At 31.8% G+C, this 72,089-nt stretch overlaps 6 protein-coding genes and 1 long non-coding RNA gene across 7 annotated transcripts in view; 5 read left to right on the top strand and 2 right to left on the bottom strand.

Annotated features, from left to right (window-relative positions):
- LOC145638227 (glucose-6-phosphate isomerase 1, chloroplastic-like) overlaps positions 1-4,385 on the bottom strand; it is a 7,582-nt gene extending 3,197 nt beyond the window's left edge. The window contains exons 1-8 of the mRNA XM_081689193.1: positions 3,682-4,385; positions 2,396-2,512; positions 2,105-2,203; positions 1,919-2,002; positions 1,317-1,460; positions 1,175-1,240; positions 803-871; positions 565-672 (exon numbers count right to left, since the gene is read on the bottom strand). Coding sequence (XP_081545319.1) covers positions 565-672; positions 803-871; positions 1,175-1,240; positions 1,317-1,460; positions 1,919-2,002; positions 2,105-2,203; positions 2,396-2,512; positions 3,682-4,221 — 1,227 coding nt within the window. The 5' untranslated portion in view covers positions 4,222-4,385. The remainder of the gene's footprint in view (positions 1-564; positions 673-802; positions 872-1,174; positions 1,241-1,316; positions 1,461-1,918; positions 2,003-2,104; positions 2,204-2,395; positions 2,513-3,681) is intronic.
- A 1,994-nt stretch (positions 4,386-6,379) lies between these two features.
- On the top strand, positions 6,380-8,949 carry LOC145638226 (uncharacterized). Its single transcript, XM_081689192.1, has 5 exons — positions 6,380-6,765; positions 7,202-7,279; positions 7,435-7,510; positions 8,396-8,466; positions 8,558-8,949. Exons 1-5 carry the CDS (start codon positions 6,661-6,663, stop codon positions 8,627-8,629), a joined length of 402 nt encoding a protein of 133 aa, XP_081545318.1. The 5' UTR covers positions 6,380-6,660; the 3' UTR covers positions 8,630-8,949.
- A 4,096-nt stretch (positions 8,950-13,045) lies between these two features.
- On the top strand, positions 13,046-18,553 carry LOC145638225 (uncharacterized). Its single transcript, XM_081689191.1, has 6 exons — positions 13,046-13,593; positions 16,734-17,339; positions 17,558-17,644; positions 17,746-17,850; positions 17,934-18,201; positions 18,281-18,553. The coding sequence occupies exons 4-6, from the start codon at positions 17,749-17,751 to the stop codon at positions 18,304-18,306; spliced, it is 396 nt and encodes a 131-aa protein (XP_081545317.1). The 5' UTR covers positions 13,046-13,593; positions 16,734-17,339; positions 17,558-17,644; positions 17,746-17,748; the 3' UTR covers positions 18,307-18,553.
- Positions 18,554-24,526: 5,973 nt separating this feature from the next.
- On the top strand, positions 24,527-31,863 carry LOC145638224 (uncharacterized). Its single transcript, XR_014114635.1, has 9 exons — positions 24,527-24,561; positions 25,103-25,261; positions 26,739-26,866; positions 26,966-27,024; positions 27,476-28,699; positions 28,887-29,014; positions 29,345-29,422; positions 30,661-30,866; positions 31,310-31,863. It is a non-coding gene; the product is annotated as an uncharacterized LOC145638224 (long non-coding RNA).
- Positions 31,864-37,915: 6,052 nt separating this feature from the next.
- Positions 37,916-40,623, top strand: LOC145640579 (protein FAR1-RELATED SEQUENCE 5-like). The gene is made up of 4 exons (XM_081691831.1): positions 37,916-37,970; positions 38,286-38,800; positions 38,895-39,208; positions 39,606-40,623. Exons 1-4 carry the CDS (start codon positions 37,916-37,918, stop codon positions 40,171-40,173), a joined length of 1,452 nt encoding a protein of 483 aa, XP_081547957.1. The 3' UTR covers positions 40,174-40,623.
- Positions 40,519-41,403, top strand: LOC145640578 (protein FAR1-RELATED SEQUENCE 2-like). The gene has a single exon (XM_081691830.1). It carries the CDS (start codon positions 40,519-40,521, stop codon positions 41,401-41,403), a length of 885 nt encoding a protein of 294 aa, XP_081547956.1.
- A 27,220-nt stretch (positions 41,404-68,623) lies between these two features.
- LOC145639294 (14-3-3 protein 10-like) lies at positions 68,624-72,005 on the bottom strand. Its single transcript, XM_081690495.1, has 4 exons — positions 71,419-72,005; positions 69,816-69,938; positions 69,000-69,113; positions 68,624-68,820 (listed from the first exon to the last, which is right to left on the bottom strand). The coding sequence occupies exons 1-4, from the start codon at positions 71,911-71,913 to the stop codon at positions 68,800-68,802; spliced, it is 753 nt and encodes a 250-aa protein (XP_081546621.1). The 5' UTR covers positions 71,914-72,005; the 3' UTR covers positions 68,624-68,799.
- Between the last annotated feature and the right edge of the window lie 84 nt (positions 72,006-72,089).

The following is a 72,089-nucleotide window of genomic DNA, read 5'->3' as shown; positions in this document are numbered from 1 at the left end:
TATATATATATATATATATATATATATATATATATATATATATAGTTTCATGCTCCAAGCGATATCTCTGCCTATGTACCCATGGATTCTATTTCTTCTTGGATATACCTGAAAGAAAATTTGTGCATCACCACATTACGGAGTATTGTTTTACTTTTAGTCTAAGGAAATATTTATGCTTTGTTGTTCTTGTTGTGTTTGGAGTCTATAGAAAACATTGCCCAGCAAATGCACGCAACTACTGCTATATTGAATTTTTTTTCTTCATAAATTTCTTTTTAAGGTGTACAGATAAAAACAAATTATGCTGCAATAAGCCTACAAGCTACCAAGCTATATTTTATTTTATATGTAACAACAGTAATCCCAAAAGAAATGCAGCTAATGCCTAGCTGCCTCCTACCACTCGTAAAGTATGTCCAATTGGCATATCCTTCATGTAAATGGATATAACAATTAATATATTAATGATGACAATGCAAATAATTCTTCAAGTACCAGGAATTATGATATGGAGTTTGAAATTTAAACATCACAAATTATTTACTATCCAACAATGCATACCCTGTTACCATCAAGGTCAAACTCCTTCCCAAGTGATTCCATGACCAGCTGTTGCAGGTACCGGCTAAAGAGTAATAGACTGTCCTTGTACGGAAGAACAACCATATCCTGCAGAACCAAAAAAAAAAACAAAAAAAAAAAGGCTGTCAGAAGCTAACTTACAATGGAGTAGTTGATAGAATGAAACCGCAACAAATTCCAAATCTTCAGATTACACAGAACCTTGAACAGTAAATACCTTTGAACCAACACCATCTGATGCCCAGTACCAGGAGAGAGCTAGTAATGCCGCAGGATTACTTCTTAGCTGCAACGAGAAACTTATCACTTATCAGCAATGATGGGCATGGATAAAAAACCAAACTCAACCAAGTAAGCAACACAAGGATTTCAATCTCATTTATTCAGTAATAAAAGAATGTCGTTTTGGAACTCTTCATAATAAAAGAATAAAATTAGATCAAATTTCATTCAGGCACAACAAGAGGGCAATATTTAAAGTTAGATTACACCAGGATTCATCATTGCACCATCCTTCATTAAGCATACACCTATATAAGCATCAGAATATTAAGACCGACATGGCAGCAAGACAATCATGAGAGCTTACCACAGGATTCCTAGTTGCTTCATCCATCAAAGCTGCACCGGCAAGCATTTCTTTTATATCAATTCCCTACAGAACACTGGCTTTAGACTGAGTACATATACTATAAAGAGGCATATTTCCATCTTTCAGTGAGGCAACTGACCTGAAGAGCAGCTGGAAGTAAACCTACAGCAGACATTTCGGAAGTTCTACCACCCACCCAATCAAACATAGGAAATCTGTCTATCCAGCCTTCGATTCTTGCAGTATTGTCTAACAATGAGTTTTCTTGTGTAATAGCAACACCCTGCCAAGAGTAATTTTGATAGCAAAACTAAATCTGTAATCTGAGTGTAAGAGAAGAAAAGATATTCTAACAAGATAAAAACCATCACAATTATCTAATGATTCGTGCAGTATTATCTAACAATGAGTTTTCTTGTGTAATAGCAACACCCTGTCAAGAGTAATTATGATAGCAAAACTAAATCTGTAATCTGAGTGTAAGAGAAGAGAAGATATTCTAACAAGATAAAAACCATCACAATAATGCTCATATATTCCAAATTCATTGGACATAACACCAAGCATGATAAAAGGGATGCTATAGTCTTTAAAAAAGTGATTCGTGGAAACTCATGAAACATAAGATCTCTTAAATGTAATGGCCATAGCACAAGTAGAGGCAGAGTGTCCAATCAGAAACCCATGTTTTTGGCAGACATTTATGACAAAAAGTAGCAAACAAGGACCTGAGATCAAAACCTGTTTTGCGAACACCAATCCAGCTTCACGGAAGGCCTTTTGTACTTCCAATAAACCATTTCTTGTTTCCGGTGTACCACCACTCTGATCATCACAAAGAAAAAAGTAGGTCAGCTAGTTGAGATGATTGGCATTGATGAAACTCCACACTCCAGTGCATTCTAAAATAAAACTATATCAACAAACCTTTGAAATAACAATCACAAGTGTTGTAGCCAGGTCAGGACCAAGTTGGGCAATTTGATGATCAATTCCAGCTGGGTCAGTATTGTCAATAAATCTTATCTGCATGGAGTAAAAAGCATCACAAGTTCACAACTAAGCCAAAAATTGTGGTAGGTAGGATAAGGGAACTTAGTGAAGCAAAAGTTTATAGAATCTATGGAAAATGGAGGGTTTTAGACAAACAAAGACCAAAAAATGGACGATTTTAGAAGCAGCGAAGCAATTTAAATACATGGACGGAATATCACATACCTTGAGGGGTGGATTGTCAGGAGCTAGTGCTTCCGCAACAAACTGAGGCCCAAGTGCTGAACCACCGATTCCGACAGAAAGTATTTGGGTAAATTGTTGTCCATTCGGAGCTATAATCTGCAACAGTTGAACGTGGATTACAACACCGAAAAGTTCAAATAAAACATACATGAAACCAAAATACTTGTGCATTCTTGATGGTACTACTATGTAACAATATTTTATCCTACGCAACACATAAAATAGATTTCCAACAAGTGATTCCACCTCATTTTCAATTCTTCTTTATCAAAACAACCACAAAAAACAATTATGCCATTCTTCAATTGGCAATTAACAATTAGCATATTCATCTGATGTACATCGTAAACAATTCCTACATAACATATCATTCATCTGACCTCGCATGAGCTTGACATTAATCATTAGCACTACTCAGCTGTCGTGATCTATTGTTTGTTTGGCCTCAATCAATCATAATCCAGTTAGTAACTTAGTAATCCTCAATTCCTCAGGCATTGAAATCTACATGAACTTTTTAATGAAGATAACTGCTACACATCCTTAATTCCTCAGCTGCCGTGATCTATTGTTTTTAACCCAACTTCAATCATACTCCGGTTAGTAACTTTTAGTAATCCTTAATTCCTCAGACATTGAAATCTACATGAACTTTTTAATGAAGATAACTGCTACACATAACACATAAATCCCTTTTCAGCTTATGTAAGCTACCAAATCCCTCCACTAACTTCACTTCCTTTGGTACAAAATCCCAACTTCCACATATGCTTGATCCAGGGCGGGCTCACTCCACCCGGATGCTTGATCAAACCTAATAAGCTATCACATTATATCAACTAATATGATCTCATAAACATAGGAGGAAAAAACTTACCATACTCATCCAAAAATTCCAATTTCACCTTAAATTAGTAATCACGATCAAATTCCAAATTTCCCTCCAATTTACTCCTAACAAACTATAAATCTTCCTACCATCAAATTAGTCCAATAAATTACTAATCATCCACAAAATAGCTCCATACATTGGCATAAATTAATCCAACTTTCTCAATAAATCCACACAAAGCCTCTAACTTCAATTAAACTTTTTTCTTTTTAATTTAACTAAACTGAGCTCCAAAAAAACATATGCCAACTAGTTTACTTAGTTAAAAGTCTATACAATCAATTCAAATCTCGTCTACATCATTGTCCGTTCACGGTCCCACAGAGTAGAATGATCAGAGAAAAAGTAATTAACAAAAACCAAAAAACAGTACCTTGCCAGAAACAACATCATTAGCAAACTGCCAAACACGATCAAGAGTATCATCAATCTGAGTCTTCAAAAACGAGGTAGGAGCAAGATTCGAATTTCTCAACCAATAATGACCCACCATTCTACCTTCATCTGGGTTAGCAATGGCGCCATTTTCAAGCTCCTCCATATCCTTAAAAGCTTTCTGAAATCTGGGCTCCATTTCCTCCACAAATTCCTCAGTAAACCCAACTCTACTCACATCCAAATACAAGCCCAAATCTTTGTGTTGATACAACCACTCCACATATCGGGCCCACAAGGCCCGAGGGTCTTTCTCCAAAAGCCCATCTTCCTTCTTCTTCTGCAAAGATGGGAGATTATTGGTTGAGGAAGAAGATGAAGTTGAAAGATCAGCGGGTATGTCTCGGGCCACAGATGAAATGGGTTTGAAGGAGATTGATTTCGGGCCAGAAATCGGGCTTTTGGTGATGTTTGGGAGGTGGGAAATCTTGGGTTTGAGAGATGTTGATGAATAGAGATTTGAGAGTGAAGAAGCCATTGTTGAATGTTGTTGTTGTCGAAGAAATGTGGAGTGATGTAAACGAGGAGGGGAGGAGAGAGAAAGGGAGGTTTTTTAGGCCATTGGGTAGGTTGGTGGGTTGATATTTTGGTATGTGAAAAGAGTGAAAAGTATGGTAATATTGTCTGAATTTGGAGTTCAGATTTCCAGGGGGAGTTTTTTAATTTAGTGGCCAAGACTCCAGAGTGTCTATTATACACCCGAACGTACTTATATAGTATGTATATATCTAATTTTTTGTAAATTATACTTGTATATAGGTATAAACTATGAATTAATTGGTAAGAAGGTGTTTTGTCGTATATTGATTATAACTGTAAATTATACTATAGGTATAAATTATGAATTAATGGGTAAAAAGGTGTGTTGTCTTAAATTGATTATAAGAGCACTCGAGTATATAATGAAAATTACTATGTAAGAGGTAAGAGACAACATGAGTTTGTGGATTTCAAAGGAGATTGGAGATTCTCTGGCTGCTTGTGAAGAGGAAAGGTTGTTGTTGTTTGAATATAATACAATTGAGAAGAAAATGGTGGGCTGAATTTGATTGTTTGTTTTCAGGTTGTTAGTGAATGATGAATGGTTAATGTAGCTATCATGTAGGATATTGACTTTGATTCCTTTATGCCTTTAGCCTTTCTCAACGGTCAATGATGATTTCATTTATTGATTTATTTCCCCTTTCAATTTCTTATTCTCCTACAAATCTAAAGGGGGGTTGCCCCATATCGACCCGATATACACATTGTGTTATTCGATGGTAAAATAGGTAATTTTTAAAAACTTCTTTATTTTAAAAAATATTTTTTAAAAAACAAGACAAATTGATCTTCCACCCACCGCATCATCATCTTAGCCGGTGCCACCACCACCACCATCATAGCAAAACTCATCACATTCACCACAAATTCATCTTTTTCATGACATCTTCTACTTAACGTCATCTTCTTATTTTCTCAACAACAACAATAGCCCTAACACTTGTCGCTTTGCAGTAATGGAAAAAAGAAAAAACAAACAAACATCCCGAGTAGCAAATAATATAAATAATGGTCATACTTGAACCATTAGGGAAAGCATCTCATTTGCGGTGCAATCTCTATCCCAACAACAATGGTGACTCATGGGGAAAAATGACTCGCATGGAGGAAGAAAGTGGAATTTTTAAGGTGTATTTTGAGCTACCTTGGTCATGGATGGACTAAAAATGGAGAAAGAACCAAAGAAAGAATTATATTCGAATAACAAATTTAGGGCCTTCAGCTTATTTTCATTTCAGTTCCTAATTTCATTCTCTCATAAAATATCCAGTTCAGTTCAGTAAATGAGGATAGACTTTTACTCCCAATTTCATTATTAAATGACTAATATAACCCTTGATATACCAGGCTAAGTATATATCCCCACCTAAGCTTTAGGATCTACACGGCAACAATATAGATTACTAAAGAGTATGAAGAATTAGGTTTTTAGTTGACACGTATTCCTTTTTAGAAAGTTTATTTTTAGTTGTCACGTTTCTTTTTTAAGTAAGTTTGATACCTTATATTTACTAGTGTACCACTGTACCCCCATTACTTTATCATTCTCTTTCATCTCTTTAATATATGTGTCTAAATTGAACGTGTCAACTAAATAGAAACAAAGGATGTATTTGTTAGGGCTATGATCAAATGCTCCGATCCAATGAAGAAATAGAAGCTCACGAGCATATTCAACAAAGAGGAAGACAAACCTTACTCTTTGGGATTAACCATGCCTCTATTTTTCTTTCTCTTTTGAGTTGTCATTTCCCTCTATTTTTCTCCTCTTCTCATGCTTCATTATCTTTCTCCCTCCATTCAACACTCACAAACAAATTTTCCCATGACTTTAAGCTCATTTGTTGCACATACTATAAAGGTATCTAGATTCGATATACTCCCTCCGTTATATTTTACTCATAACAAAGGGGTATTATTTGTGAGACATATAATATTTTTTTATTGCGAATAATATATAACGAAGGAAGTAAATATTATAGTATAACTAAGATTATAAGAACATTGTTATAAATTAAAAAACGAAGTGAGTAATTGGCAAACGTCTTTGAATTGGACGTAACTTTGAATCTTTAGACCATTTGAGGGATGGACCATGGACTTATGTTATGGAGCATATCTAAAACTCTGGAACTCTCAATAACCTTTTTTTTAGGACATCCATTTACAGTACACGTATACTCTGCATTCCCCAGAAATGCAAACCAAAATTATCTGCTTCACCTTCAATATCTTATAAACCCTAGACTAACCCCTTTTTCTATCTCAAAAACCCCAATTCAAACAACATAATTTTGCAGATTCTGGTTTTCAGGATTATATATACAAGGAAAGACAAACAATTAGAAGCTTATCTTGCAAATTTTGAGGCAAAATGATGTGGGAAGAGAATCGGTTCGATGAACACTACAACAATGATGAGCAACAACAAGAATCTCCCTTCAATTTTGACTTTCTCTCTCTTCTTTCTAAACCCAAGGTATGTTGCTTACATTTTCAACTACCCTTTATTCTTTTTCTCTAATCCCCATTTCCCCTTAATTGGTTCAACTACCCTTTATTTGGATGTCGACTAATTTAGTCGGTTAAATTTCCAAGATTTAATTCCGGTCTATTTCATTGTCATTTGTGGTTAAGTGGCTCCCCTACACCAAAAAAATATTATCTTTTTTTAAATGGTAATAGTTCCCTTCTCCACCTTATACATGATTTTACTGGAATGATGTTGCTTAACTTCAATAATTGTTGCTGTATATCCTAGATTATTGGTGATTCATTTGTTTGATAATGGGGTTTTCTTGTTTGAGCTGGTATTAATGCTGATTTTCATGTTTTTTTTTATGAAAATGATGTTGTGTAGGATTCTAGTGTTTAAGCTGATTTTTATGTTTTTGGATGAACTTGATTTTGTGTAGGACTATTATAGAATATTGGAAGTGGATTATGATGCTACAGAGGAAGCAATTCGGTCTAATTACATACGCTTAGCATTGGTTAGTGTTACTTTACTGTAAATTATGGTTTTGAATCCTTTAATTAAATCAATTTGTGGGTTTCATATTTTGTTCTTAAATGTAGATTTTGTCATTTGGTTTTATTGGGTTTTTAAATTAAATGATACTCCGTATTATTGTTGATTGCATTGTAGAAATGGCACCCAGATAAGCAAAAAGGGCAAGATGGTAGTACATCAAAGTTTCAAGAGATAAATGAGGCTTACCAAGGTTAGTGTTCCTTGGTCATTTGACTGTTGAAGTGTTTCATGCTTGTTAATGTTTTTTTAGGCTGAATTGTGGCCGTCTGGGAGTTCATTAACATGGTGCAACTTAGCTTACGTATTAGACAATCGCTTCTTTATGTTGGAATTCAATGTTGATGCTGTGGTTATTTGAATTATGAACATGGGGAAGACTGGAAGAGTGTACGTAGATGTTACAACTTTATTTGCATGTTTATTATTAGTAGTGCGACAAGTGTTCCCTGAAATTTTGCATTCGTTGCACAATCTGGTTGGGGATTTTGGAAGTGTTTGGGAGTCTCTTTGCTTCCAATGTCAGATGAGCCTACTCAGTCATAAGGCAATAGTATGGTCCGAAAGTTCTGGTATTAGCAAAGAGCACTTCATCTAAGGGGGGCTAGCATTTCTATGTATTGATGCCCTAGCCGGCTAGCCTGATTGGTGGTTGAGATGAGATCATTGTGGTATTCTTTTTTCTATTTATGAAATTTTTGATGCTATGCCTATTTGTGTCTTTTGCAAGAACTTATTTGGATGCATTAAGCTTATTAGAGGTCTGTTCCCGTGAATTTGTTCGGTGAGTATAACTGTATAAGGGTATCTACTATCTAATTGGACAATTCTGGTAGCTATTTGAGTTCCTGTATCAAAAGCTTTTGTCTATTTGGTGGAGCTGTTGGTGAATCCATCTAGTACTTCCTAATGGGATTTACTCATTTACATAACTTAAATTTCGGATTTTATCTTGAAAATAGGGAACGATAAATTGAAGAACATAAAAGAAAAGCTTGTTGACTTTCATCTATCCCAGTATCCCTGTCAGTAGTCGTACTGATTTTATGATGAATTCCTCTTTGATGTTTTTTCCCAGTCTTGAGTGATCCCATGAAGCGGCAAGAATATGACATGAAAGGGATGATGACCTATGACTACAATGTAATGGTAAGAATGCTCTGTTCTTTGCTCCATTTTTGTAGTCATTGCCCACTTTCCATTGTTGGAGGTTTCTTATGAGTATATTCTTGTGCTGTAGGACTATCTGAATCGCTATAAAGGGCTTATATTAACGTGCAATGGCCTTGGCATGAAGCATTCTATATGGTAGATCTCCTAAACCCCTCAAATTAAAGCAAACATAAGAAATCTTAGAGAACTAGAGATCAAGGTATGTGATTCTGGTTCAGATGTAGCTGATGAAATGCAAACCTTATGCCAAGAGCCCAAGATGGGCGAAGCCTCAAGAATTAGAAGTCTGATTTTTTGTCACAGCACCGGAAAATACATGTATAGCTTAGCCATTTTCCGTGTAACATCTTGCGCTTGTCCTTTGTATGGGCTGTTGTATGAGGCACATTTGTTTATAAACTGGTGGATTCCTACAATTCCCAGTCTGCCGGAAAATTGTTTGATTGCGTTTTATTTCAATAGTTTTTGCTTGTCGCAACTGTATGGACCAAAGAAATAAAAGTTTTTGGAGAATTTCTTAAAATTTTATTTCAAGCAACTCTTCAAACCACATTGAAGTCAAAGTTTTTGAAGAATTTCTTGGCATCCCCACCTTTCGTTGATTTCTATTATCTTGATTTATTTGTGCTTGACTGTTCTACATAAGTCCCAATTAATATGTTTATATTTGCTGTTGGTGGATTATGAAGTGTGTCAAACGTAAATACTTTCACAAGTTCAGTCGCAATACTTTTTGAGAAGCTTTGAATGGTATGGGTCCATAATAAATGTCTAAGCGTCATTCCTATATCTGTTTATGGAGTGTTCAATATGAGTACTTGAATTGAAATAGAGTTGGGGTAATAGAGTTGGGGCCGTAGGGGTACATCTTTTAGTTTATGATTGTGCCATTTGTGGTGGACATAGCTTGTGAAGTTAAATTTTTGTTGCATGTTTTTGAATGCGTAGTCTTTTAAAAATACTAAACTTGAAGATGGCACCACTATGACATTGCACTACATTTATTTGGGTAAACAGTTGGTAGTATTATCGAACTTACAGATAATAAGATTTGAACAATTCTCTTTAGCATCATATACATTACATGATTAATGAAACCTGAGATTATGGCTATTTAAGTATAGTAAAAGCCAAAATGTGCAAACATTGGCCTATTCTTGTAGCTGACCCTATGTGTTTGATACAAAACTGAAGTAGTCATATAAGTTCTAATTAGCTTTTTGTTTCTGGTTAACGAGCTCAAATTTAGAATAATGATCTCTGTCTGTCCCCCAAAGCCTCTGTTCTTCCTCCCTAAAGCATGAATGATTATTAAAAAATACTCCAAGTGAAGTATATAATTGGGACTGCATTTTAAAGTGGTCAATTTAAAATAATTATTCTACCATTACTTAATATTGAATAAATATCTATTATCGTTAAAAGTAAAGTGAGAGTGTACAAATTGTGAAAGAGGATTGATGCTTATTTGTTATTAAGAGACTATATAATATGAAGAACTGAGGAACCTTGAGGTTGTTTGGCTTCTAATGAAAAGTGTGAGCTGATGGAAATTTGTTTCTCTTTTTCAGTTGCTCACTAATAGTAGTCTTTTTACATCGAGTCCCTGTCTTATTATATCTATGCTTGAAGTATGGATGGAAGACTTCTACGCAAGAAATTGTATACAAGCAAGCTAGCTATATAAATTCTGGCTTGATGATAAACGATATCAAATTAAAATAGATTTTACTTATCTCATGCTCTCTTTTTTTATTTATTTTTTTCTTTTTTTTTTTATTTATTTTTTATTTTTTTATTTTTTACATTGTAAATGGTTGAGAGGTAGCATGCTAGAGCAGCAGAGCTAGATGAAGGGTATTTTGAGGACAAATATTTTAATTTCACCCCCCCCCCCCCCCCTCCCAAAAAAAAAAAAAAAAGAAAAAAAGGGAAATTGTATATGATGTGCATTCTTGATGAAAGACGTGCTAATATTGCACAATGATCATTTGTCTATTAAACTTCTTCGTTGCTTGTTCAACCACGATGTCTATCAGTCTATGTTTTTTTTTTTTTTTTTTTTTTTTTTTTAAAAATTTTTTACAGCTAGTCTATGTTTGTTTACTCATTATTCTCATTTTCTGGCAGAAAACTGAGGGAGATTCTCACTTAAACTGACGTAGATTCGGAGTCTTCGAGTTTCTTTGATTGTTTCTTGGGAAATAAATGTATATTGCACTCAAAGTGAATTTGTTTGTCCTGTATAGCTAGCCTTGACATCAAGTACAATCTTGCTCATGAACTTCTTGTATTAGACTATCAATTGTTATCCTTGCTTTGAGATTATGTCATATGTATTAGACTATCAAATGTTATCCTTGCTTTGAGATTATGTTATATGCAATCTTGCTTAGTTGAGAACTTGGGATTCTGTTATATATTGTACAATCTTGTTGATTGAGTTCAGGCAAGCTGTCATTTGTTTGGTCATGGTGTGATGTTGTGACTGTGGAACATGTAATTTGCTTTAGTATTTTCTCCGTCCAATATGAATTGTCATATTGATGGTGTAATTTAATAAGCTTTTACTCATATATACTTCCTCTGTTTCTATTCAGTTGATGAATTTAGATATATATTAAGGAGATGAGAGAGAATAATATCGCAACTGAGGTACACTAAAAAACCAATGTATAAAACTTACCCAAAAAAGAAACATGTAAACTAAATATAAACTTTCTAAAAATGAATACGTGTCAACTAAAAAAACGGAGTTAAGTAGTTTCTAAAGAGTTCAAAATCATTAAAGACGAGTGAGAGAAAGAGAAAGCTAAGGGAAGGATAAACAAAGTAGAGCAAGAAGAGAACATTCGACAATTAATTTGCACAAGCTTATTTTAACAATCAATCAATGTTACCAATTAACCACCGTGGCGGTGTGACAATATGAGAAAGTCAACTAATTAGTAATACCTTTAGAATAAAAATTTCAACACAACGATAGAATCGTGTAAGATTCATGAGAAAATATATATATTTTTTTTAATGTTTGTAAAACAATAGTAATACTTAGTTTTAGAGAAAGTTTTAGAGAAAGAGAGAGAGTGTGGGGAGGGAAGCAGGAGGAGTAAGACAGAGCAAGAGAGGGAGATGAAGAGAGAAAAAGAGGAAGATATAGTTGAGAGGGAAATGGAGAGAGGGGAGAAATAGAGAAAAAAAGAGGATGTGAGCTGAGCTATAGAGGGGCCAATGAGAGAAGGAGAGGAAAGAGGAAATCAAGAAAGAAAATGATTGAAAGAAAAAGAAAGAGGAGCAATGAAAGATAGAAATGGCAGTCCGAAAAAAGAGAAAGGGCATGCCACGAAAGGAAAGGGGTCGCAAGAGAGAGAGAGAGGGACCGGGAGAGAACGTGGGAGAAAAAGAAGGGCTGGGAAGGAGTTGGGAGAAGAGAGAGAGAAAAAGGGGTTGGGAGAAGAGAAAGAAGGAAACTAATCCCTCTAGAAGAAGAGAAAGAGGGAAATTGATCCATCTCTCTCTCTCTCTCTACTTCTCTATATCTACATGCATCTTTCTTCTGATCTGCCTCTTTCACTTTCAACTTTCAAAATTTATTTTATACAACATTCTCAATAAGTGTTTGTATTATATACAAAATGTTTATCCTTAAATTAGGAGTCTAACACCTATTTGTCTATGTTCATTTTACTTTGAGTAATGGTTGGTATTTTACATTAAATTGATGTAAGCAGCTTCCCTTTTACCAATCCTCTAATCGCACACCCATGGGTCAATCCTCCAATTGCCTTGATCGCACCATCTAGTTTGTCAATCCTCCAATCACCTTGATCGCACCACCCAATTTGCCGATCCTCCAATTGCATGATCGCAACACCCAATTTGCTAATCCTCCAATCGCCTGCTCGCACCACCCAGTTTGCTGATCCTCCAATCGCCCTAATCGCACCACTCAGTTGGGGGAAATTAGCTACGGTTGAAGATGAACAATTTGAGTTATTTTTTGGTACAAGACCTTTTAAGTTCAATTGTATGGTAATTTTAGTTCGGGGCATTTTGGGTATCGGGTCTGTTCGGGTCAATTTCGGATGTCAGGTTTGTTCGGGTCAATTTCGGGTATCGGGTCTATTCGAGTCAAACATTTTGGGTCAATTTCGGGTTGGATCAACTTCGGGTCAGGTCAGTCGGGTGTCAGGTCAACTCCATTTTCGGGTCTATTCGAGTCGAACATTTTGGGTCAATTTCGGGTTGGATCAACTTCGGGTCAAGTCAGTCGGGTGTCGGGTCAACTCCATTTTTGGGTCGAGTCTGGTCAATTTTGAATTCGGGTAAATGTTTTTGGGTCAATTTCAGGTCATAAGTCGGATCATATGATCTGGGTCAGGATTGTCAGGCCTAATATTTAGCACCTACGCGAACCCTAAAAGGGCCCATATACCCCCAAAGCCCAAACCAGAAAACCCTAAATCAATCCCTCAAAATCCACCGCCCCTCTCTCCCTCCTCTCTCCACTGTCTTTCTCTCTCCTCAAAATTCAACCCAAACCCCAATGCCCCAATCTCTCTTCAATTCTCTTTCATCTTCTCTATCAGATCTATCCTCCAATGAAACAATTGAATATTTTATTTTCCTAAAAAATCCTTATTTTCCATATTCAACGCAATGCAATGCCACCACTCCTTCTTCCCCAGATTCTCACTCTCTCTCCACCGTCATCACCGCCCCCTCTTCAGCCTCCATTCCATCAGAAAATCAAACCCTAATCCCAGAATTCTCCTAGCAATGTCACTCTCTTCTTCATCTTCTTCAATCTCAGAGGAAGAACTCAAACAACAGCAAAAATCCCACCATTTACAAACCCTACAATACCATCAACAAACCAAACACCATTTCACCAAATACGCAAAAGGGCCGGGTCGTTTAGATTGGGCGAATCAACCCAACCCGTTTCGAAGATACATAATACATTGATGCTCCATTAATTCCTCTCCAACATTTCCCAATTGAAGAAGCTAAAGAGCAATTGATAGAGCGAGTTTTTTGGGTGATTTTTGTGGTGGACTTGCTTGTCGGTGGGTTTTCCAGGTGGGGCTAGGATGATTTTAGGTGTGCGAGGGTTTCACGCCATGTTGCACGGATACGCCAAATGGCTGCCGTCTCCCGTACCGGATACGTTTCGGGGACGGGTATGGTACGGGTACGGCTGGGAAACGTCCCCAAGGCGTCCCCTTCGAAAGTGGTACGGCAAGCTAATTTGGGGACGGCTGGAAGGAGCTTCGGAAACGTTTTGGGGACGGATCCTCTACCATTTTGACGTCCCCAGTACAGCCCAAACCCATTTTTTTTTTAAAAAAAATCCTAAATATACTTACACAAGTTGACTTCTCTTAAACCCTAGAAATTGAGAAGCTAAGATTCCTTGGATTCTTTGCCGGTGACCACTCGCTGCGACCCACCACTACACCGGCGACCAATCGCGACCCACCACTACACCGACGACCAATTGCGACCCACCCCGACACCGGCAACCACCTGCGATTCCTTCTATTTCTCTGTCTATAATTCTCCTTCTCATTTTCTCCTTCTTCGACTTTAACAGTAAAAAATGGGGTTTTTTTTATTTTTATTGTTATTTTTTTTATGATTGTGTGATTATTTGAAAAAGTTTTACTGGGTATTTTCTTTTAAATTACTGTAGCAGATAGTAGCCTCAGGCGCTACAGTAATTGAGGGCCCTCGGTAAGTAGGTTTGTGCTTTTGTTTTTTTATCTTTTCTTTTTCGTTTTATATGGTTTAAATTATCTTATGATAATGTAATTAAGACATTACATTAAAGTGTTTCTTTTATAAAAAAATTTGTATTTTATGAATTTTTGTTTTATTTATTTTAAAAAAATTTATAGATTTATATTTTTATGAATTATTTTTTGCCGTATCCATGCCGTACCCGTTTTTTGAAATTTGGATTTTGCCGTATCCCGTCCCCGTATCTGTACCCGTTTTTGTCCCCGTATCCGTTTCCGTACAACCTAGTTTCACGGTGGTCTTGGTGGCTGAGGGTGGTCGTTGTGTCGACGGCTATTTTCTAACCACCGAGCAAACCACAGCACGGGCGGTTGTCGTGTCGATGGCTATTTTGGGTGTTTTTTTGGGCTTGGGCGGCTTGGGCTTTTGTATTAATTTAAATTTATTTAGGCTTGGGCTTTAAATGAGCCTCTTTCATGATTTGGGCTTGGGCGGCTTGGGCTTTTGTATTAATTTAAATTTATTTGGGCTTGGGCTTTAAATGAGCCTCTTTCATGATTTGGGCTTGGGCGGCTTGGGCTTTTGTATTAATTTAAATTTAATTGGGCTTGGGCTTTAAATGAGCCTCTTTCATGATTTGGGCTTGGGAAAGAGGAAATCAAGAAATAAAATGACTGAAAGAAAAAGAAAGAGGAGCAATGAAAGATAGAAATGGCAGTCCGAAAAAAGAGAAAGGGCATGCCACGAAAGGAAAGGGGTCGCAAGAGAGAGAGAGAGGGACCGGCAGAGAACGTGGGAGAAAAAGAAGGGCTGGGAAGAAGTTGGGAGAAGAGAGAGAGAAAGAGGGGCTGGGAGAAGAGAAAGAAGGAAACTAATCCCTCTAGAAGAAGAGAAAGAGGGAAATTGATCCCTCTCTCTCTCTCTCGACTTCTCTATATCTACATGCATCTTTCTTCTGATCTGCCTCTTTCACTTTCAACTTTCAAAATTTATTTTATACAACATTCTCAATAAGTGTTTGTATTATATACAAAATGTTTATCCTTAAATTAGGAGTCTAACACCTATTTGTCTATGTTCATTTTACTTTGAGTAATGGTTGGTATTTTACATTAAATTGATGTAAGCAGCTTCCCTTTTACCAATCCTCTAATCGCACACCCATGGGTCAATCCTCCAATTGCCTTGATCGCACCATCTAGTTTGTCAATCCTCCAATCACCTTGATCGCACCACCCAATTTGCCGATCCTCCAATTGCATGATCGCAACACCCAATTTGCTAATCCTCCAATCGCCTGCTCGCACCACCCAGTTTGCTGATCCTCCAATCGCCCTAATCGCACCACTCAGTTGGGGGAAATTAGCTACGGTTGAAGATGAACAATTTGAGTTATTTTTTGGTACAAGACCTTTTAAGTTCAATTGTATGGTAATTTTAGTTCGGGACATTTTGGGTATCGGGTCTGTTCGGGTCAATTTCGGATGTCAGGTTTGTTCGGGTCAATTTCGGGTATCGGGTCTATTCGAGTCAAACATTTTGGGTCAATTTCGGGTTGGATCAACTTCGGGTCAGGTCAGTCGGGTGTCAGGTCAACTCCATTTTCGGGTCTATTCGAGTCGAACATTTCGGGTCAATTTCGGGTTGGATCAACTTCGGGTCAAGTCAGTCGGGTGTGGGGTCAACTCCATTTTTGGGTCGAGTCTGGTCAATTTTGAATTCGGGTAAATGTTTTTGGGTCAATTTCAGGTCATAAGTCGGATCATATGATCTGGGTCAGGATTGTCAGGCCTAATATTTAGCACCTACGCGAACCCTAAAAGGGCCCATATACCCCCAAAGCCCAAACCAGAAAACCCTAAATCAATCCCTCAAAATCCACCGCCCCTCTCTCCCTCCTCTCTCCACTGTCTTTCTCTCTCCTCAAAATTCAACCCAAACCCCAATGCCCCAATCTCTCTTCAATTCTCTTTCATCTTCTCTATCAGATCTATCCTCCAATGAAACAATTGAATATTTTATTTTCCTAAAAAATCCTTATTTTCCATATTCAACGCAATGCAATGCCACCACTCCTTCTTCCCCAGATTCTCACTCTCTCTCCACCGTCATCACCGCCCCCTCTTCAGCCTCCATTCCATCAGAAAATCAAACCCTAATCCCAGAATTCTCCTAGCAATGTCACTCTCTTCTTCATCTTCTTCAATCTCAGAGGAAGAACTCAAACAACAGCAAAAATCCCACCATTTACAAACCCTACAATACCATCAACAAACCAAACACCATTTCACCAAATACGCAAAAGGGCCGGGTCGTTTAGATTGGGCGAATCAACCCAACCCGTTTCGAAGATACATAATACATTGATGCTCCATTAATTCCTCTCCAACATTTCCCAATTGAAGAAGCTAAAGAGCAATTGATAGAGCGAGGTTTTTGGGTGATTTTTGTGGTGGACTTGCTTGTCGGTGGGTTTTCCAGGTGGGGCTAGGATATTTTAGGTGTGCGAGGGTTTCACGGTGGTCTTGGTGGCTGAGGGTGGTCGTTGTGTCGACGACTATTTTCTAATCACCGAGCAAACCACAGCATGGGCGGTTGTCGTTGTGTCGATGGCTATTTTGGGTGTTTTTTTGGGCTTGGGCGGCTTGGGCTTTTGTATTAATTTAAATTTATTTGGGCTTGGGCTTTAAATGAGCCTCTTTCATGATTTGGGCTTGGGCTTCTACATTACCGGTAAACCGGTTTATTTTTTTTCTTTTTCTTTTGGGAAACCGGAAAAACCGGTTTCATTTTTTTGATTAGTATAAATAGTTTATCTGCTTAAGTTCATCAAATGTTCATTGTTTTCTTTCACAGTTCAACCCAGTTCCATTATTTTTCTTCTTAACCTCAAGTTGATTTTGCTTCCAAAATGTCTCTTCCCTGTAAAGTTGCTCTAAAGGCCATGGATTTCTTGATTGTGAAACCTACTCTACTTGGTTAAGAGATAAGTTCAATTACGAAGGGTTTTGGTCGGTTGAATGTCCCATCTGCATGATAAAAACTGGGTTTCAGTGTCCCATCAACAGTAGATTCTACTGCATTGAATGTAATAATCACTTTTGCAGGTAAATGTCTATCTTTTTCAATTTTGATTCTTGTTTTTTTTTTTTTTTTTTTTTTTTTTTTTTTTTTTTGTTTTGTTGTTGTTTTAATGAATTAAGGTGTTGATTTTCCAGCATATGCATGAAAAGATTGAAGAGTAAAACTAGAAAGAATACTGTCAAGAGTGAGATTTTTTGGGTTATTTTGTATAATTTCTTGATAATTTAGTTACTTTTTGCAGACTGAATTTACCCAGAAGAGAAAAATCATCAGGAATTTATCCACTCGATTTTTTAGCTATTACAAGGCATGGGAAAACATTGATAAGGTAATTTTTCTTGGAGTATAAAAGTGCATACTGTTATTTTTCTGTGATTGTTCTTGGAGTGTTGGGTAATTGATCTTGGATATTTTCATATTTTCTGTCAGGAAATGTTTGAGTTGAATTCGGATATGGCTGTTATTCAGAGTTTGCCAGAAACTGTTGGGTTTTTTCATGTTTTAATAAACAACCTCAGTAGCTACCTTTCTTTGGTAACATTTTTACCAATTTCTTTATTATGTTTTTTTTTTTTCTTTTTAAGTATTAATTTTTTTATTTTATTTTTATGTATTAGGTGACACAATCACTAGATCTTTTGAAATGTTCATACATATTTGCATACTATCACCAAAGACTGCAAGGGGAGAAAGATGTGAACAAGCTGCAATATGACATGGAGAAATGCTCTATGTCCATTGTTGATCTTGTGAGAAGTCTGTCTGCTGTTGATATGAAGGCGGAAGAAGTTAAGCAGCTCTGGATGTTACTTGAGAATCAATGCCAAGCATTAAAGGATGCAGCTTCGACATTAATAGATTTGCTGCGAGGAAATGGAGGGGAAGGTATAATTTAATCAGTCATCACTGGTTTTAGGCTTATTTAATTAAAACATATTTTAAACTGTATACATAATTATTTCAGGATTGTCCAAAGGAGCATCGACTTGAAGGAACAACTTGGTTGGAGAATAGCATTTGTTTAAAACATTGATGGCTGAATTTTGTAATATGTTGTAATTGAATTCGTAGTTGGTTTATTGTAATTGCGCGGGAGAATAGCATTTTTTTGAAACATTATTGCTGAATTAGTTATCCGCTGTAGCCTCTTAATTGAATTCTTTTGCTGGTTTATTGTAATTACGCTGGATTTTGTATCCATTAATGCGATGTTGAAGCTGTAAAGATTTTTTTAATACTTTTCGTTGCTTCATATTTCAATGAATGTGCTTTTGTTCTTACTTACATCTGATGTCAATTTAATTGCATTATTTGGTTTGATGTTGTCATATTGCTTCGTATGCTGTCTCTTAATTTTGTTCTGCTGGTTGTATAACTAAAGAATCAGTCAACAACCAGGGAATTAAGCTATTTTTTGGAAGAATCAATAAGATGTAGCATTAGGTCTTTGAATTCGGTTTTCTGGTCTGATTCAAAGTCTTAAACTTGCCACTCCTGGTTTCAAACGAGCGTGAATACAATAAGAGATATTCCAACTACAAGGTAATGTACACTAGCTGCCTTTGAAAGTTTAAAACTACTGCTTGCTATCACTTGGTAGGGAAATAGAATGGAATTGCTGGCCTTTCTTTTGTCTTCTTTTTATTGTTGCATGCTCATGATTGAGAAATAGGAATGCTTAATCTATCTCCATTTGTTAAATCAATTTAAATATTATTATGAAATCTGTAGCATTAGGCTTAAGCTGTATACCTCTTCACCTCACCTCTTCACCTCAGCTCCTCTCAATAGCTCCTTGATGCTTTAGTTAATTTTACAGGGTTTTAGCTTTTATAGAAGTTAACAGAATTTTGATTTTTGATAGATTTTTTGTTAAATTTACAAGTTGTTTGCATATTTGAATATAGAATCTCAGCCGCGTCGGAACAGCAGCAGCTACCCAGCAATGAGAGCACCCCTTGCCAGGTGCCAGTGGGCCAAATGTCATCAGATGAGCTGTGGTAATGTTTTTATTCATTTATAATATTAGCGAATATCAATTTTTCAATCCAATTATGTCAGTATAGTCAATATAAGCTTCTGCTATCGTTTTAGCAGCTATGGTGATGGATCATCCAGGGCCAAGCTTACTGTTATTGCATGTTATTGTTGGTCAGGAGGAAGCTTCTGAAGAGACTGTAGAGAGGTTGCAATCGACAGGAAGTAAGCAGGACCTTGCTCTCTTATGGATACACAGTTAGGTTTTTGCAATACAATTGCTCTGTAACACCTCTTGTCAAAGTTGAGGTTTCAAGGACTCTGGATGTAGCATATGATATGGACCTGAGTTTCCTGGCAGGACCAGCTAACCGAGGTTTGTTTGGATTCTCATTGATATGTTGATTCGTACATCAGTTTGGTGATGTTGGGAATGACATACGGCTATCTGTTTCTGTTTTTATCCATGGGTTTCTTTGCTTAAATAGATGACCTGTCAACATGTTGGTTTCCAATTTGGAGAATTTATACCCTTTTTTTTTTTTTTTTTTTTTTTTTTTTTTTAATTTTAGATCATGGGATTTTTTGGGTAAATTGAAAGAAACTCGAGTTTGGTTGTATAAGTTGGATCATTGATTACTACTAACAGCAAATTTTTGTTTTTCTTACCTATAAATTTATAGTATTTAGAATTGTGATTGTTCCTTTTATTAATAAAATGAAAGTCAAAATAGCAATAAAATCTAAGCACACTTGATATTTATCCAATAAAAAAGCATACGTTCTGTATACTGAATGTGATTTTTATCTCTTTATGCATTTGAAAATTTTGATTAGTTTAATTTTGGGGCATCAAACTGTTGACTGTGGTTGATGTTAGTGTTTGATGATAGTTGATTATCCTTTCATTTGCTATGTTTAATGATTGATTTGAGGTAGGCCTTAGTATGATTCATAAGAGTTGAGATTGAGCCTTTGAAATGTTTGTTTTTATTCTCAGTAGTGATGAGGATTATTTTCTTAGTCTTTAATGGTGCAGGTGGGTTAGGATGGTGATTATGGTAGTACTGAGGGTTGGATAATGCCTTCATGCCCTTGAGTGATGTGGTAAAGGAACTGGTGGAAATTTATAATCTTATAATCCTTGAGGGGAGAGATTGGGTATAAGGAAACCAGGAGTTTAGGGTAACACAACCAAAAAAGAACAGAGGAAATTATTATGCACAATATTAACATGGTTTGCTGACTTGGAGTTGTAAAAAATATCTCTAATTAATGGATTTTGTTTAGTATCTGCATGATTGTGAATTTTGTAAAAGGGGGAAATCAGCTGTATTAATGCTCACAGTTACAATTTATTCGGAATGGCCACTATATTGCTGCTGCAATTCTGGGTAATGATGGAAGTGTTTGGGGCTCACGGGTTGAATTTTTTGCTCTTTTTTGGTGGGTTTTTTGGATTTAATTTGGGTTTAATTTGGGTTTAATTTGATGTGGGCATGATTGTTTTTTTTATTGATCTGGCGTTTTAATTGTCTGGGTCGTTTTGTTTAGTTGGGGCAGTTTCAGTATTTCACTCACTCTTCCTTTATTCAATTTCTTTTGCTCTTCGTAGTATTTTGCACTGTTATTGGTAAATTTCAATTTGTTTTTATTTTTTATTTTTTTTTGGAATTAAATTTATTTGTCAAAATAGCCAGCTTGTTTTCACTTCAAAGTTTTCTCCGATTCTCAAAGTTTTCCCCTCCGTTGAAGCAGCTTGCGAGGTTATTTGTTTTCAATTATCAAATTTTGCATTTCAAAAGCTAGGGTTTGTCGTTAATTAAATGAGTCATTATAAAATACCATATTTAATGCATGTCTAAATCTTGATCGAGATCACTAAAAATTAAACCTTGTGTAAAAAATTCATGATTCTCTCACAATGAAGGATTACTATTGTAATTATCTATTGTGAGAGAATCATCAATTTTTAGTACACTGAGCTACGTATGTAAAACCATATTTTATAAGCTTGAAATGTACTAATACCTTTCAGTGGTGATTTAAAAGCTTGTGACTTTTATATATGCCCAGAGAACCACTTGAAGGCTGTGATGATAAATGATTGTTTAATTGTAATTAATTTTCAGTTTGGTTTTTGTGGGCAATTCTTGTTCTGGGTAATCTACCATTTGGTTTGACAGCAATTTGATGGGTGTTTTGCTACTATGGCTGATTGTCTCTTGCTTAAATTGCCACACCAAATTTTTGTTTGATGATATGCCGATCCAAGTGTCCTCTGTAATTTTTTTTTATTAGTCAGAACTCATATAGCCTGAAAACAATAATTAGATGATTTGAAGATGTTAAGATGGACAAATTTGAGGTTCAGGTTGTTGGGTTTTTTGAATTGTCGAAAGTTAGATGGTGAAATACCAATTTCTTCTTAAAAAAAAGAACACAATTGCAAGTCAAAGAGTTTGTTTCCCATTATGCATAAGTAATGATACTTTTGTATTTTGATTGGCTCTGGTCATTATTATATTTGTATTATTGATGTAGGTTCTGAAGGTCAGTAATTATGAGAACCTATGCTTCATTCTTGTGGAATCACAATCTGTACTGTAGTGCGTTTACTCAAATCAACGGCGGTGTCCTTCCCGCTCCTAAGGTGACTTCTAAATTTCTAATTGCATATTTAACCATTTATGTTTTATGACTTCCTGAAGTAACAGCTGTTCATAGCTGGATTTTTCACACATTTTAAAAGATTTTTTCCCCCGTAATTGGCGTTGAAATTTCAACAAGGTGTGAGTTGTTCATCTGATAACTTAAGTTTGTCTGTAGTTCTGCTCTTTAATATCTTGTTTTTTGCAGCTACTTTTCAACCATCAAAGATAGAGTGCAGGGAAGTGGTCAACTTCTCTCCCAATGTGATAATAGGAGCTTTGTCAGGGATTTGGAAAAATGTGCTAACATGAAAGATATTGTAAGTAGGATTAACCAAATTATATTTAAGTTGATAGAAGGAATGGTCTTTTGTGCTTATTGGTGAATGGTCTAATTGTACTTGGTGGTGCATGATTTCTAGGGCTTTGAGGCTCCGTATGATGTCTTTGAAGAAAAGCCATCAAATAATAAAAATAGTCATGTCTTTTGAGAGGTCCTTGAATCATATAGTATCCGAAATTGTGTCCAAAATCTTTATGGGGTCGTCTTTAATCATGGCTATAACCTGCTTTTGCCAAGGATTGCTGTGCTTCATTGTTATTGGTTTTGCTCTTCAAGTTCACGCTGTTTGTAGTTAGTTGTAACTCAATGACTGCTGATTGCTGATTGTGATTTTATTTTTGTGGTTTTCTCAATGTGAATGGACACAGGATTTAAGGGAGGTCTCCAGAGCACACACGGGGCTGGGGCTGACGTTGCACAGCCAGCTGTTGCTCATGGTATAGATGTAGGTGCAGACTGCAGAGTTTCAACCTGTTGAACATCCAGTTGAGCCTCTTGACAATGATAAACCCGCCCATTGCCCATTGCCAGAACCTCCTATTCTAAATGTAAATTTTTATGCATATTTGATGATCCCTAGAGTTACATTCTTCTTTGCTTGTAGTGTTACAACCTCCCTTGTGTTGAATGGCTTCTCTGCTAAATCAATGGATTTCATTGCTCGATCGTTGTTAATACAGGAGGGCAGAAGCGTCAATCATTGTCAAGGGCAGAAGCGTCATTGATATAGGGAGCAGCTAGGGTTTTTTCTTTTTTCTTTTTTTCAATAATCTTATATAATTTTCACCATCTAGGGTTTAATTTCACTCTATCGTTGATTTAGTCAAATTAGGATTCTTCTTAGGTGGATTTCATGTAATTTTTGGACTATTTTTGACTATGTTACTCGGACTCTTCATTTCACCTCACATACCCGTGTCGGACCCTCGATACTCGGACATGGGTATGACACCGGACACTTCACTTTTAGTTCAAAATCATGGAAATTTTTCAAAAAAAAGCCGAGTCGGACACTTAGACACATACCCGTGTCGGACATGGGTACCCGAGTCCAAGTAACATAGATTTTTGATGAAAGAGTAGTGAAACTGTGATGAATTTAGGTTGTTTGTGACTTTGCTCTTTCATCGATTTTTCAATCGAATCATAGCAAAGCAAGCAAGCAATCACCATGCCTTCCATAATTTGCTCCTCGAAGTACCAATTCGTATGGCTTTTATTTTGCTTTATTTCATTTTTCATCTCCAGCCAATCCTACTGATCAGGTTTTGTTTACTCACAGCCTTCTCGATACTTCTCTTATGGGCATGATCTTCTTCTTCAATTTTTTTTTTCAATTTTTTCTTATTTTATTTGCTCGTGAAATGATGAAATAGGTTTTTTTTTTCTGTATTTTGGTATGAAATAGGTTTTTTGTTCTGTATTTTTTCTGTTTTTTATTTGCTGGTGGATTGATGAAATAGGTTGATCAAGTTGTTCGATTTTTGATTTTTGCTAATTATTTTTATGATTTAATTGGTAGTTGAATGATCAGAGAACTTGAAGGCTATGAGGATAAATAATTGTTTATAGTAATCAATTTTCAGTTTGGTTTTTGTGGGCATTTCTTGTTTTGGGTAATTTGTCATTTGGCTTGGCAGCAATTTGATGGATGTGTTTGCATGTTGATATTTTCTTGCTCCTCAAATGCGCATCTCTTTCAGATTTGGTTTGACGCCATGGTTGATTTTTCCCTTGCTTGAATAGCCACACCAAATATATTGTTTGATGCTATGCCAATCTGAACCGCCTCTGCCATTTTTAATTTATTATTATTATTATTATTTTTTTTAAAGGTAGAACTCATTATTTACCATTAAAAAAATAATTAGATGATCTGAGCCTCCTCTCAGCTTACGAAGTTGCTCAGGTATTTTGATTTTTAATTTTTTTCGCTTTATTTTTTGAATTGCGATTTGATTGATTTGGTACTGTTTAGCATAGTTTAGTGAACCTATCACTTTATTAATTCATATCTAATCTGAAGAATAATCCGATTAACGGTTAACTTCGGAAGCCACTTAGAGCAGCCTTTGTTGTGCCAACTTAACATGTCCATAATGTTGACACCCCTGCCTCCTGTTTTACAGTCATTGAATTTTAAACCGCCTTTTTTCGTTTTTTGAATTAATATAATGGTGTCGTATATATAGTTCTTACATGTTTTTTTTTTTTTTTTTTTTTTGTGTGTGTTTTTTTTGGCCCTGCAGATGCTGGATTATAATGTTCCAGGAGGTGAGGAAGTTCTGTCCTTGTCAATTTACTCAATTTTATATAAATGCTGGGCCATGTATGGAACATAAAGGGTGTTTGGCATTTGATTTTGCTCTATCTTGTGTTTGTTCTTTTGGAAGGAAAGAAATAATTTGTTTTAAATGTTTTATGGTCACCTTGTTTTTTTATTTTACTTTTTATTTATTTATTTATTTATTTTTTTATGATATTAAGGAAATAATTGTTTTATACAAAGTATTTCTAATGAGTGACAAGAATAAACAAAAATAAAGTTAATAATAAGTTCCTCTAATATATTTATGATGTGTTGGTTATAAAAATTTGAAATTCAAAAGGCAATTTGAGATATGTCCTTCATCTTTGTATACTTTGATATTTTTGTTGCAAACTTGTCAGAAGAATAAGATATTGAAGATATTAATGTCATAAGGAACAAGTAGAGTATCTAATTTCAGAAGCTTGAGAAACCTAATTCAAACAACGCAAGCTTTGGGTCTTTCTTTGATTTTTTCTGGGTTTGTTTTGTTTTGTTTTGGTGAAGTGAGGAGAAAGAAAGTTTCCAAGTGTTTATAATGGTGACCTCACCACCTTCATCTGCTCCAGATGGTTATGGATCTTGGCAGAAAGCAGAAATCTTTGGGTCTTTTGTGAAATGGGGATCTTCTCTTTATTCACACTGCCGCTATTTCAACCGTCTAAGGTAAGACAGAGTAGCACCTCATTTGCTTCAGAAAAATTCCATGGGTTGAGAGCTCAAAGCTGCTCAAACATATGGCTTTCTCAAATTATCAAATCGCTCTTTGAAATAATTTGTTTTCTTAACTTAATGGATTAGATCTCTATAAAATAATAAAGTTCAATTTTTTCCCCTAGCTCCTTCCTTGACCCATTGAGGTATTTAAATGGGAGATGATTTGGGTTTCAAGACTCCTATATAAGCCATTGATGTATTTAATATATAGTAAAAACATCTCCCAACATGTAAATTGTGTTCAACTTTACATAGGATTTGTGATTGAGTGTTGTTCATTTGTTCTTTGATTTAGCCAATTTGTAAAACAAATTGTTTTCGTTTTTTTAGATTATTTCCCTTCACCCTTGGCCACCTTTAGAAGAGAGAGACTTCCTGGGGTTGACAATCTTAGCCACTTGTGCGTGTTTAGGCTGTTTCTTATTTGAGCCTTTGTTTTTCATAACTACTCGACTGCCTTGAATTCAATTTTAATTATCATTTTTTACAGCACGTAATAGTTTTGCTAGAACTGAACCCTTTGTCCCTGAAGAGCGGAAAGCTTCAACCAAGAATGATGATGTCTACCATTTTATGCACTATTTACCTACGAGGGAGTCTTGTACTAGCTAGATGGGCTGAAAGAGGGACTCATAGCATTGACCCTTGCGTTGGGGGGGACATCTCTGACTGGCTGCAAAAGGTTAAGTTTGTCATCCAAGAACGCATTGAGAAGTACTCGAAGAATGAGATAAGGTTTTATCTTCTAGCCCTTAATAAAAAAACAAGAAAGCCTGTAAACTGTAGAGCTTAAGAAGTTCCTGAGAAGTCTAGAGCAAATTTTACAGCATCTCTTTGCTGCACAATAAGGGACAACCTGGGTACCGAAAAACACCAAACTTGAAGGAACTTAACTGGGGTGCCGGAAAACAGGAACTTTGAATTTTGAATTAGTCTATACATTTGCTTGGTTCAAGCTGCTTTGGTTTACTTGCAGTGAAAAGTTTAATTTGGTGATGGGAGATGAGAAATAAACAATTAATGTGATGTAGAATAATAATAGATAGAGAGAGCGCTTTTAGCTTTTAAAACCAGGGGAGTAGTGAATATTGTTAGATCTGTGTGAGTTAAGTTATTTTTATTTTTTATTTTTATTTTTTTTTAATTGAATTTTTTCCTCTGAACTATCACCTTCTATCATGTTGGAATTGGCACTATTAAATCGAGGAAAGCTTATTATTTATCTTGCTACATGTATTTTTCTGAAAAACATTTGAGGCAACAAATCAAGAGCTTGAAGGAGGTGAATAAAAACTAATGCTTCTATGTTCACACTTAGTAAGCTTGTTCTTTGATGGAGGAAGCTCAATTCATATTTAATGAGGTTGCATATCTTTTCACCCAACCTAAAAGTTTGGAACTAATACCCTTCAATTTGTTCTTACAGAGGCGATACCTTCAGCAGAAATTCATCCAATCCACCGTATCATGTTAGCTCAAAGATGAAAAATTAAAAGTATCCGAAAGTCAGATCAGATCAAACAATTAAGCTAGCTGCATCTGTTAGACATCAAGGTATTGTCAAAATTATTTGTTGATTGATTTGTTAACAAAGGTGTTAGTTGTAAAGAAATACCTTTTTACTAATGTTTCAATGTTTCACTACCACATTAGGTTTAAACAGGTCATTTCGTAAGTAATGGAGCTCCAAACGGTTCAATGACGCTTTTGAGGTAAGACTCTAAGACATATTATGCTTTTTAATGGTCAAATATCACTTTCACAATCTATGGTTTCTTTGACATTTAATTTTATTAAGATATCAAAATTTGTGTGCTTCAGTCTTAATTTGGAAAATTATGTCATATGCACATATTATATACTTGTATACCTCGCTCAACAAATCTGATATGATGATTAGGGATTGTGAGAGTTGATTTTCACTTTCAAAACTACAATTAAACCCACTAACTTAGATATAGCTCTTGCATTGTAGTCTAGAAAATCTTAAAACTGTTCAATTTATGTGATTGGGTGATAGTTTAGTTATATGTGTTGGTTTTTGGTTTATTCTTTCTTGTTGCTTTTTATATAAACAGTAAATCATAAAAACTTTGGCTGTTTAGAATGCATTTCTATATTTTTCTCATTGTCTCATATGCACTTAATTTTCTGGAAAAAAAGGGTAAATTGCATAATGGAGCATTTTCAGCCACAAGTCACAACTAATCACCAATTCCCCATAATGGAAGAGAAGAAGACGACAAGACTAAGCTTCATACTCATTTATGTTGTTGTATACTTTTGTAATGAATCCTAATGATTGAGATTTTGTGCTAATCTTTCGTGTGCAATGAATTTGAGTTAAGGTGTCATAACTATAATGAAAGCATACTAAACTTGACCGAAGGAAACCAGCGCCTCTACTCTTCCACCGCACCAAGGAGCTGCTTGTAGTGAGATGCAAGGGATGTTGTGAACGGTGGGAGGTCATAGAGATTCTATCTATTCATAGTGATTGTATGATCGATACAAGATATGTACTCTCTTTTTAATTGGCTGATACTTTAGAATTGCATTGGATTATAAATATAGACATCTATTGTTATCTACTAAATTTATTTTGTTGATGTTAATATTAATATATTATTCATTCTCTGCTTTTCTAATATTAATGATTTATGTCATGGTACAACAATAATGTCACAAAGATACTATGAATGCTTACTAAGCTACTCAAGTTTGTGTGTGTTTTTAGTTTTCTTCAATTTTTTCAATTTTGTGCCTTTTTTTATGGTTTAGAGGTTTGATTTTGCGGAGATCTGTTTGAATTGATTTTGACCTAAAAGTTTTATTTCTATTTGTATTTGTTACTTTTTTCTGAAATACTAGATTCTTTTGATAGAATCTTTGAATTTATGCTCTGATTTTGCTGCTTTATATGCTGAGGTATGGAAGAATAAATGAGATTTGAGCTAACAATGGTTGAATGAGTGCTTAATGCTTTTTGTTTAGTTATTGAACAGAGTATATGTTTGAGTATCTAAAGCTTTGAATATTTTGATTTGAATTTGAAATGAAATTTCTGGTTCTGAGTATGATTTTTGATTTTTAGGTCTTTTTTCGTTGCCTATTTTATGGCTTCAATTAACGATTTGGGTATTCTGAAATGATCGGTCAATGATTTTTATTTTTTTGTTACTTGTCGATTGCTAATTTTTATTGGGGGTTCGATTGATTGAGTAGAAAAATGCAGGGGAAGTATACAATGAACTTGTCAGAAGTGCATACTATCTAGCCCCACTGCACCAGAGGTTTTGTAGCGTAACTATGGGAAAGAGATAGATGTATAGAGTATTGGGGTCATTTTATACATTCTTCTAAGTGGAGTTCCTCCCTTTTAGGCTGGTAAGCATATACTTCCTGAAACAGAATTCAATGTGTTTCATGCTACTTAGTGAACATTATAAGATTGTTATAGCAGCCTATAGAGATGTTATAAGGATTTTATGAATCTACCCATCTCATTTCTATGGTTCTGATTCATAGTGTTTGTGACTATTTCAGAGACTGAATCTGGGATTTTTTTTATCAGATCAAGAACGGGAAGTTTGGCTTGAATCACACATCCATGGCCTTCAATTTCTGCTGGTGCCAAAGACTTATTTGCTAAAATGTTAGAGAGAAATCCTAAGGCACGTATAAGTGTTGCAGAGGCACTTGGTATGTAATTATTTGCTCGACTAAGATTTGATGGTAGAGAATTTTGACATGAAAACTGCTTTTGGCTACCCACAATTCACATGTTACCTATGAATCTAGGAATTGATTGTATTAGTTTTGATTTGATTAGAATTTGAATGTTGAAATTTACTATTATTTTGGTTGGTTGAGCACTTGAGCTTGTGTTGTTCAATGTCATTTGGGAAAGGGAATCTTGGGGTTCGCAAGAAATAGCTGTAAGATTCATGGATTATAGAGAGTAAGTTTCGTGATTTATAGAGAGAGTTTACATGTTGCAGGAGTTAATTTGGATTAGTTTTTGTTTGGCAGGTGGAATAGAAAATCTAGAAACTCTTTCAAGACTACTCATGGCTATATATATGTCAGACTTGACAAAATCTCCAACAAGTATGTTTTCTCTATTGTGGGATTATGTTTAGTCTTTGATCTGTTTTTATAGCTTTTACCCAATCAATTTACATCATCTTAAGAATTCTATACACAGTAATTTGTCATTTATACATTAGTTTGATAACTTTGATCTCTTGCATGCATGACCTCCATGAAGCTTAGTTTCTTTGAATTTTGATTCATAAATTTTTTATAAGCCCTATATACATTCTTTATGACCATATGCATCTTTGTATTGGTTTGTCTGAGATGGCTACGTGTATTAATTTGTCGTATGAGTCATTTAGGTATAACTGCCCCAGTATAGAGTTAACTGAAAGTTATACTACCTCCGTTTCTTTTTAGTTGACACGTATTCCTTTTTAGGAAGTTTCTTTTTAGTTGACACGTTTCCTTTTGGGGTAAACTTTTTACCTTGCATTTACAAGCTACCCCACTTGCTTTTTCATTCTCTCTCACTCTCTCTCCTCTCCTTAATATATGTGCCTAAATCAAACACGTCAACTAAATAGAAACGGAGGAAGTACTTGAGAATACAATTTGGGAGAAGATTGCATCTCACTTGCCATATTGGGACAATGTGTATAACGGCTCAACTAGGGATTTGATAATTGGGTAAAATATTTTGGAATATAAATTTTAGGAGAGGCCATGATCTTCAGTTTAAGTTCTAATGAATTATGATTGAACAACATATAAGATTTGAGTTTCTATAAGTTTTTTTCATGTACTGTGTCATTGCTTGCGTCAACTGTAGTCTGTAGACAGTACCTCTTCATCTGCTTCTAATTACTATATAATTTGATTTGTTTTTTCCTAATAAATTTTGACCGGCAAATTTGATGGCTGTTGTCTTAAGATACTATAAGTATCTAGCAAATACGTATTCTAACTCATTGCAAGATCGATTATCTCCTTACTTATCTTAATAGAAGATATATCAGAAATCAAATCATAGTATATATAATGTAACATGTTCCGTACAATGATAAAGTTGACATGTTAGCATGATATTATACACTTGCATTGTCTCGAGCAAAATTGTTTTTCTCCTGCCTGCTAAAAAATTGTGGCATGAGGTAATTAATTCTACGATTTAGAGATTGTGAAATTTGATTTTGAGGTTTCTATACTATCTCATGCATAAAGTTATACCTATTTTTTTTTTTGGGGTTTTTCACATTGCTTTCCTCAAATATGACATTTATTTATTCTGTATGGATTTTCTTCAGCAGATTCTTCGTTTCACTTTCAATTCCCTGTTCTGCTGTGGTGGATATATTTACATGTCACGGGCACAAAAGTAGTTATGATCTCATCTGGTGTGTTCTGTAAGCTAAACTTGAGTCTTCAGCCTCTCATATTTCTTGCAGCATGAGCTTGTTGCATTGCTAGGGATTACCTATCTATCAATGCTCTTACGAACTGCAAGTTCTAAGCAGTAAGCACTCATACTCCCAATTTTTATTAATTGTACACTTGTAGTAGACAGATGATGGGTGGGATTAAGATGTTATCTTATTCTGGAATGAGGAGAAATTGATTCAAATGGCTTTATGATTGCAAAATTAGACATTCCATGATCCTTATGCCACTGAAATATGTACTTCTTCGCATGTACAGTACATAATATTTTTAATTTCCTCGTTTAGCCTCTGATTTTAATCTCTTTCCCTCTCTAATGATAATATATGAGTAGTTCCAATTGCCTACATGTATTTTAAAATTAGCCTACATGTATTTTTAGAATTTGTTCCAATTTTCTTGTGTTGGATGTTCAGGTTTGGATCAAATTTATACTTTTATAGGGAGCTGAGACAATTCTTAGTTGGTGGTCAATTATAATAGTTGATTAGAGTTAATGTCATTTCACTATAACTACAGATGAGAAAGAAGAAACAAAGACAGTCGTGGAAAACAAGAACGTGGCAGAAATTATTAAGGAATGGTATCTAGGCAACATTGGCTTTTGCATCGTTCAAAAACGGTACTTGCTAAACTTCTTAGTTGTTAATTCTGTGTTAATTATGAGTTAGGTCCTGCGAATTGCTCCTTCGTAGCCTTATTATTAGTTGTTAAATTTGAGATATATTTGTGAGTTTAACAGCAACTAATTAAGCATTAATATGATAATGATTCTGTGGTGTTAATGAAAGGGATTATTTCTTTTTCCAAGAGGATGATTTGATTATTGAGATGCAGGTGTCAAGTTATAAACCAGTTTTTAATGAGTTTAAATTGGTCGTAAGTTATGAATTAATTATGAGATCGAATCTAGAAATTGCCACTTCATCAGCTTATTAGTTGTTAAGTTTCTGATATTTGTGACTTAGACGGTAGCTATTATGCTTGTTCAGTGTTAATACAAGTGGATTAATTTAAATAGCAGCTGTCATGCTTGTTGAGCTTATTACTTTATGCAAACTGGTTTGACACAGTTCTTTGTTTGGTGCTTTAACATGTCAGTCTTTGGACCAGTGGCTTTGGGAGGGCCAAATTGCTTGTTGTTTAACAGTTTTTCATGTGAATATCTTGTAAAAATTATAAACACTTGTAATTGTTTAAATAGTTATATACTTCCTCCGTTTTCTTTTAGATGCAACACACTCTTTAGCGCGGTAATTGAGAAAGGTGGAATTTACATGATATAATAAACTTTAAAATAGGATGAGTGGTTGTTAGGAGTGCAATTTAGTGGGTCATGTGCTTTAAATAAGGGATATAGTATAGTTTTTCCATAAAGTAACTTTCCTTTTATAGTGTGTTGCAAGTATTGTGATATTTCCTTTTTAAAGAAGTGTTGCAAGTAAAAGAAAACGGAGGAAGTAGATATTTGTGTCTTCTCTATTGACATTATGATTTTCTCTTGACTTTTCAAGAAGCTCTGATCAAAAGAAAAATGAGTATTTGGTTTCATACACTGGATTTTGATGCTGTATCGCTAAATTTATATTTTTCTTTGTTGCTTCTTTCAATGGGAAATATCAAATATGAGCAAGATGGGAAATATGGGTATTTGGTTTCATACACTAAGGCCTCGTTCGGTTGACACAGGAAATAAATTCCCGTAGGAAGTTGTATTTCATGAAAAGTTATTACCCTCATGAAATTTCTTGAAATTTCTCAAAGTTGTTTGGTTATAACAATGGGAAGTTGAAATTCCCATGAATTTTGATTGACCAAGAGGAGCCTTGGTAATTTATTTCCTATGTTTTGTGGGAAGTTGAAATTCCCATGAAATTCCAACTTCCTCTATTTTTTCTTTTTTGTGTCAACCAAATAAGTATTCAATTTGTCAATTTCCATGAATTTTCACTTCCCCTATTGAAATAAACTGAACTGAATATTTTATGAGAGGAGAATATTAGGAACGGAACTGAACCTGCACTGAACTGAAAATAATCTAAAGAGAACAAACCCTTATTTCCTAAGGTTTCTGAATTTTAAATTTTAATTTTTTCTAATAAATATCACCTAAAAAGTTTAGGGAAATTAGCTTAGGAAAATGCAATTAGTTTAGGAAAAAGGTTTACAATACGCAAGACAAAAAAGGAGACCATATAAGAAATACTATCATTTAAGAAAATTATGGCAATTAATTAATTCATCTAAAGAAAGAAAAAGAGAGGGTGGTCCCTTAAGAAAAATAACTTATGAAAATAGGGTCAATTGGCTTTGGAGAGATGAAAGACCAATTAAGAACGATCAAATTAGAATATCAAGACATTTAGCATAGAATAGAAATTAAAGAGAGAAACCACTTTTGAAAAATCACTTAAGAAAAATAAGGCAATTAGTTTAGGAATAAACTTACTAATGAAATGATGGACAACTTTAACTAATTACAATTTCTTAAACTGATTTCTTAAGAAAACTCACGAGAGAGGATAGAGAGAGAGAGAGAGAGGGGGGGGGGGGGAGAGAGAGAGAGAGAGCATTTAAGAAAAATTATTTAAGAGAGACCACTTTAGAAAGATCACTTAACAAAAAGAGGGAAATCACTTGAAAGATTACTTATGAAAATAAGAAAGTTTGCTTAGGAAAAAAAGTTACTAAAATGCTTAAAAAGAAAGAGAGACCAGTGAAGAAATTTTACTTAAAAAGAAAAATTACTCAAGAAGAAAGATCACTAAAAAAAAAAGAAAGATAGCTTAAAGCTCAGGGTAAATTGTTTAGGTAAGAATCTTAGGGCAATTAGCTTAGGGGATTAAAAGAAAGAAACCATTAGTGAGAGAGACCAGGCCACTTAAGAAAGAAAAATCACTCAAGATAAAGAAAGATCACTTATGAAAAAAGATCACTAAAGAAAGATATATAACTTAAGAAACTAAGGCAATTATACACAATTAGTTTAGGAGTAAAACTTAGGGCAATTAGGGTCTGTTCTGATTGACTGAAATGAGCTAAACTGAACTGAACTTATTGGAGCTGAACAAAACCCAACTGAACTGAATACTTTATGATAAAATTCCTAATATCATTCGCCAATATTGCTTATGTGGCATTTGAATTAATTAATTCTAAAAGAAATTAATAATATCTTATTTAATTGGCTACCACTAAACTTTATAATCTTACATGGCGTGCTATGAAAATTAAATCCTGCGTGGCTCTCTAAAACTTTGGGAAAAAACTCTCTTTTATAAAAGATATACTAGATGTAAGCCCGTGCAATTTTTTTGTAATTTCTTAATATTTTTTGTTTTTATTTTCTATATATTCTATTATTTTAACATTAATTTAAGATAAAATATTTTGTTACGTTTTAAATTATTCTTATTCAAATTTTACATATATAGAAATTGAGTTTATAAATTGAAATAAATATTATCTCATTCATCGGATAGTTAGATAAAATCATTAAATCAAAATATATTTTTTAATTTCTAATTATTTGTTAAAATAATATAAATCCTAATGTAAAAGATCATATAAAAGATATTTTTTGTTTTTTTTCATTATTTAAATCTTAAATTACTATTTTTTGTTTTCAATTCTCAAATTTCATTTGTTAATTTTTTCTTAAATGGCGACTGAAAATTAAAATTCTAAATTAATATATAAATCTAATTTTTCATTGGTCGAAATATTATTTTTGCTTATGTGGCGTGTGATGCACGAATTTTTATATACATTTTGTATATAAATATTTTTTTGGTGATCTCTTAATTTTTTTTCTTGCATTATAAGTTTTAAAATTTTGTATGAAAGTATCATATCATCAGATATTTACATAAAACCATTAACATCAAATGATGATTTATATTTTTTAAATATCAAAATATATTTTTTTAGTTTTTTAAATAATATAAATCCTAATATCTAAAGATAATTTTTAGTTTTGTAACAAATAAAAATGATAAAATTTAGTGTTCTTAAATAATTAAAATCCTAATAAATTACTATTCGTCGTTTTTACCTACGTGGCAAAAATTTAAAATTTCATTCGTCACTTTTGTTTAGGTGGCGAGTGATTTTTTTAATTCTAAAATAAAATAGAAATCTAATTTTTAATTGGTCGAAAATATACCTTTTCTTATGTGGCGCTCCCAATGCTCTCCAAAAATGCCTACTTTATTTATATATATTAGATTAGAATAACCATATTCTTTAAATAATATTAACATAAATATCCTAAATATTTTATGCTCTTAATGATATATACGAAAAAATATCACACATATATTTTTCGATATCTCATATCTCTAACAGATTTACATATTTGTAATATCTTAGATTCTTAGGTTATAATAATGTTATCTATTGGTAGTATTAGAATTTTATCTTGTTATAATTCCTAGTTTTATTAGTGCTACGTTGAGTTGTTATGTATAAATAGTGTATTGATCGATGATAACTAACAATGACAAGTTTTGCTATTAAACCTCAGCTCTACCCCAAAACTATCACATAATCAATTTTTTTAAGTTTTTTTTGTTGTCAATAAAAATAATAAAAAAAAAAAAACAATTGCTATTAAACCTCAGCAAAATTATCAAGCTCAAACTAGACTCCTACTCGATCGAATAATGTTGTGGCCATCGTATGATGTTAAGAAGTTATTGTCACCCGATGATCTAGGCGTTGAAATACCTTGCAACCATAATCAATTTTTGCCTTGTTCTTCTTCCTCAAAGATTTTCAAAATTCGACTAATCTTTGAGAACCACGAACGCTTAATTTATCATAATAAGAATGGTGAACAATTATTGAGTTTACGCTATTTACATAGCAAGAAGTACCTCTATACTAAAAGACACACCAACAATGACATGTGTCATTTCCTGGCGTGTCCTTAGTTGTTTTTTTTGAATAAAAAATTATATTACAGAGACAGATCTATACAAAATAATTCGCTAAACTTATATAATATAATTACTTAAAATAAATAAAGATTTGACATATGTTAACACAAATTTATATATATATATATATATATATATATATATATATATATATATATATATATATATATATATATATAGAGGAAGACTCATATAAGAACCCTCCTCTATATAAGAATCCAATCTTATATAAGAATCCATCTCGAACCCTTCAATGATTTTGATCTAACCATCTAAAATCCCCCTTTAGTAATGGCATTTTTAATAACTCCTTTTCAATCTTTAAATAAAAGAAAACCCTAAATCTCTCTCCTCAACATTTTCTCTGTTCTCTCTCCTCTACCTCAAGGAACTTGGTAAGTTTATTTATTTTATTTTTTTGGTTTTTTTATTTTTTTCGATTTTTAATAATATATTTTTTTAATTTCCAGTTTTTTTTTTTTCGATTTTTTATTTTCTTATATAAGATTTTTCGATTCTTTTTTACGATTTTCCAGTTTTTTTTTTATTTTTTTTTATTTTTTTTTATTTTTCAGTTTTTTTGGTCGATTTTCCATTTTTTTTTCGATTTCTTATTTTCAATTTTTTTTACGATTTTTTTTTTCGATTTTCCATTTTTTTAATTCTATTTTTCAGTTTTTTTTTCCAGTTTTTTTTTTTTTTTTTTTTTTTTTTGTCGATTTTCCATTTTTTTTTTCGATTTCTTATTTTCAATTTTTTTTACGATTTTTTTTTCTATTTTCCATTTTTTTTTTGTCGATTTTCCATTTTTTTCAATTTCTTATTTTCAAAATTTTTTTTCGATTTTCCATTTTGTTATTTATATTTTCCAGTTTTTTTTTTTTTTTTTTTTTTGTCCATTTTCCATTTTTTTTTCGATTTTTATTTTCAAGTTTTTTTTTTATTTTTCGTTTTTTTTTTCCAGTTTTTTATTTTCGATTTCAATTTTTTAATTTTAATTTTAAGCAAATTTTTTTTTCTTGCTTGAGTTTTTCTATTATTGGATTTTAATTTCAAATTGTTTTTTTTTTTATTATAATAGAAAACTTTAGAACATAAGGGAAAATTTTAGAACATAATAGGAATACTTTAGAACATATAGATAGAAAATGTTAGAACATAATAGAAATACTTTTGAACATAAGGGGAAACTTTAGAACATAAGTAAAAAATATAATAAAACATAATAGAAAACTTTAGAACATATGGAAAAACTTTAGAACATAATAAAAACTTTAGAACATATGGGAAAATTTTAGAACATAATAGAAAACTTTAAAACATAATAAGGGAAAACTTTAGAACATAGTAGAAAACTTTAGAACATATGGGAAAACTTTAGAACATAATAGAAAACTTTAAAACATAATAGAAAACTTTAAAACATAATAAGGGAAAACTTTAGAACATATGGGAAAACTTTAGAACATAAGGGAAAACTTTAGAACATAATAAGGGAAAACTTTAGAACATAGTAGAAAACTTTAGAACATATGGGAAAACTTTAGAACATAATATAAATACTTTAGAACATAAGGGAAAACTTTAGAACATAAGGGGAAAATATAATAGAACATAATAGAAAACTTTAGAACATAATAAGGGAAAACTTTAGAACATAGTAGAAAACTTTAGAACATATGGAAAAACTTTAGAACATAATATAAATACTTTAGAACATAAGGGGAAAATATAATAGAACATAATAGAAAACTTTATAACATAATAAGGGAATACTTTAGAACATAAGGGAAAACTTTAGAACATAATAGAAACATTATAACATAATAGAAAACTTTAAAACATAATAAGAGAAAACTTTAGAACATAGTAGAAAACTTTTAAAAACACATGGGAAAACTTTAGAACATAATATAAATACTTTAGAACATAAGGGAAAACTTTAGAACATAAGGGGAAAAATATAATAGAACTTAATAGAAAACTTTTGAACATAATAGCAAACTTTATGGCATAATAGAAATACTTTAGAACATAATAGAAAATCTTAGAATATAAAAGAAATACTTTAGAACATAAGGGAAAAATAATACATAAACTTTAATTACCTTTTTCTTCTATAAGTAATTTTAGATTGGTTTTTTACTACAATTTGTATTTATGATAATTAGGTTTTGGCATATTCATGGATTTAGATGATGTTCAAGATAATTCTCCTTCTTCCGTTGTTACTCATTCAGGTAATTTTCATTGTTTTAATACTTTAATTTCAATTTACTTACATGTTCTAAACTTTACTTAGTTGTATATTTTAAAGTAATTTTGTAAATTTGTTGATTATGTTCAAAATTTGTTTAATATTCAAAAAAAATTCTAGTTATGTTCTAAAGTAATTCTTTATTTTCTAAATTTTTTCACTTTATTCTAAATTTTATTATGTATGTTATAAAGTAATTTACTATGTTCTAAAGTTTATTTTTAATGTTCTAAACTTTTTTCATTATGTTCTAAAGTTTTCTATGTATGTTTCTCTTTCTCTTTATGTTCTAATGCAGTTGGTGATATTTATCGTACTCCTGAGGTTGTTGGATCGTTTTGCCCTGGTGGTACCACTAAGGAATGGATTCCAAGTGTTCCCGAAGAGTTAAAACCTCGTTTGGGGATGATATTCAAAGATCCCGAAGAGGGTCTTAGTTTTTATAAAGCATATGCAAATGCCGCTGGGTTTACTTCTAGGAAATCTACTACTACAAGGAAGAAGAATAACAAAGATATAATTGCTTTTCAATATGGAGTTTGTAATAAGGAAGGTTTCAAGGCAACAAAAAAACCTATTGCTCAACAAACTGTTAATGAAGAAGGAAAAGTTCATATTACTAGGAAACGTTTAGTGACTCGTGTAGGATGCAATGCTCACATATGTATGAGATATGATGCAGGAAAGTATGTTGTTAGTCAATTCAAAGAAGAACATAATCATTGTTTATATACTCCAAGTTGTGCAAAATTTCAAAAGGATAATAGAAAAATGCATATTATGCATAAGAAGTTGATTGTTGATAATTCAAAGGTGATTTATTTTTATGTGCCAAATATTGTTTTCTTTGTTCTAAAGTTGATCTTTAATCATAGTAATTTTTTTTTCTCTTTGTTTTTGTACACAGGTAAATGTTGGTCCTGTGAGGTCTTATACAATGATGAAAGAATTAGCTGGATCACATGATAATGTTGGTGCATCTAAACAAGATTTCAAAAACTTTTATAGAGATTTGAAGGCTTATATTGCTGGATCAGATGCCCAAATGTTTGTGGATAACTTTCAAAATAAGAAATTGCTTTGGAGTGCCTTTTTTTTTTACTATGATGTTGATGAAGAAGGTAGACTTTGTAGAGCTTTATGGGCTGATCCTATTTGTCGCAAAAATTATGCACTTTTTGGTGATATGGTATCTTTTGATACAACGTTCCAAACAAACAGGTGATGCTCTAAATGTAGATTTTTTTATGTTCCTAAATTAATATCTATCATGTTTTGATGTTCTAAACATATATTTCTTATGTTCTAGATTATGTATATCTTATGTTCTAGACATATATTGCTAATGTTCTAAACATATATTGCTGATATACTAAACATAGATGCATTATGTTCTAAAATATTGGCAAGTTTAATAATTAAATTAAATTTCTATGCTCTAAAGTTTATCGTTAATGTTCTAAAGTATACATTTATGCTTCACAATTTATCTTTATGTTCTAAAGTTTATCCTTAATGTTCTAAAGTATACCTTTATGCTACACAATTTACCTTTATGTTCTAAAGTTAATCCTTATGTTCTAATATTTTCTGCATATATAATTTGTGTATGTTACAGATATAATATGATCTTTGGTCCATTTACTGGAGTTGATCACCATAAGAAATGTGTTACTTTTGCGGCTTCTTTTGTAGCTCATGAAGATATATCATCTTTCGAATGGGTTTTCAAAACTTTTCTTAAATCAATGGGAAATAATGAGCCTGTGTGTTTGATTACCGATCAAGATCCTGCAATGAAAGTTGCTGTTCGTAATGTTTTTCAAACTACAGAACATAGGTTTTGTATGTGGCATATTATGAAAAAGGTGCCTGAAAAAGTAGGTCGGGCAATTACCCAAGAAACTGATTTTTTGAAAAAACTTTGTGCATGTGTTTGGCATTTAGAGATTGAGCCAGCAGAATTTGAAGAAAAGTGGAACAAAGTTATTTCAGAATTTAATTTGAACGATCATGAGTGGTTGGCTCACATGTTCAACATACGTGATATGTGGATTCCAGCGTATTTCAGAGATTTATTTTTAGGTGGCATCATGAGGACCACATCTAGATCCGAAAGTGAAAATAATTTTTTCACTATGTTCACAAATCCCCATCTCACTTTGATTGAGTTTTACATGAGGTAATATGTAAATGTCTAAATATGTTCTAATTTTAATCTTTATGTTCAAAAGTTTTTCTTTAATGCTTTAAAGTTTTTTTATTTTTTTTTTATTTTTATTTATTTATTTATTTTTTATTTTATAATTTTACCATTTTTTTCAACTCTCTTTTATTTTATAAATATTGTCTTAAATGTTTTAAAGTTTTAGTTTAATGTTTTAATAGTATTTAGATTATGTGTATTATTTTAATATGTTCTAATGTAATTCACTTTATGTTCTAAAGTTATTTTCTATGTTCTAAAGTTAATTTTTATTTTCTATAGGTTTGAATGTGCATTGGATGCTCAAAGGCACACTCAAAATAAAATGGATAATGATTCAAAGAATAAGCGTCCAGAGTGTAAGACTCCAATTCCTTTAGAAAAAGATGCTTCTGAGTTGTTTACAACAACAATTTTTTATGATTTTCAATATGAGCTTGAAATTGGATGTTTTAATTGTGGTGTTGAGGAGATGAAGAATAACAATGAGATTTACATTTTCAAATTAAGGGAAGGATCTAGGAGGAGGGCTTTTGATGTTGTTTTTGATCCAACTACCTTAGATACCAAGTGTTTTTGTAAAAAATTTGAACGTGATGGTGTGCCTTGTAGGCATATGATTTGGGTGTGGAAAGCAAGGATGTTAGAAAAAATTCCCAACACTTACGTTCTAAATAGATGGTGTACAATGGCTTATAAGAAGCCCATTTTTGATTTAGAGGGTAATGTTTTAGAGGAATGTCTTAATGCTGTAGATAAAAAGATGCTATTAAATGATTTGTGGTGTGAAATTCATGCTTGTGTGAGTTTAGTGCAAAACAATGAAGATGATTTAAGTGATCTTGTCAAAAAACTTCGAGCCATGAGAATAGATTTGGAACAGAAGAAAACAACAAATGGAAGCAACAATTTTTGTAGCAAAGTTAAAGACATTGAAATGCTTATTGGAGCTAGTTTACCTTCTGAAGTTTTGATTAAAGCTCCAAAAATTTCAAAAAACAAAGGTACAGGGGTTCATGTTCCAAATCAAGTTAATGTTCCAAATGATACCCCTATTCCAAATGATACGCATGTTCCAAATAGTGACAAGAGAATGAAGAGTGACAGAGAAAAAGCTGTTGAACAAAGTCAAAAAAAGAAAAGATTATGTAGAGCATGTGGAGAGCTTGGTCATCATGATAGTCGTAATTGTCCAGGGAAAGTCAAGTGATATTGTAAGTAAACATTTTTTTCTTATGTTCTAATTAGTAATAAATTAAAATTATTACTAATTAGAACATAAGAAAAAATTAATCAAATATGTTTGAATTTAAATTTAATATTTTGAATTTTTAATTTAAACATTTTGTATATGTTTTAAAATGCATCAAATATGTTCTAAAATTTATAATGTATTTATGTTCTAATTATTAATTTTTTTTTTCAGGTTGACTATGCTATTCGTACAACCGCATGGGACATTTTATTTATAGGAAATAGAACAAAAAAAAAATTTTGTGTAAATTTTTTTTTTATATATTTTTTTATTATTTTGAGAACATAATGACATATTATTTTTTGTCCAATTATTCTCTATATTCTTATGTTTACAATTATAAAATAACATGATTTTATTATAACATAAGGAAAAAATATAATAGAACATAATAGAAAACTTTAGAACATAAGGGAAAACTTTAGAACATAATAGAAATACTTTAGAACATATGGATAGAAATGTTAGAACATAACAGAAATTATTTAGAACATATGGTAAAACTTTAGAACATAATAGAAATACTTTAGAACATATGGGAAAACTTTTGAACATAAGGGAAAAATATAATAGAACATAATAGAAATTTTTAGAACATAATAAAAACATTAGAACATAATAGAAAACTTTAGAATATAAGGGAAAAATATAATAAAACATAATAGAAAACTTTAGAACATAAGGGAAAACTTTCGAACATAATAAAAAATACTTTAAAACATATTATATAAATACTTTGAGTTTTAAACTTAATACTTTATGTTTTAAAATGCATCAAATATGTTCTAAAATTTATAATGTGTTTATGTTCTAATTATTAATTTTTTTTTTTTCAGGTTGATTATGCTATTCGTACAACCGCATGGGACTTTTTATTTTTAGGAAATAGCACATGGAAAAAATTTTGTGTAAATTTTTCTTTTATACATTTTTTTTATTATTTTGAGAACATAATACATATTATTTTTTGTCCAATTATTCTCTATATTCTAATGTTTACAATTATAATATAACATGATTATATTATAACTCTTATTCTTTTATTAACATAATTTTTGGCAATATTATAATATGAGAATGGGGTTTGGATGAGTATGAGATAACATAATATTTTTCAACTAATGTGAACCATTTATTTTGCGCAAATTTTGCAAGTAACAACTTAAATACTTTAAAACATTATAATAATAAATTAGAACATAATAAGAATTACTTTAGAACATACACATGCAACTTAGAACATATTAAGAATTACTTTATATACATTAGAACACAATCAAAATAACTTGAAATTAGGTTAATGTTCCAAATGATATTAATGTTTCAAAATATACACATGTTCAAAAAAGTTATGTCCATAATCATATATTTGTACAAAAAATTACTATTATATATACTTGAAATTTACACAATCAAATATCAAAATTTGTTGATCTTTGACCACTTTCTAGCCATCTTCAACACTCTTTTCCGTTCTTCATTTACTTCTGATGTTATAATCTTCCCACAATACTCCACTCGTAACCTTTTCATTTGCTCAAACTGCACAAAAAAAAATGACTTTAGAACATATACATGTAATTTAGAACATAATAAGAATTACTTTAAAACATTAACACGTAATTAGAACCTAATCATATATGTTTTGTATTTACATTATCCTTCTCTAGTCCTGAATTCCATTGTTTTTGACATTGGCCTTCATAGGATTCCATGTGCTTCAACAGAAATACTCCACAATCATGTTTATTCTGGTTGCTTTTCCATCTCATCTCAACATTTCTTGTTTCATAAGTGGAAATAATTGCACTCTTCTTATCAACTTCTTCATAAAATTCACCAAATGCTTCCAACTAAAAAATTAATAATATAATTAGAACATTGACATGGAATTTAGAACTCAATTACTATTATTTTAGAACATTGATATGTAAATTATAACATATATATAAAATTTAAAGTGCTTTAAAAGATTGACATGTAATATAAATAATTTCAAACATAATAGAAAATCATAGAACATAATAGAAATACTTTAGAACATAAGGGAAAACTTTAGAACATAATGGAAAACTTTAGAACATATGAGAAAACTTTAGAACACTAGTGCTTACCAAGAATCCACATAATGTGGTGCATCCAAGTTCAAAAAAGCACCAAATCCAATTTTTTGAATAGCTTGTTTATGCTTATCAGAGAGATTTACCAACACTTGTTTCATCAATTCCTTAGCGGTAACTCTTTGATAAGCCGATCTCTTATTTTTTTCCACTTTGATTATTTTCACATCCTCATCATCCTTTTCTTTTTCAATCTTTCTTTTCTTATTTTTCTGATTTTTTTTCACATCCTCATCATCATTTTCATCATCATCATCATCTTCTTCTTCTTTTGCTTTCATTTTTCTAGTTGGTTGAATCCTTGATGAAAGCTTGGCACTTTTTTTTCGTTTCTGACTTTGCACATGTTTCTCAAATTCAGCTTTGTCAATTACTTCCGCATCATTTTCAACAATTTTCCTTTAAAATCAAATATAAATGATTTAGAACATATATGATAATCTTTAGAACTTGATAGAATATATATATATATATATATATATATATATATATATAGGGGAGGGATCCGGTAAGAACCCCTAGATATATAAGAACCCTAGATATATAAGAATCCATCTCAACCGTAGGATCAAGTTGTTTTAGACGGTTAAGATTAAAACACGTGTCCAACTTTTTCAACCCCTTACCCACCTCCCAACCTTTTCTCTCTCCTCTAACTTTCTCTCTCTTCTTCTCGATTTTCTCATTTTCTCTCTCCTAAAACCCCCAAAAATCTGATACAAGTTGCAATTTGAAGGATTTTCGCTTCAGGTATGTTTTTCTTTTCGATTTTGTTCAAATTTTCATGAAATTAGCATGATGTTCAAGTGAATTTGCAGTTTTAATTGGTGATTTTTGCAATTTTTAGGGTTCGGATTTAGGGTTCTATTTTTGCGATTTTTAGGAGTCGATTTTTGCGTATTATTTTGTGCGATTTTTGAGTTGGATTTTTCGTATGGAGTTTGATTATTTTGAGTTCGAGTTTAGCAAATTTAGGGTTCGAATCTTTGCGAATTATTTTGTTCGATTTTTGCGAATTATTTTGTGTGATTTTTGCGAATGATTTTCGATCGATTTTTGTTCGATTTTCGATCGATTTTTGTTCGATTCTTTTCAGACTTTTCTATTGAATACATTCTGTTATGAGAGAAGGTTTATGGTCCATGTTTGGGTTATGTGTTATGCTAGCAGTTTGAGAGAATAAATTGTGATTTGTGGCTAATTAATGGGTGCTTACTGCTCAAGAGTAGATTTTTTTTTTTGTGGATTTATGTACTGTGCTTTGCATTGTTAGTATCCCTGGCTGCCTCTAGTCTCATTGTGTTGTTTCTATTGAAATTAATATTTTGCTGTTTGCTTGACATGTTTTGAATTGGATTGTGTCTGGGTTCTTATTTACTAGAAGAATCTTGAACAGCTTCGAGCATTAGGATTCTTAATTTTATTTCGGTAGAGGTTGGGATTTGTTTTTAGTAATACTGGGAGCATAATCAAGCCCATTAAACACTATGCTGATTTTTTACTGGAGAATTGGGCTTGTGAGTATATTCAGCCTGGCTTGTGATTGTTTGGGTGTGATTTTTCATCCATACGAAGGCTTTTTTTTGGTCTTGAAGGTATGGTGGTTTGAGTCTGACTAAAGAAGGATTTCCATTGTGCTCTTCATTAATATATAATATGCTTAGTTTTAATCTCTGCATTTACTGGTAGTTTCTCTTCGTGCAGTAGTAGTGACCGCTGAGTAAAGGTGTCAAAAACTAACCTGACCTGATCAGAACCTACCAGAACAAAACCTGATTAACATTTCGACTTTTTAGACACGCTAATTTAGCGTGGCTCATTTGAAATAGCCCTGATCCAACTCACCGAACCCAGAGTTAGTTACCGGAATTGATCCCTCTTGGTGGGCCATAATTTAGGTCTAACAGCACACTTGATGAGCACTATTGAAAAATAATGATCTTAGGGTGATTGAACTTATTACCGTATCAAATATTTCGTACGTGTTTATACTTGTATAATTGATGCCTGAAATGTAGTTGCTATTCAAAGCCATGAAAAATATTAATTGTTTTCTAATTTTAGGTATATTATGCTTATGCTCTTAATTTAGATGTATTATGTTCTAAAGATTTATTTGTGTTGTGGGCTGCGTGGCGTTGTAGAAACAAAGGCATCTTTGAGCAGGAATCGTTTAATGTTGTTGAGGTAGCAAGAGGGTGGATGAATTACGTCAGAGAGAGCAATGAGTATGCATCTAAAGTGACACAAAGGGCTACTCCTACTGTGTGTCGTGCTCCTAGCTCTTGGTCTTGTTCAAATGTTGGGATGGTGAAGGTGAATTGTGATGCTCATATGGGTGCAAAAATAGGCTTGGGCGTGGTTATTAGAAGCGAGTAGGGGCTGCTTCTTGCTGCTGCTGTCCGTCAAGTGGGTGCAGGGTGGGACATGGGAGCTGCTGAAGCTGTTGCATGCAGGTTTGGCTTGCAGCTTGCCAGAAGGCTGGGCTTCACAGTTGTTCACCTCAAGTCAGATGCTGTGATGGTGGTTAATGCAATTAAATCGAAGGCTAAGGGATTCTCTCCTATTTTCTTGCTTTAAATGTAGGTGTATTATGTTTATATTTATGTTCTAAATTTGTCATAGAGGTAAAACATTTAGCATTTAGCATAATGATCTAGGGTGGAAAAAAAATAAAAAATTTAGAATATTGGGAAAAAATAAGAGCATAGAAAATAAGTTTAGAACATAGGAAAGCAATTTAGAACATAGGAAAAAAAATTTAGAGCATAAGGTGAAAAAATTTAGAACATAGGTTAAAATTTAGAACATAGATAGAAAAAATTTAGAACATATATAGAAAAAATTAAGAACATTGAAAATAAATTTAGAACATAGAGAAAAATTTCGAACGTAGGAAATATATTTCGAACATAGACAATAATATATAGAATATAGGAAAATAATTTAGAACATAGTAAAAATTTTAGAACACATGCAAAAGAAAACTTAAAACATAGGAAAAAAAATTTAGAACATAGGTAGAAGAAAATTTAGAACATAGGCTAAATAATTAAAACATAGAAGAAAATTGAAGGCACATGTTTAGAACATAGGAAAAAAATTTAAAGCACATGTTTAGAACATAAGAAAACATTTAGAATATAGACAAAAATATAATTTAGAACATAAGAAGAAAATGTAGAGCACATGTTTAGAACATAGGAAGAAATTTAGAACATAAGAAAAAAAAATTAGAACATAGACAAAAGAATTTAGAACATAGGTAAAAAGAATATTTAGAACATAGAAAAAAAAAACTTTAGAACATAGGTAGAAAAAATTTAAAACATAGGAAAATAAAACTTTAGAACATAAGTACACTAAATTTAGAACATAGGAAAATAAAACTTTAGAACATAAGTAGACTAAATTTAGAACATATGAAAATAAAACTTTAGAACATAAGTAGACTAAATTTAGAACATAGGAAAATAAAACTTTAGAACATAAGTAGACTAAATTTAGAACATAGGAGTAAGAAAAAAAATTTAGAACATAGAAAAAAAAAATTTTGTTTATGTTCTAAAGTACGTAGTATGATTATGCAAATCTTTCTAATATTCTCGTTCATGGTTTAGAACAAATTCAGTATATTTTAGAACATATGCTAAACCTATTAGCTCAATTGGCAGAGCACTATGCAAATGCATAGAAGATGTAGGTTCGATTCCTACATAGGTTAACTCTATAAATAATTTCAAAAACAACTTAACTCACATACAACCTCTTGTCTTGACACAATGAAAATGAACCTACGTGGGATTCGAACCCACATCTTTTGTGCATTTGCACAATGCTCTATCCGTTGAGCTAGTAGGCTAATGTATATAAATCATTCTTTTATATTCTAAGATTTTCTATTATGTTCTAAAGTATTTCTATTATGTTATAAAGTTTGCTATTATGTTCAAAAGTTTTCTATTATGTTCTATTATATTTTTCCCCTTATGTTCTAAAGTTTTCCCTTATGTTCTAAAGTATTTATATTATGTTCTAAAGTTTTCCCATATGTTCTAAAGTTTTCTACTATGTTCTAAAGTTTTCCCTTATTATGTTTTAAAGTTTTCTATTATGTTATAATGTTTCTATTATGTTCTAAAGTTTTCCCTTATGTTCTAAAGTATTTTATTATGTTTCTATTATATTTTCCCCTTATGTTCTAAAGTTTTCCCTTATGTTCTAAAATATTTATATTATGTTCTAAAGTTTTCTACTATGTTCTAAAGTTTCCCCTTATTATGTTCTAAAGTTTTCCCTTATGTTCTAAAGTATTTATATTATGTTCTAAAGTTTTCCCATATGTTCTAAAGTTTTCTATTATGTTTTATTACATTTTTTACTTATGTTCTAAAGTTTTCCCTTATGTTCTAAAGTATTTCTATAATGTTCTAACATTTTCTATCTATATGTTCTAAAGTATTTCTATTATGTTCTAAAGTTTTCCCTTATGTTCTAAAGTTTTCTATTATAGTAAAAAAAAACAATTTGAAATTAAAATCCAATAATAGAAAAACTCAAGCAAGAAAAAAAAATTTGGAAAAAAAAATTGAAAATGAAAACTAGAAACTTAAAAAAAAAAAAAAAAAAAAAGCGAAAAAAATTAGGGAAAAAAAACGAAATAAAAATAAAAATTTGAAATCGAAAAAAAAAACTGGAAAAAAAAACGAAAAATAAAAATAAAAAACTTGAAAATAAAAATCGAAAAAAAAAATGGAAAATGGACAATAAAAAAAAAATAAAAAAAAACTGGAAAATATAAATAACAAAATGGAAAATTGAAAAATAAAAACAGAGGAAAAAACGAGGAAGAAAAAAAACGAATTAAAAATAAAAAATTGAAATCGAAAAAAAAAAATTGGAAAAAAAAACGAAAAATAAAAAAAAAAAACTTGAAAATAAAAATCGAAAAAAAAATGGAAAATGGACAAAAAAACAAAATGGAAAATATAAAAAAACAAAATGGAAAATCGAAAAAAAAAATTGAAAATAAGAAATCGAAAAAAATGGAAAATCGACAAAAAAAAAAAAAAAAAAACTGGAAAATAGAAAAAAAAATCGTAAAAAAAAAATTGAAAATAAGAAATCGAAAAAAAAAAAAAAAAAAAAAAAAAATGGAAAAAAAAACTGAAAAATAGAATTAAAAAATGGAAAATCGAAAAAAAAATCGTAAAAAAAATTGAAAATAAGAAATCGAAAAAAAAAACTGGAAAATAAAAAAAAAAAAAACTGGAAAATCGTAAAAAAGAATCGAAAAAACAACTTGAAAATAAAAAATCGAAAAAAAAAAAACTGGAAATTAAAAAAATATATTTAAAAATCGAAAAAAAATAAAAAACCAAAAAAATAAACTTTAAATCGCCAAAAAAAAAATTCAACAAAATCGAACCAAATATAAAAACAATTGAACTTAAAATGGCAAAAAAAAAACGCAAAAAAAAAAAAAAAAAAAAAAAAAAAAAAAAAAAAAAAAATCTTACCAAGTTCTTGAGGTAGAGGAGAGAGAACAGAGAAAATGCTGAGGAGAGAGAAAATGTTGAGGAGAGAGAAAATGCTAAGGAGAGAGATTTAGGGTTTTCTTTTATTTAAAGATTGAAAAAGAGTTATTAAAATTACAAAAATGCCATTACTAAAAAGGGATTTTAGATGGTTAGATCAAAATCATTGAACGGTTGAGATGGATTCTTATATAAGATTGGATTTTTATATAGAGGAGGGTTCTTATATGAGCCTCTCTCTCTCTCTCTCTCTCTATATATATAAAACATTCTTAACATGAGTTTGATAATTTTTTACGTCATTTTATACCTAACAAATCTTTCGTAATCCTTTATTTTGATAAAAAAAATTTGTCAACTGCATTATATATTTTTTTTGTTTATAAAAAATTAATTATAATGATAGTTCAAGAATGATTATTGAAAATTTCCGTGCAAGGCACGGGAACTAATAACCTAGTATTAATGATAATATTGACATTAACCATTACAATAATAATAATGATAATAAAACAACAATAATAAGAATTAAAATACTCCGTATTAATAACAACAATACCCGCTGAAGTAGGTCTAGAATTTTCCCTAAAAAAAAAAAAAGTAGGTCTAGAATTTCTCGAAAACTCAAAGACATTTGGGTACGCGCGTGCTGCTGCTCATATCTTAGTTACTAGGATATGATTGCTATAGATAGAGGAGTGGGGGCCTATTTTAATTTGTATCTTAGATTTCTACTAATTTTTTTGTAGGATGTATGACTTTGTCGGTTTTTGAATAAAATAATAATGATAATGATAATGATAATAATAATGATAATAATAATAATAATAATAATAATAATAATAATAATAATAATAATAATAATAATAATAATAATAATAATAATAATAATAATAATAATAATAATAATATGATAACAACAATAAATAATAATAAAGCAAAAATTTTATCATCAATCTTATTTCCTCTATTTCTTTTTTTAGTCACGTTTGCCAACGCACAAGAATTTCAATCATTAATATCTTTAATTACCGATAAACAAAAAATTATGAAAATTTGATATTAGAAATATATATATTCTTACGAATCTAACAAGATCTCACATGACGATATTTTTCATTACGTATAAAGCACAAATCATGGACAAAGGAAAATGAGTGAATAGTGCTAAAGTCAAAACGTGTCAACTAAAAAAAACGGAGGTAGTACATCCGATTGGTAATGTGTAATCTACAATATAAGGAAATAAAATATTTACCATACTAATTTGACATTGAATGATCTTAAACATAAGGGAAATAAAATATTTTCCATAATATCTTGATAATGTGTGATCTAATCATATAAGAAAACAAAAATTTGACTATCTATTTTATTGATACTTTCCTATTTGTTTATCATTATTTGATTCTCATATTATTTTATAATTGTGGTAAAAACTTGTTTTATTATTTTGGCAATAAAATAATTTGGATTATCATTAGGCTTATTCATTTCACCTTAAAAAAATAATATTCAGTAAAAATAATTTCAGTTCAGTAAAATTAGTTTCAGTTCAGTAGAAATAAGTTTAGTTCAGCAAAAATAATTATAGTTCGGTAAAAATAATTTCAATTCAGTAAAAATCAGTAAACTTAAAGAAGAAACATAATAGAAAATCAGTAAAAATAATTGTAGATCAGCAAAAATAATTTCAATTCAATAAAATTAATTTCAGTTCAGTATAAATAATTTAAGTTCAGCAAAAATAATTTTAGCTTAGTAAAAATAATTTCAATTCAGCAAAAATAAGACAAAGTGAACGGGGCCTTAATTGGTATTGTCATTATTATAATATTAATTATTATTGTTACTATATATATTTTTTAATTTCATGATATTAACTGAACTTGAACTCAACCGAATCAATATGAAAATAAGTCCAAAGAATAGAGCATAAGTCTAGATAGTTCTATGCGATGATTCATCCAAAATATTTTTATTGCCAAAATAATTAAACAAGTTGTTACCATAATTATCAATGAAATTGAGAATCAAATAAGGTATAAACAATCAATAAGATAGACAAATTATTTATTTCTTCAAAAATAAAAAAGGATAGACAAGTTATTTGTTTCCTTGTATTTAGATCACTCATTATCAAAATAGATCAAAAATATCTTATTTCCTTATATTTAAGATAACTCAATGTCATGATAGTAGAGTAAATAATTATTTCCTCATATGATAGATTACACATTATCATAGAATAAATAATTGATGACAAACATTTTCCAAACTTTTTTCTTTTTTTGGTTCTTGCTCTAATGTGTTTGTAATGCTATGTTTTTTTTATTTTATACTAGGTTAAACCCCGTGCAAATGCACGGTTGTTGAATAATTATGATAATAATATAATTATATAAAAATTAATAGTGCACGAAATATATTATAACAATTAAAACATGTGAGAGAAAATATTTATAGTTATAATGTGCAAGTTGATATTTTAAGGGCTTGTTCTCATTGACTGAACTCAGCTGAACTGAACTGAATTGAGCTGAACTGAATTGAACTGAATTAAACTGAACTGAACTGAAATGAATATTTTATAAGAGAAGGAAATTAGGAGCTGAACTGAACTGAACTGAACTGAACTAAGCTGAACTGAACTGAACTGAGCTGAACGTAAGAGAACAGACCCTAAGAAGTTTATTTTAGAATTTATATAAAAAAAATCATAATCTAAATGCAATCTTTATTTTTATATAATGACGATTTTTTTAGAAAGTAATTTTGGCGGGAATTTTTTAATAATATGCTGCCAAGTGTTCCTTTAGATTCGCTTTTAGTAGTATATATACTTGATTGATTTATTTATATGTATATTCTTTATTTTCTTGAAGATATGCTTGAATCATTTTTTTTGAGCTTTGAAATTATTTTAAGAAAGATACGAAATACATACATTTAATAAATTTTAGATATGAGTTTTAGCAAAGTTTTTTTTTTTAAAAAAAAAAAAATTGCTTATATCAATACTCCTGCATGGTAATAAAATGTATCACTTATATTTTTCAATCATATTAGACCATACCAAAAAAAAAATAAAAAAAAATTCAAACCAATTTTAAACCAATTTGAGTTATGAGTTTTAGCAAAGTTATTAAAAAATCAAATTATTCACCTAAGCTTAGTTTTAGTATTCAATATATGTAACTAGCCTTTTGGCCCGTTCAATGCACGGGTTCTTATCTAGGTTATTTCATATGTAGGTATTTTTTCAATAGTTGAAACTTTTGATATGAAATACGAAGTAATTGTTTCATTGCTAAAACTTAAAAGGAAAAAAAAGAATGAGGATAGAACTGTGGAAAAAGATAAAGGAATTTATTAGATACATATATATACATGAAGATTTTAGGATATGAAATGACATATTGGTTTAAGTTATATTTTAAGTCTATTAGTTGTAAAGACAACTTTTATATAATTCAATTCATATGTTTATGTGATGTATATTAATTGGTTCAACTTTATTTTATTATGATGGAAATGAAACACTTCATTTTCTTAATTGAATTTGCAAGTTATAGAATGTATATAGACTTAAACAAAAAGATCAAAAGGGGTGACATGTGTCATATGTGGTAGTGAGTGACTTGTAATGACATGTGTCATATGAAAAATTATGGTTTGTGTTTTTAAATACTAAGTATAGACTAAGTATAGATATAGATATAGATAGATTACATAATTTTAAATTCAAGAATAATAGACGGTATATATCCTATCCTATATATAAAGTAAAAGGGGGTTTTGGATGATAAATTTCACTTTTCCAAAATACCCCTCTCATATTTGTTTTACTTTTTTAAACTACCATCTAAAACATAATACCATCCTTTAATAAAAACTACCATCTAAAAAACCTAACATGTGAAAAAAAGAAAGAAAAAAAAACTTCCATTCGTTTATCCTAATACATTCGTGTGAAAATTTAATTAGTTTAGGATATTAAATCGAGTTAGGTCGAATTAGAACGACACATATCAAAACAAACCTAATCGAATTAAACTACTCTTGCTTAACTTCAGAATATACGGGGAGTGTGACGAGTGTCCCACTTAAAAGATGTTAGGATCTAATACGGAATACAGTAGTGTAGAAGTTTAATCTAAGTTGAATATTAGTTCAACCAAGACCGACTCATATTTGAATGAACTTAAGTGAACAAAAACTACTCGTACTTTCCTAAAAGATAAGATGGAAAGAATACCGCTTAATAATGCTAATTCAATTACATTAGTGTATAAGTTTTATCAAAGCGAGATATTAATTCAATCTATATTGAATCAAGATGATTTAGTTTAAAACAAACTGATGTCAAAAAAAAAAAAAAATGTTCAAAACAAACTTAGGGCCTGTTCTCATTGACTGAACTCAGCCGAACTGAACTGAAATGAATATTTTATAAGAGAAGGAAATTAGGAGCTGAACTGAACTGAACTGAGCTGAACTGAACTGAATTTCAAAGTAAGAGAACATGCCCTTAATCAATCTAAAACTACCTGTACTTCACTCTGAAATAAGCTGAAAAAAATCTTGCTTAATAATGATAATCCAATTACGTTAATCAGAACAAACCTAATCAGTCTAAAAGTAGTTGTTTCACTTTAAAATAAGATGAAAAAATCTCACTTAGTAATGCTAATTCTATTTCGTTAGTGTAAACGTTTTGTGAGAGCAAGACGTTTATTCAAAATATACCAAATTCAAATCGATTCAAATTAGGACAAACCTAATCGAACTAAAACTATTCCTATAGTCCTACTTTCTATTGAAATAAGACATAAACCGCATCTTATACCGCAACCGTAGTAAATAAGTGATCTTATTTATTTACCTCATACGTTATCCTAGTTTGGAGATTCAAAAGTATAATTGCGAGGCTTATACTGATTGTAATTATATTCGTAGTTTTGAAGAGTCGCTTGGATCGATTGTGAGGTTGCCATGCAACTTGCATATGTTTCATGAGCCTTGTATTCTCAGATGGCTCTATGAAAATCCAGTGTGTCCGATATGCCGGATTTGTATGCCGTCTCGTTTTAATTTGTCGTATCCTGTTCGTCCCAATTTGCGATTACAAGATTTGTGATAAACTGATAAACTTTTTTGGCCCGGGTGATAAAATTTTGTAAATATAATTAAATATCAAAATTCATTATAAATTCAATTTTGTGTTACATATTTTAATTAACCTATATGAACATAAATAACTCTTTTAAATACAACTTTATTATCATATATATAAGATGGGTCATTGGAGTGATGGTTATTAAGTTATGGCTTATGGGTTCAAATATTAATGCTAACAATTAATAAATATTTGTGAGGAAACATTATTGGTAATTAATAAAAGTAAGTGATATGGCGATACGTGGCAAAATTGGCAACACATGACAAGATTACAATCCTAAATATTTACTAGGTTAGGAGCTCGTCTTGTGTGCAGCCGGCCACACCATGTGACCACTTAAAGTAACCCCTATAACATTGATTAAGTACCTTCTGTAATACCAATCAAGTAACTAACCTCTATAACACTAACCGAGTAACTCTATAACAATGATGAAGTAACCCCTTTAACATTGATCAAGTAACCCCCATTACACTAGCAAAGTAACCCCTATAGTGGCTGGCCACACCGCATATAAGACTTTGTGTTTAAGATTAAAATTATATTTAAATAGAAAAAATAATTTGGTCCAAAATCTATTTATTATTTTTATCCCAAATAAATCAACTTAAAATATTATTTTTTTGACCTTTTATGACTACATATTTTTTTTTATTCAAGCTTTCTTTTATTTTGAACCCTAATGGCATATTTAATATTATTTTTATTTCACATTTGATAATTTTTCATTCACCAATTATGCAAGGTGAAAGATATACTTCCTCCGTTTTTTTTACTTGCAACACTTCCCTAAAAAGGAAATGTTACAATTCTTGTAACACACTATAAAAGAAAAGTTACTTTAGGGAAAAACTATACTATTTTCCTTATTTAAAGCACATGACCCACTAAATTACACTCCTAACTACCACTCATTCCATTTTAAAGTGTATTATATCATGTGAACCCCACATTTCTTAAATATCGTGAAAAAGTGTGTGTTGCATCTAAAAGAAAACGGAGGAAGTATATATTCAAGGTTTTTTTTATTATAAATAATCATTACTCATATCACATTAAAAAGTAATTACTTATATAGGATTTTTTTTTTTTTACAAAGGTATCTTTAGATATTTAAATTGGTAAATATATTATTTTACGATTATTTCCTAATTGTTGGAAGAAAATAATTCAAGTATATTCTCTATCTATTTTTTAATAGTTTTTATTTTTAAAAGAATATATACTAAGGACACACCAAAAGATGACACATGTCATTGCTGGTGTGTCTTTTAGTATATAGTTATTGATTGATATTGATTGATTGATTGATATTACAAGGTTCATTTGCCCTAATTTCTTTTATCATTGTATTGGTTTACAATTAATGTACAATCTTGATCTTTTCCTTCACAATTTATTTATCTATTTTAGGATTTTTTTGTGAAAAACTACCTTTTAAACTCTAGATTTTGCGATGATGTCAGCAATGTTTTGTTTTAGTAATATTTAATAGATTAAGCAGCCAAGCTATTAGCTATTAGCAGAAAGACTTGCGTGGACCTGGTCCACAATAATGTTATTGTGGACCCGAGGTTTATACACACGCAACTAACATTATATTGAATATAGTGACCCTTAATTTTTAGTTTTTTTACATAGTAACCCTATTTTTAGCATAGTAACCTTTATTAAAACTAGTATAACGTTTAATATTCTTGTGAACTTAAAGTACAACGTTATGACCCTAATTTTGACATAGTGACTTTTATTATTCATATTAACCGGTATATAAAATATTTTATTAAAAAAATTAACCTCTTATAGCCTATATATTACCAAAATGACTTTTATTTCAACATAGAGACCTTTTTTCTATTATAGTGACCCTTTTTTTACTAATAAAATAACCATAGTTTTCCTGATGTTAGTGATCCACAATAAATTAGTGTGAAGCAGGTCCATTTAAGAATTTGTTACAACCTCCACAATGACAAACTATTATTTTTATTGCTACTATTTTGGTCGATTAAAATTCCTAGTCTTCAGCCGTTGACTTTTCCTCCATTTTCATTGTTAATTTTACTTCTATTTCTTCACTTTGTTAATTTTACCTTTTGACAAATTCAAAGAAAAATATAGAAATTAAGGAAATGGTTAATCCTATAGTGCTAGATGTTCGTCGTGTAGAAAGAGAGAAAAATAGAAACGTGATGAACGACTTCGGCCCCGTTCTTTAGAGCTGCTTTGCTCTGCTCTGCTCTGCTGAAATCTGCTTTGCTCTGCTCTGCTTTGCTGAAATCTGCTCTGCTCTGCTCTGCTCTGCTTCAATCTGCTCTGCTCTGCTCTACTTAAAATTAATACTTAATATTAAATTATTATAATAATAATTAATATTTAATAATAATAAATAATTAATATTTAATATTTAATAATAATAATAATTAATATTTTATAATAATAATAATAATAAATAAATAATATTTAATAATAATAAATAATTAATATTTAATTATAATAATAATTAATACTTAATAATAATAATAACAATAATTAATTATTGATATTTAATAAAAAAATAAAAAAAATAATAAATAATTATTAATATTTAATAATAATAATAATAATAGTAATTATACTAACAGTAATAATAATATTTGTAACTAATAATATTAATTATAATAACAATAATTGATTTTTATAATAGCAATTAATATTAAGATAATGACTAATATTTAAAGATAATACTAATTATTAATTTTTAATAATAATAATTAAATAATATTTAATAATAATTATAATTAATATAATAATAATTAATATTTAACTTTAAAAATTTAATGATTATAATAATAATGCGATAATATTAGTAGTAGTAGTAGTAGTAGTAGTAGTAATAATAATAATAATAATAATAATAATAATAATGATGATGATGATGATGATGATGATGATGATGATGATGATGATGATGATGATGATGATGATGATGATGATGATGATGATGATGATGATGATGATGATGATGATGATGATGATGATGATGATGATGATGATGATGATGATGATGATGATGATGATGATGATGATGATGATGATGATGATGATGATGATGATGATGATGATGATGATGATGATGATGATGATGATGATGATGATGATGATGATGATGATGATGATGATGATGATGATGATGATGATGATGATGATGATGATGATGATGATGATGATGATGATGATGATGATGATGATAATAATAATAATAATAATAATAATAATAATAAAATAATAATAATAATAATAATAATAATAATAATAATAATAATAATAATAAAATCTGCTCTGCTCGGCTCGGCTGAAATCTGCTCTGCTCTGCTGAAATCTGCTCTGCTCTGCTCTGCTTTGCTTTGCTCTGCTGAAATCTGCTCTGCTCTGCCCAGAAGCTCAAAAGAACAGGGCCTTCAAATGGAAGGGTTTACAGTACACCATTACTAAACTGATATAGGTCATTTACAATCAAAGTTATAAAAACTTGTATTTTCTCAATAAATTACTCTTTTGGATGACCTTGCTCTTTATTCTATAAAATTCAAAATCATTTGAACTTAAAACTTTTTTCTTTACTTAAGAGATACATATTGCATATAGTATTTATATTTGACTATTTGAGCGCACAAGTGCATATGTATGTAACCACAATTTCACAAATGCTAGCTTCAGTTTAAATGATTTGATAGAAAAAAAGTAACATTTCATTAATATGAACAGAACTACAGAAGTTTACTAAATTCAGAATGCGATTAGCTGAAGTAATTGACATCTTTATTCAAACATAAAATCAGACCCACTAAATACTTTTCTGTTCAAAAGACTGAAATTAGAAGGTTGCTAGTGCTAGTACTGATACTACTTATATTAAGCAGCTTCTAATCAGTTAAAAGAAAAACTCAACCTACCCTTAGAGCTGTCCACCCTCATACTTGAAACCCTGGCCTGAGGCATTACACCCGGATTGGTTATACCTCCTTTCGAATCCTCCATCATTGGTGCTTGATGATATTGATTCATCGTGGCGAAATTGAAAACCCCCATCCTATGAGACAGATTAGAAAAATAGGCAATATCTCGACCACCTTCCAAAACAACTTCATTCATAGTAGTTGTTGGATTTTCACTACCTAGTAGATTTTTTTGGTCTCTTTTTCTTTTGTAGTTGTTTTTTGGGGTTTAGTTATACTATCATATAACTAATATATAAAGCTAAACTTTTAGCCATGCTACGAAATAGCGACACTTGGCGTTCCAACTTTTCGCCAAGTGTTGCGCCACATAAGATAAAGTTATATAGAATTCAATTTGTAGGATAAAAAAGTTAATTTAGAATTTTATTTTCAATCAAATTTGGATAGAATTTTAGGATAAAATTGTTAATTAGAGTTTTATTTTCGATAAAGTACCAATATTTCGTATGTATAAATTAAATTATAATTTTATTAAAAAAAATATAACACTCATAAATTATCATATAAATTTATTTTTTGTATCATAGTATTTTTTTTGGAGCGAAGGAATTAGCTCAAAATGCACCACATCCATTATTTATAATGTATTCTAATCAATTAAAACAATATACTTTACAATCTAATATAATTTTATTACTGTGTGTAGACCTGTCAATCGGGGCGGGTCACGAGTCATTTCGGACAGGGTCATTATTTCAGGTTAATACAGGTCAAGAGATGTTTTTCACCAATGTTATTATTATTAGTCATTACATGCCTATTATATAGTTCAAATCATCACAAAAACACTTCAATTCCTTACTAATTTTGTATCAATGATATGTTTTAAAATTTGACATATAGATTAAAAATTTATCTTAAAATTAATAAACAACCCGGGCATCGCACGGGCACAAAACTAGTTATGAAGTATAGTGATTTCTTTTGTAAAAGGTTGGTTAAGCTTATATAACTATCAAAAGATTTCCTACATTGAGCCATTGAGGTGCTAATTCCAAATTTGAAATGGGTTTTCATCTACTTTAATTTGATCTGGTGGATTGCCTGAAATTGTTTCGTTGGTGGAAAATTATGCAGGGTCGCAAAGGTTATCAATTTTTTGAATACAATTAGATGAATTCGATGTAAATAATATCCTCACGGCTACAAGGGATCGTTAAATTGTCTATCTAACAAGGTTGTATTTTCCAACGATATAAGCAGAAAATTTTTCATATTGCAAGATGTGCTTGACGATTGTAGTATTCATATAGTTGATTCAACTTATGTATTTTGTTAAAAATTGAAGGCCTTCCTTATTTTATCACTATCATCAACATATATATAGTTAAGTGTGTTGTCAAATCAATCTCTAATGTTAAGAATAGTGATGCAGTTGTACATTGAAGTTGGCATACATTAAATTTAACTATGCAAATGTAATTAATGTTTCTATATAAATGTCATTGTAAACTTAAAAAAATATATCACAACACCATCAATAAAATTATTTATAAACCCATTATACATATTTATCTTTATATTTATATATTCTATGCACTATTAGCACTATATCCTAACAGTGGTATCAAGAGCTAGCTTAGTACGATCAAGAAGGCTCAAGCACAATTTCCGCAAAGTTAGAAATATATATTTCACAAAATATTATCTTAAAAAAAAAAGATGGCATTTACAAGCACAATAAACCAACAAGTTCCATTATTCAATGGTAACAATTACGAATATTGGAGCATTCGGATGAAAACCGTCTTACGCGCATTTGGCGTATGGGAAGTTGTTGAATCTGGCATACCAACAACTAAACCAAATGAAGGAGAATCTAATGTAGGAGGAGTTGATTGGCAAAAAAAGGATGGGAAGCATTAGCCAAAATTCACCTTGCTACTACAGACTCGGTTTTTCCTCGAATAATGAATGCTACCTCAGCAAAACAAGCATGGGATACCTTGAAAAGCGAATTTCAAGGGACTGAGAGAATGAAAGTTGTCAAATTACAATCTCTTCAACTTGAGTTTGATAATTTGCAAATGAAAAAAGATGAAAGCATAAAAGATTACTCTGCAAGAGTAATAGAAATTGTGATTCAGTTAAAAGCCATGGGCCAAGATATAATTGATCAACGAGTTGTGCAAAAGATGTTATTAACTTTGTCTAAAAAGTTTAACCTCGTTGCGCAAATAATTGAAGAGTCAAAAGATATTACAACATTATCTCTTGTGGATTTCCTTGGTTCTCTACCGATACATGAACAAAGGATGAATATTAGGGATAATGAGAAAGTGTTAGAAGGTCCAGAGAGAGCTTTCCAATCAAGGCATAATCCCTCTTCATCGAAACCTCATAATAATCCAAGAGGGGATTTCAAGAACAAGGATTCATACAACAATATAGAGAAAAACCAAAAGGGTAAATTTCCTCCTTGCAAAATTTGCAAGAAAACAAATCACGAAGAAAAGAATTGTTGGCACAAGGAAAAACCACAATGCAATCATTGCAAGAAATTTGGTCATAATGAAAATGTTTGCAGGTTTAAGAAACAACAAGCAAGCGTTTCAGAGACAGTTGATGAAGAAGACTATCTATTCTATGCTAATCAAAATAATACTATGAAAAAAGATGATTGGCTTATAGATAGTGGATGCACAAATCATATGACAAAGCAATCTGATATTTTCACCAACATTGACACGTCTGTTAAAATCCCTATCAAAATGGGTAACGGGTCGATGGTGAAGTCTGAAGGCAAAGGCACAATCGCTATTCAGACAAAACAAGGGACAAGGTTCATTAAAGATGTTCTTTATGTCCCTAGCTTAAATCAAAATTTGCTAAGTGTTCCTCAAATGGTTCAAAATGGATATTCTATCCATTTCAAGGACGAGTCATGTGCAATATTGGACCCACAAAAAAATCAAGTTGCTAATATTAAGATGCAACATAAATGTTTTCCTTTAAATTGGGAATATGAAGGAAAAGAAAAGGTAATGCAAGCTCAAGGAGATGAAGCTACATGGCTGTGGCACAAACGCTTTGGTCATAGTAACTTTCAAATTTTAAAACTTCTTTCACAAAAAAATATGGTAAAAGATATACCGGTTATGTCAGATATAATTGGTGTGTGCAGTGGTTGTCAATTGGGAAAAATGACAAGACAACCTTTTCCAAAAGGACTTACACGAAGAGCGACAAAGAAATTACAACTCGTACATACAGATGTATGTGGTCCAATGAGAACTCCTTCTCTTGATGATAGCAAATATTTCATTTTATTCATTGATGAATATTCTCGAATGACATGGGTATATTTCATGAAAGATCGTTCTGAAGTCTTTAAAAAATTTAATAAATTCAAGAATTATGTTGAGAAAGAAAGTTCTGCAAAAATAATGAATCTCAGAAGGGACAATGGCATAGAGTATACCTCGTCAGAATTCAACAAATTTTGTGATGCAGAAGGTATACATCATCAATTTACTATTCCATACACACCACAACAGAATGGTGTGACTGAAAGAAAAAACAGAACCGTCATGGAGATGGCAAGATCAATGCTCAAGGATAAGGCAATGCCTAACAAGTTTTGGGCAGAAGCAGTTTATACATCGGTGTATCTTCAAAACCGACTCTCAACAAAAGCAATATAAGGTCGAACACCAATCGAAGCATGGACTGGATATAAACCATCTGTAAGTCACTTAAGGGTATTTGGATGCATATATACCTGATCAAAAGCGTCACAAACTTGATGATAAAGCTGTAAAAGGAATTTTCCTTGGCTATAGCTCTCAATTAAAAGGATACAAAGTATATAACCCATATACTAGTAAAGTACAAGTTAGCCGGGATGTAATCTTTGACGAAGGTGCATCATGGAATTGGGAGGAAAATGACATTGATAAAAGATGTGTGACACTACCATTAGAACAACAACAACAACAACCTACACCACAAATATCAATTCCAAATAATCTGACGGGTCAACACTCACCGGAGGAGATCGACAATAATGAGCCAAATTCTCATGGTTTTGAGTATGGTAGCTCTACAGAATCACCTCCAAGAAGGACACACAAAATCTCTGACATATATGACACAACTGAAAGAATTCCAGATCTTGATCTTGAACAATGTGAATTTTGTTGTCTAACAACTCATGAACCAGTAAATTATGAGCAAGCATCTCAATATGAAGAATAGAGAGCTGCTATGAAAGAAGAAATTCTCATGATTGAGAAAAATCAAACTTGGGAATTACAATATAAACCACCTAACAAAGATGTCATTGGTGTAAGCTATTCAAAACAAAACTCATTCCAAATGGCTCAATTCAGAAGCACAAAGCCAGGTTGGTAGTGAAAGGATATTCACAACAATTCGGCATCGATTATAATGAGACATTTGCTCCGGTGTCAAGACAAGATACAGTTAGAGTAATTCTTGCTCTAGTCGCACAACGAAAATAGAAAATTTATCAACTTGATGCCAAGTCAGCTTTTTTAAATGGATTTCTTGAGGAACAGATTTATATTGAACAACCTCCAGGTTTTGTAGTGAAAGGTAAAGAAGATAAAGTATTGAGGCTAAAGAAAGCTCTATATGGGCTCAAGCAAGCTCCACGAGCATGGTATAGTCGAATTGATGGTTACTTTATTCAACGAGGATTTAAAAGAAGTCCTAATGAAGCAACATTATACATAAAAACGGACGGGGCTAATGTCATAATCTTATCACTTTATTTGGATGATCTAATCATTACAGGAAACAATCCAACTATGATAGAAGCATTTAAGCAAGACATGATGAAGCAATTCGAAATGACTGATCTTGGTCTAATGAATTATTTTCTTGGCATGGAGATTGAGCAAACAGAAGATGGAATTTTTATAAGTCAAAAGAAATATGCTGAAAACATCTTAAGAAAGTTTAAGATGGAAAATTGCAAACCAGTGTCCACCCCTTTAGCTCAGAATGAAAAGTTAAGCAAGGAAGATGATTCCGAAGATGCTGATGTCAAACAATATAGAAGCATAATTGGAAGTTTATTAAGACCAGATATGATGTATGCAGTATATGCTAGCAAGGTTTATGCAGAAACCAAGCCAGACACACTTACAAGCGATCAAGAGAGTTCTTCGCTATCTAAAAGGAACCTCGGATTATGGAATATGGTACAAGCCCATCAAAAATTCTGAACTAGTTGGATTTTCAGATAGCGATCCGATTGGGCTGGATCCATAGATGATATAAAAAGCGCCGCCATTCGATTTATTGACCTAGACCCAAACTCCTCCGTTCGTCAACCTCCATGGATGTTGCGCTTCACAAAGGTACGGGAATAGGTTTGGGAATTGGGTTTAGGGCTCGAGGGTTGGGTTTAAGGACAGGAATGCGGTCGCCAGAGACGAATGGGGGAGGTGGTCTCCGACCACTTGAAGGTGGAGGGGGCTGGGTCGGGGGAAAAGGGAGGGTTAGTGGTTTTGGGGGGTCATGTGCAAATCACGTGGTCGAGTCAACCCCGGAAAACAAGGTTAAAGTCTATTTTCTGAGGAAAGGTGTGGCCTTGCAAAAAAAAAATTAGATTAAGGTGTGTTTTTGCGAAAAAAAAAAATTTATAAGGTGGTTTCCTGCAAAAAAGTGGTTATAAGAGGTGGTTTAATGCAAAATTTCCATAAGAACTTTTACACTATTCACTTAATCTTCTTTGACCATCATTTATGATTTATACATTAGGAAAAATATAATCATGTGGGATCTAATTAGATTCGTATCGAACTCTACTTTTCAAATATCAAATTTTTATAATTTTTACAAAAGTATAATTGAATACATATATATATAAATTAATGATATACGAAAAATATATCACACATATATTTTTCTATATCTCATATTTCTAACAGATATACATATTTGTGATATCTTAGATTCTTAGGATATAATTATGTTATCTATTGATAGTATTAGAATATTATCTTGTTATAATTCCTAGTTTTATTAGTGTTACGCTGAGTTGTTATGTATAAATAGTGTATTGATTGATGATAACTAACAATGACAAGTTTTGCTATTAAACCTCAGCTCTACCCCAAAACTATCAAGCATAATTACTCGATTGAATAATGTCGTGGCCATCGTATGATGTTGAGCAGTTATTATTTCCCGATGATCTAGGCGTTAAAATACCTTGCAACCATGATAAAATTTTGCCTTGTTCTTCTTCCTCAAAAAAATTCAAAATTCGACTAATCTTTGAAAACCACGAACAATGGTGAACAATTATTGAGTTTACGCTATTTACATAGCAAGAAGTACCTCTATGCTAATCCTTTTTGCTGTAGTTGCCTGATTGATATCGTAAATTTTCTGCGTGACAGTTATTTTGATAAAGGCATGTATTTTACAATTGAAGAATTGAGGCCAGAGATAGAACGTCTTAACAACGAGGCATGGGATAAATTACAACAGTTCAAACAACAAGAGGATACAGATGATGTTGAGATGATATATGATTACAAAACCACTTTTATCAATTTAACTCGTAACAAGTTTTGTAATGCAGACGAGTTTAGAGCGTGGACCGTTGCCGGTAACCATGTCTATCGCTATAGAGGATCAGTTATAAAGGGATTGGTAAAGGTTATCACTGAAAAGGAAGAGCTCGACCCGTTAAATTTTTTGAAGCCGTGGACATTCGATAACAACGCTGATAAATATCTTTTTTGGAATAAGTTACCGAATATCAACTATATTGATAAAACTTGTGCGATTTGTCTTGAAGAATTGTTAAGGTCGGACATTCAAATGTATGATTGCGAGGCTTATACTAATCGTAATATTCGTAATTGCTTGTTCGCAGTTGAAGAGTCGCTTGGATCAATTGTGAAGTTGCCGTGCAACTTGCATATGTTTCATGAGCCTTGTATTCTCAAATGGCTTTATGAAAATCCATTTTGTCCAATGTGCCACATTCGTATGCCGTCTCATATTGATGTGCCGTATCGTACTAGTCCCAATTTGAGATTACAAGATTTGTGATTTATAAAGAAATATTACAAGTTTCATTTGTCCTATAGGTCATACAAAGTATATGATATCAATAAAAATTTCTTTTATCATTGTATTGCACTATTGCTGTACAACATACTTTTTTTATTATTATTTTTTTTTTTTTTTTTTTTTTTTTGCGCTATACTTGTGTTAGTTGCCTGCGTAAGTGCCTAGTGTAAATAATTTGAACTTAAATTTTTTCTTACTTGAGAGATACATATTGTAGTATTTATATATGAGCGCATAGGTATGTTAATAATGTAATCACAAATGCTAGATTCAGTTTAAATGATTTGAAAAACAAAAGTAACATTCATTAATATGAACAGAATCAGAATGCAATTGACAGTAATTGACATCTTTATTCAAACATAAAATCACACCCATTAAATACTTTTCTGTTTAAAACATTGATTTTAGAAGATTGCTAGTGCTATTAATAGAGACTACTAGGACTGATACTTCATATAGTATTAAGAAGCTTCTTAACACCTTAGAGGTGTCCACCCTCAAACTTGAAACCCTGAGGCATTACACCCGGATTGGTTATACCTCCTTTCGAATCCTCCATCATTGATGCTTGATGATACTGATTCATCACGGCGAAATTAAAAACCCCCATCCTCTGAGACAGATTGGAAAAATGAGCAATATCTCGACCACATTCCAAATCAAACTCATTCATCATATGAACCTCATTCATGAACCTGAACTTGTAGCTCTGAGAAACATCTACATTTGCAACCTTATCCTCCCCTGCTATGAGATGGCTGCTATTGCTCATCATCCCTAGCACAGGATTCTCAAAATCGCGAACATTATTGTCCCAAAAATCCATATTCCCAATGGTACTAGACCCCGAAGAATTGCAACCTACATCATTGCTCAAATTTTGATTAGTGTCTAACTGATCAATAACAACATTACCTGCTTGACAGGATGAGTATAGCAAAGAGTTCTCTGTTAGCTCCTCAGCTTTCTTAGCAACATTCTTCCTAAGTTCCATAAGACTCGCCTTGAACTGTTCGAGTTCACACAATCCCATCTCATCAACAGCAGCTTCTTCCCACCAGTTTCCACACCCTTCATTTGTATCACTCGACTGACAGTTCTTCTCATCATCAGCAGGCTCACCCACCTTTTTTTTCTCCACAACATTACGATTCGTAGCCCTCTTTTTCTCATCAGTCTTTCTCTTAATCTCATCGCGCTGTCTGTTCTGCTCATCCACCATCAAATAAAACCCAGCAGGCTCATCATAGAAGGACCCAAGATTCAGGTAACGACGAATGATGTTGTCAGAGTTTGGATGACCAAAGCAGAACAGCTTGCCCCTCTCAGAGAAAGTCAAGACTGCCATTTCCACCCCACATAGTGCACATAACTCGCTTGCTTTCTTGAACAACCCTAGACGTCGTTTCGAGAACGTAACATGTTTTCTAGTTTGGTCTGCTATTCTCTCAATAGGGATCTTCCTTCTTCCATTGCTTCTCGTCCTGATTACTTCCTTCTTACCATCCTCTGTCTCCTTATTGTTGGCCATTAATAATGATGAAATATGATTGAAAAAAAAAGAGAGAGTTGTTTGTTATTATTACTTAGGACTAGCTTAATTATTAATTTTACAATGTCATTAACTCATTTTATATAATGTATCACATTAGAAGATCTCATCAAAGAGAATAAGGAGCATCCTAATATTATATTGATTACGTAATATTTTCCATATAATTCATTCAAGATATTTGGGATTTTTTTTTTTGAAAAAGATTTGATTACTGCATAATTATTTTCAGTATCTTGTATAAAAATAAAGTTGCTAAATTAGTTATGATTTGATGAGTAGATAGATCATGGATGGATGGTAATTATACTCATATAATGGGTGATTATATATGTTAATATTTTTGTCTTCGAAATTATCTGCTGAATATTTCTATTTTCCCTGTGAAGATCAGTAATAAAAGATGTATGTGGACTCTTCGCTTAAATGTGCAACTAGTGAAAATGTGAAATTAATTTTAAGCGCCCAACATGGATGGTCAAAATGGTAGATCAGTCTAAACGGTAGTAAAAATCAAACCGTGGAAAGACAAGTGATGAAAGTCAATAAGAGTGTTTGGCAATGTAGCATTTAATGGTGCACAATTACACATAGCATTTGAATATATTTATCACACCTTATTAGATGCATCATATATCAACGGATAAAGATCACATATACCTTTTGTCCATAATAAGTCCATACTTCGTATATAACAAATACGAAGTATAAGGTCTATTCAGTGAATTTTTCTTCTAATATATGGTTATATATTAAGTAATTTTTTTTCATTTTAAATTAATGATTTATGTGGTACATATCCTAATGAGGATTACACAGTCAATGAAGTATAATTAGGATTTAAGAGCTAGCTATTGTTCATTTTACTTCTTTAATCGGTATCTGAAGTTCAAACTTTTGTCAAAAAAAAAGTTCAAACTTTGGTCAAAAAAAAGTTCAAACTTTGTCCCTAAATTGTTCATTTAAAATAAAAAAATAAAAAAAATAAAAAAAACATATCATTTTCGAAGTGTGAGTACAGTATTACGTTTTAAAATAGTGTAGCCAAGGCACAAGGTTAATACCCTAAAATTTAAAAAATACTTTATATAAAGAAGAGGATATATATATCAAGCAAAGGATCGGATATACAATAACGGGCAAGATTTTTTTTAAGGGCAAGATATAGATATAAAACTTTTTTTTTAAAAAAAAAAAAAACACTGATTATATTCTAAACAATCGTTGACAAAATCTTCTAATAAAATCATTTAACTTATTCTAACACAGAAATGGTTTAAGATTAGACTCAGTCCAAAAGATCATTTACGTTAAATCTTCTCAAGGAATGGATGTCACTAATCCCAGACTTTTTCAGAAAACCATAGGAGCAATGTGCTCAACCACCTCACCAAACATTCTCGAGAAGAGATTTAGGCTACCAGAGACTGCCGAGAGGATAATAGAGTACTCACAATGACAGTGCATTAAAATGAAGAGAATATGCCTAAGGATGAATCCTTCGACACTTTCAAAACATTTTTATTGGAAATCACTGATACGGACTACTGATGCTACTTGTGTAGAGATGACAATAAAATCGAGAAAAATTCCTGTAAAATTTTAAAACAAAACTATATTTTGATTCAAGCTATGCTTGATTTGTATCTCATCTCAACATATTAAGCAGATCAACCAGCAACTATATGGACCTGTGTCTTGGTATGCCTCTCAAAGCACAAAACTTTTATAAAAACCAGATAAAAGCAGAAATTGCATTATGAACTATGAAGGTCCAAATGAAACATAGTTTCATGAGCGATACTTGAATCCATGTAACAAGTTGACGGCAGTATCTTCAAACAAGAAACGAAACAATTAACACAACCTATTAACCACATTCACCAGCGCTTTACATCCTCTATGATTCATCCAATTGATCCTGCATATATATATATATATGAAACATGGTTAGACAAACTAGGATTCCCAATTCTTTTAGTTGCAGATTATTTAGCAATATACACCGATTGCTGAAGATAAATATACACTAATATACTTCGTATACTCGTAACCAATAATGAAGCATGTGAAAGTAGAGTTTAGCATAGCTGTACAGACCTGGTCTGATGTCCAGAGGGTGAGGTTGTCCCTCAGAAGTTGCATGATAAGAGTGCTGTCCTTGTAAGATTCTTCACCCAAAGTATCCAGCTCTGCTATGGCTTCTTCAAATGCCTGTCAATATTTATAAAATATAGCGAATTATTATTAGATACACTACCACATGGAAACTGTCAAATTGAAAGTATCAATATATAACCAATTTAAGGCAACATCTAGGAATAAAACTGATTAATATAAACAGGCATCCACAAGCTAAGCTAAAATACTGAAAATACATTCAAGGTTCTCAATACAAATATCAAATCATTACACATGCAATTGGCTCCAATTTGGTGACCAAAACTCACAACAAAATTAATTTCATAGAGAACAAAATTAATTTCATAGAGATATTTACATTCAAAGATCTCAATTCATCAAGTCGAAAACCCTGCAAATGCATCCCAAATAACCATTCGTATACATATAAACCAAACATAAGTTAAGCCATTTTTCAGGTTATGAAAGCTATGGCATGTTCCTCCATAGTATCAAATGCAATATGCATCTATACAACTTTCATACAAATAGACAAAAACCAGCTAACAGAGAGCACAATACCATCTTAACATCAGAAAATCAGAAACTACACCCATTGATGCAACAAACAGTTAGAAAGGTGAGAGTGGGAGAGAGGCATCTTCGTCATATAATGTTCTGTTTATCAGGCACTTCAGGATATTTATATGACTGACGAAATAACTCTAGCAACCAGATAATTCTCCTAAGAACAATAAATATTTAAGTTATATACATGGGGATTAGCTTAATTACCTGTTTGGCCATGCTACAAGCTTTATCAGCAGAATTGAGTATCTCATAGTAAAACACTGAGAAGTTGAGAGCAAGACCCAATCTGATGGGATGAGTTGGTGGCAAATCTGTAAGAGCAATTTCCTGGAAGACGAATTTAAAAAAAGTCAGATAATAAGCTCAATACCATACTTGCTACTTAAAATACGTCAAAGCCAAAACCACAGTGGTGAAGAAATATCTTCTGAATTCCAGACAGCGATAATCAGATTGAAATACATGAGAAAATAGCCACAGGAAAGCTAGACTGGATACTTCATATTTTTATCTGCATATGCAATCCCTACTATTGAAACATGTCAGCAGATCAACAACATACAATCTCTCAGATCCAAACAGCATAAACCCATACACCTCCAGAACCCCTTTATTTTATACCACCACAGAGATCAATTAGACATGTGCAAGACAGATCTGTCGAGCCAAAGCCAGAGAAATATATACAACTCATATTGGTTATCTTTTCTTGACACAGATTTCAAAATAATATGCAAAGACATCGATGACCCAATAAACACTCCTAGACAAATCTTATTTGTAAAGAGTCAATGACTGAAGGCTATAATCCTGGTAGCAAGGATCAATGGTTACATCACAAACCCTCCATATCTGCTTTCTGCTGATCATAACACTCCTAAAACATCAATTCAGCTAAACTTGCAGATTTTTAGTACTGAAAGAAGCCTTCAAGATAGACTCTAATCAGATTATGCCAACAATTCCAGAAAAGTGATAATCAAATCCATTACTCAATAATCAATACTGCCTCACTCTATCCTTGCACTCCACTTCCAAGATAAAACGAGCGTGAGCTAGTATACTACCAGTACATTAGTATTTAATACGGAAACAAATCTTTGAATTAAACTTCATCCAATTCCAGAGAATCAACAATCCTGTTCATATAATACCTCACTTCAATCTAGCTTTCAAAGCCATTAAATCAAAATATTCTTCTCACCAACATTCTCATCCTTATTCTTCATTTCAACTACAGTACAATATTCAGCCAACACATATTGTATCCACAACACATCAATATTCCTATTAAACTGCAGGAATGTTCTCAAATATCCAAAATAAATCCAAATATTCCAATTCAAACTGCAGAAACTTTCTCAAATATCCAAAAAACATCCAAATCCCTATTAAACTGCAAGAATTTTCTCAAATATCCTAAATATACATCCTATAAAACTGCAGGAATTTTCGCAATTATCCAAAATACATCCAATATATCCATAATATTCAAGTATCAAATCTCAGTCATTCCATCAATATACTCTTTTCAGTAACTAATCAAACAGCATTAATCACTCATTCAGCCATTGTTAGCAAGAATCTCAGTTATTCTTCCATACCTCAGCATATAAAGCAGCAAAATCGAAGCATAAATTCAAAGATTCTATCAAAAGAATAAAGTATTACACAAAAAATAACATATACAAATCGAATTAAAACTTTTAGGTCAAAATCAATTCAGACAGATCTCCGCAAAATCGAACATCTAAACCCTAAAAAAACGGCAAAAAATCAAAAAAATTAAAAGAAAAAGCACACAAACCTGAGCAGCTTTGTAAGCATTCATAGTATCTTCAGCAGCAGTTTTCCTTTCATCACCAGATTTAAACTCAGCCATATAACGATGATAATCTCCCTTCATCTTCAAGTAGAAGACTCTAGATTCACTAACAGAAGCAGTAGGAGTGAGATGAGAATCAAGAAGCTTGAGAATACAAGCACAGATATCAGAAAGCTCAGATTCAACTTTTCCACGGTAATCCCTAACAAGAGCGACATGGTCGTCGTTCTTGCGACCTTCTTCTTTCTGCTCAATGGAGGAGACGATGCGCCAAGCAGCACGAAGAGAACCGATGACGTTTTTGTAGGCGACGGAGAGGAGGTTGCGCTCTTCGACGGTAAGTTCGCTGCCGGAAGAGGTGGTGGTGACGACGAGTTTGTCCATGTATTTCGCCATTTCTTCGTAGCGTTCAGCTTGTTCGGCAAGTTTCGCCATGTAAACGTACTGTTCTCTGGTAAGGTTGTCTGGAATCGCCATTGTTGAGAGGTTGAAGAAGGAGGAGGAGAGAGAAAATGGTGATTTTTTGGGGGGGAAAGGGGGCGAGGAAGAAGAGGAGGTTTTGGTTTTATGAGAAGGGTGAGAAGAAGAATCTTGGAATGTGGGCCGTTTTTTAAGTATGAGGTGGAAATAGAGATATTAAAGGGGAAATAAAA

Source organism: Chenopodium album, chromosome 7, assembly GCF_948465745.1.
Source record: "Chenopodium album chromosome 7, dcCheAlbu1.1, whole genome shotgun sequence".
Taxonomy (NCBI): domain Eukaryota; kingdom Viridiplantae; phylum Streptophyta; class Magnoliopsida; order Caryophyllales; family Amaranthaceae; genus Chenopodium; species Chenopodium album.
This window is presented reverse-complemented; position numbering and strand designations above follow the sequence as displayed.

Coding starts and splice junctions, on each gene's coding strand:
- LOC145638226 (XM_081689192.1), top strand. CDS start 6,661: ATGATGTGGGAAGAGAATCGGTTCGATGAACACTACAACAATGATGAG. Junction 6,766..7,201: donor CTCTTCTTTCTAAACCCAAG/GTATGTTGCTTA, acceptor GATTTTGTGTAG/GACTATTATAGAATATTGGA. Junction 7,511..8,395: donor GATAAATGAGGCTTACCAAG/GTTAGTGTTCCT, acceptor GTTTTTTCCCAG/TCTTGAGTGATCCCATGAAG.
- LOC145638225 (XM_081689191.1), top strand. CDS start 17,749: ATGTTTGAGTTGAATTCGGATATGGCTGTTATTCAGAGTTTGCCAGAA. Junction 17,851..17,933: donor TCAGTAGCTACCTTTCTTTG/GTAACATTTTTA, acceptor TTTATGTATTAG/GTGACACAATCACTAGATCT. Junction 18,202..18,280: donor GCGAGGAAATGGAGGGGAAG/GTATAATTTAAT, acceptor TAATTATTTCAG/GATTGTCCAAAGGAGCATCG.
- LOC145640579 (XM_081691831.1), top strand. CDS start 37,916: ATGGATTTAGATGATGTTCAAGATAATTCTCCTTCTTCCGTTGTTACT. Junction 37,971..38,285: donor TTCCGTTGTTACTCATTCAG/GTAATTTTCATT, acceptor GTTCTAATGCAG/TTGGTGATATTTATCGTACT. Junction 39,209..39,605: donor ACAACGTTCCAAACAAACAG/GTGATGCTCTAA, acceptor TGTATGTTACAG/ATATAATATGATCTTTGGTC.
- LOC145640578 (XM_081691830.1), top strand. CDS start 40,519: ATGGATAATGATTCAAAGAATAAGCGTCCAGAGTGTAAGACTCCAATT.
- LOC145639294 (XM_081690495.1), bottom strand. CDS start 71,913: ATGGCGATTCCAGACAACCTTACCAGAGAACAGTACGTTTACATGGCG. Junction 69,939..71,418: donor ATGCTTACAAAGCTGCTCAG/GTTTGTGTGCTT, acceptor TTCGTCTTCCAG/GAAATTGCTCTTACAGATTT. Junction 69,114..69,815: donor CTTGTAGCATGGCCAAACAG/GTAATTAAGCTA, acceptor AAATATTGACAG/GCATTTGAAGAAGCCATAGC.